This window comes from Azolla caroliniana, unplaced genomic scaffold, assembly GCF_043228905.1.
Source record: "Azolla caroliniana isolate FFs.n. ecotype wild unplaced genomic scaffold, voAzoCaro1.0.p SCAF_13, whole genome shotgun sequence".
In the NCBI taxonomy this organism is placed as follows: domain Eukaryota; kingdom Viridiplantae; phylum Streptophyta; class Polypodiopsida; order Salviniales; family Salviniaceae; genus Azolla; species Azolla caroliniana.
In genome coordinates this window covers 1,077,682-1,149,770 of record NW_028230448.1, presented here as the reverse complement: position 1 = coordinate 1,149,770, position 72,089 = coordinate 1,077,682, and the positions used below count along the sequence as shown (strand labels likewise).

Below are 72,089 nucleotides of genomic sequence, written 5' to 3'. Positions count from 1 at the left end.
ACTTCTTTGCCACTACCATTGATTTATATTCTATGGGATCATATGCTGAAAATGTAAGATGTTTTGGAGACATCTCGATGACGCAGCCATGGAACAAATCAAACAGCCATAGAACAAATCAAAACCCATAATGAAATCCACATAATACATCCACCTCCTTCTTTTCCTTGAAAAAAATTGGGTATTCATCACAGACTCAAGTAGTTTCTCTTTGGCATCCCATCTGCTTTTCTTCAATCTCCTACAAAAAATGGCTCAATCTCATATAGAATAAGACAGATTCAAATGGCTCAATCTCATACAGAATAACACTCAGTTTTGTGCCCGTTCCTTGGCCTTTAACTTTCCCATGTGATGTGTCCTTTTCTACCACTTTGGCAGTAAAAATCCCCTCTCTCCAATCAAGCTATTGAGGTAATCTGCCGCTTCTTGGCCGTAGTCTTCTTGTAGCTCTGGCAATTTTAAGATAAATAAGGCTGTAAACATCGGCTTAAACATTGCCAAAAAACCTGGTTTCTCTTCATCCTGCCCATCTTCTCAGTCTTTATATACCTTTCTCTGCCTTTTTCCAATGCAAGATTCATAACTTGTCCAACCTCTTGTACCTTCAACCCATATTTCCCGAGCTAGTGCCATAGTTGGAAATCAATATGTAAGTAGTAAACAAACCGATCTACACAAAAAACAACAAACTTGTCACCTCTATTAATGACATTCCACACGACTAAACCGAGAATCATTGCACCCATAATAGTTCCTTGATTGAAAAACTAAATTGCATGTTTGAATTTAATGACTAGCCTTATAACACCTATCCTCAAATCGGTATCTATTTAGTCTTAGACACTTTGGAATCACTAAGACTACCCTTTCAAGTTGAAAATCACTAGAAATATTTGAAAATTATGATGCATGGAAATGGGCTAGCTCAAAGTTAACTATATAGAGAAACCAAGCACCTAGGTGGCTGTTTCCGCCAATGGTTCCCATTAGTGGACAAGAGATGTAAATATGTATAGTTGTGGTACAAGTAAGTTACCATAGTTGTGGTAATCGGATAACTTTGTTGTAAAAGTGTAGGTGGGATAATTCTGTAGGGGGTGGGGATTTATGACCAAATTTGTGGGGGGAAGGATAAAGTGAGTTTTGTTGAAATTGTTGCTATTTTGGGAGTTGTTGGATAGTTCAATCCCTCGAACGTTAGGCCTTGTGGATCTTAATGTTTGAACTTTGATGTATTTTGTTTGCTAACTAATGCGAAGCAAAGTTTTTTTGGTTAAAAAAAAACTATATAGAGAAACAATTCATTGTTGATGAGGAATTAAGGTGCGTTGATGCCAGTTTTTGTAATCGACCCATTGACTAAGTATATTTACAATAATTTAGTACTTACTTGAGGGTATAAGTTTCACGTAAGAGTCAAAGGTAGAATAGACGAAGAGTTACATATAGTAACTCCATCAAACAAATGTAATAAAGAGCTTTTAAAACATTCCATCCATAATTGCTTCTTTACCTATTGATCTATAAAGCCTCAAATCATTGAGGTGTCCCTAAATCCAATCCAATTCACAAACCTTTATAGTAATGGCAAATTCACATACACTCCACTCCGTTACTTAATATTTGTCTCTTCTAGATATATCTTCATAAGTTCTACTTTGAGTTAATATTATTTGGCTACACGCCATTGTCCCCTTTGGATTGGGTTGAATTCAATCTTATTGGACAAAATTTCAACGAAGGGTTGTGTTTATCTGGTACATGTTTTGTCCCCTTTTCCTAATGATATATATCTAGATGCACAATTGTTCCATGGAGTGTGACGATTTCCTTGATCAATATTTTATTTGTTTTTGTATGTTTCATAGTATTTATTTGTTTTCTCCTAATGGATGTCTCAACCAAAGTGGGTTTCAATGTCCAACCAGTGTGCATGTAGATGACAGATCAGACTCTTAGTTGAATTGTTTACCGAAGCCATCAGTGCTTGGCAATGGGGTTCAAATGTTTTTGTACATTTGTCTTGTTGTCACTTCACACCGTGGAGTTTGGCTTCCTTTTATGCAAAACTTGCACACTAGTTTTTTGAGTAAATGATGTTGAGCAACCTTCTCCACCAACTAATAACGTTGCGTTCCCCAAGGATTGAAAACATTTTATCATACAACACTATTGAAAACTTTGTGGAAATTTTTGTATCAACCATCCCTAATGACAATCATAATTTGACCTTCACTTATTAACAAGATACTTGATTAGCTTTCATATCCTACCTTAATGATGGTACAACAACAAGTAATGCTCAAGAAAGGTCATGCAAATTAAGAAAACAATCACATCTTGTTTGCTATCCACATAGACAACTGCAAAATTTTCTAGTCTTGTAGGACATAATAGAAGTCTCATAGTGGAAGCCAACCATAAATCCTTCTACTTGGAGAAGGTTTGAGAATATTTGAGAATATCATGAAGCAAGCTTTAACACCTTTTTATGAGAAAGGCTCCAAAAGGTCAAAGAAAACCAGCACAATGCTACGAAATTATCAAGAATTGAAATACAAGAACAAGAGGTAATGCAAACATCCCAACAAATTTAACCATATCTTTTTTTTTCGTTATGTTATTTTTCTTCTAAGTTTTCATTGAGATATTCACCATGCATCAATTTTGTATCAAAGCACGTTTTTCAAGGGTTTATGTTGGCTTTGAACACAATACTTTTACATAGTACATACCAACAACAAAGGTACAAACACAAGTGGTGATATGTACTCTTAAAATTTCTAATACTTCCATTGTAATTGTTGTGGTAAGGTTTTGGAAAGCACAAAATTTTCTCGTAGGGAAAAATTTCCAAAAGTTTGCATTGGATTATATTAAAGATTGACACCATTTTTTACATAATAATTTAAGGATAAAAGTTTAACACTTCTTGTTTACACCATCCTTACTGATGTATTGCCTCTTGATCCATCTTATCCTAGGAAAGAGGCATAGGATGGCGAAAGTAAGACAATAGACCACATAGATTTTCCAAGTAATACGAGGTGGTTTCAAAGAAACAGCAGGATGGAAAACCAGGACATAGTAATGAAGACCAACCAGAACTGTGACAAACCATTGAAGTGAGGAGGTCATTTTCCCCAGCAATGTGTCGGATTTGCAAGAAGCGATAGTATTTAAGGTTTGCATTATGAGGTATAACAAGTAACCCAAAGCTTGGAAGAACTGAAGAGAGAGATATCCCGACAAGTTGTTCGCAAAGACGAAGGCCATGGGTTCGAGGCCGATGACGAAAGACATGAACCAAAGGGTAGCGAAATACGCGGTGAGATAGATATTGACAAAGTGCAAGAACTTTTGCAATGACAACAATGCTCGGATATGATCGAAAAGGATAATAACTATCCCCAATGGCAGGAACAAGAGGCCATACGAGATACATGTTGCAATGGTGGGTGCATATTCTTTCCCGACCAATGGGGAGAAGCTTTCCGTTATTTGTTGGTTCGCGAGATCGAAATAGACCTTGGAGGTTTCGGACCACTTTTGCACATCCGGGCGCAAGTGGTCGGCCACTTTTCCGGCCGTTTCTTGGAGTGTGCTCGGAAAGTCGACAATTTCTTGCATTATATCGTAACTCTCATCTTCATCATCCATGGAATTCGTTTCCGGATTCGTTTCCCGCATGGGTTCAAAATCATTCCCTCTTTTCAATTCTTGCAGTTTTGTTTCGATATCTTCTTGAGCTTCTTCATCGGTCATCTGGTCTCTATCGTGTTCATGACTTTCATTCTCATTCAACATTAGGGTATTTACAACATCTTCTTCTTCCTCTTCATTTTGTTGCCTCTTCTCCTTATCATCATCATCACCATCTATATTTTCATTCTCCACTTCACTAGTGTTTCGACTGACTTCCTTTGTTTGCGATTCTAGCTCAATCTCATTCTCTACCATTTTGATAATCTCCTCTTTAGGCCTAACCTCATCTCCCACAGCTCTCTCCTCTTTCACATGTTCTTGTTTTTGAGCTGCTTCTTCTTCAACTCTCTTTCCTAGTGCTTCGGTTCTGTTCTTCTCTCCGATCTCAAAATGGATGATATCAGCCTTCTGCGCTATTTTCTCATCTAATCTAGATCCATTTCTCGCCTCAATGTCAACCTTTTCAGCTTGTTGAATTCCAACAACATCTAAAGGTGTTACCCAAGTTTGATTGTTGGCCTCTTTAGGAATCTTCTCCATCTTAACATCTTCTTTATGAGGCTCTATAGTAGTTACATTAGTGTTTGATTCAACTGTCAAAGACTCGGTAGTTGTATTATCAACCTTGGTCTCAGATTTGGCCTTCTGTTTGTTGACCACTTCTGGCTGAGATAGTCTCGACTTTATCTTTCCTTTTTCAGTTGTTGCCACTTCAATGGGTGCTATATTTGATTGATTTTCCAGAATAGTGCTATTTTCTAGTTGGAAATCCTTGCTCACTGTTTTTGTCTCCACTTTCTCTGTTTCATCTTTGGTGATGGAGCCATTTTCTTGTAGCATTTTTCTCCAAGAACTGCCAGGATCGAGCTCTAAGTGTGTGAGACCAGATCCCTGTTTCTGATAACTCTCTACAGGACTCCATCCAGCCTGCAAGAGTAGGCATGTGCAAATGATGGTAGAACACCCCACTATGTTCATTCGCTTCATCAACTGCATGTAACAACAAGTCGCATTGATCCTTGATCATAACCAAACCATAAAACAATCACATACTATCCCCTAGATATAATCAATTATGTAAACCCACTGTGCTTTGTCTTGTGAGAATCAAAATGCACAATTTCAGAACCATTAACAGATTTCTCACTCGATAGTAACTGATGATAACATGTATGAATATATTATGCAGTAACATGTACATGTTTATGTGGATCATATGCATGTACATCATGGATGCACATTGAGAATCAAATCCTATGAGGATCTAAATGCTTTTCCCGAATGAGGTTCATATGGTAAATCACATCAATGGAAGAAACCTAAAATGAGAATTCATATGCTAAATCAGATCACTCGAAGAAACCTAAAATGAGAATTCATATACTAAATCATATGAATGGAAAAAACCCAAAATTTGAGTTCATATACTAAATCCCATGAATGAAAGAAACCCCAAATGAGAATGTATAAACTAAATAGTCCTTGGCAGGAACCCAAATGAGAATTCATATACTAAACGGAATCATTGGAAGAAAACCAAAACGGAAACATGATGAGGGAATGGATGGATGGCTTTACCTTGTTTAACCTGGAACCGATGCAGAGGATTGTGTGTGATAGAAAAGGAAGAAGAAGAAGAAGAAGAAGAAGAAGAAGAAGATATGTTCTGGGTCGTCTGCACGTTCATTGCACGTCGCAGGCAGGGGGGAAAACATCTCTGTGGTTTTCAGTACTACGTCGAGTCGCCTCCAATGCACGTTTTCTTCTTCTTTTACTGTCTTTTCTTTTCTTTCTTCTTGTTTGTAAAAAGCCCCTTCTTTCTACTCTGTTTTTTTTCTCTCTCTATGTGATATCAAAGGATTTTGTTGTATTGATGATATATACTGTATATACATATGAGTTACCAACAAAGTGTTCCAGATTAGATAAACACACTTGCAAATAAACCCTAAATCTCTACAGGATAAAACACATTGTGAAGACAGGTCGAGAAACAGCATACAAAAATGCATTACCCATACATATGTATTATCCATCGAAATCATCGCATGGTAGAGAAGGAGAGATGAGCAGATACGCTCAGATGGATCTTTGATCATGGGAAAACATAAACTTCTTTCTAAGGAATGGATCCGAGATCTAACCTAAACCTTGAGCCTAGACGCCACAGGCATGAATTGAGTCTATAGTAGTAAGAACCGTAGCTACACCCATTTAATGGTGGTGTTGGAGGCCTAAGTACGAGATACATATTGGGGGAACACATTCACGTTGTGATGGATGTTTCCTTAGGCCTTACTATTTGGCAATTCTGTTTAATGGAATTCACAATTTGGATATAATTACATTGAAGCAACAACTCAACCTCTTCATGTCTTTGTGTTGGTGCCAAATTCAACATAAGGTTGAATTGATTGTTGCCATGATTATTGAGTTCTAACCATCCAATGTTTCTCTGGTCTAACCAAGGGTGGGTTTATTCTCTTTAATGGTTCCACTAGTGTCCCAAGTCATGTTAGTGCACATCCATGGTACAATTTTCTTGGTTGTTTCCTCGCAAAGAAAGTAGTGCACATGAGAAGAAACATGTTCAACATTTTCAAACCAATCGTCAAGAAACTAACCCATGCCATCACCATGGCCTTCATCATCATTATGTTGAATAGAATCATATTTTCCACCATTGACATTGCTTGTATATTGTTGCCTCAATCACTTGTAAGTGTTCAAACTAGTCTATGTCAATGTCTTCATGAGTTTATAATACAATTTTGTTACACTTTTTTAAATAACACGTTTGAAGACATTAAAAGAAATAAGACACGCACAAATCATGTCAAAAGTTTGTATTCCATCATATAACACAAGGAATATGTATTAGTTTAGATACAACTCACTTAATTAAATCCAAGCTTGATCACGTTTTTGTCAAGGGTAGTAAATCAAAATTTCATCCCCAACACTTAATGATTTAATGCCTGATATTGTAACATAGACACTTAAATCTCAACCCATATTATATGGCTATTACTACATTGTAAATACATAATTAGTTCTATTATATCTCCTTGGGATGCTATTGATGAGCCCAAGTTCCATAGAACGTAATAAACGTGTTCATGCAAGCATACAAACGTTTGAAAACATTTGGAAACAAACACGTTTTAAAAGGAAAAATTAGAGTTCCTTTATTTTTTCCTCTTTTTCCGTTTTTGTTATTAGAAATTAGCTCACCCTAGTGGTAAGTTGATGTTGGGTTCGAATCCCAATTTTTTTTTCCCGGTAAAATCACACACTTATATTAATTGCATGTAAAAAAAAACCACTATTACAACTTGTAAGTCATCTTTACGTATCTACATAGAGAGATACATATTCATATCATTACAAACCATGAATATGTCCCTCAAACATCCCATACCTTTCTTATAAGACCAAATGACGAATGTGATGCCCAACTAACTTACATGTCTCTCTTCATGATTAAATATGCTTGACATATCCAACAATGAAAATTGCCATAAAAGGAACCCTTTCAATCTCAACACATAATGGTGTATTCCACTTTGTTCATCAAATATAAAAGCATTTCGCATATGCCAAATAAACCAAAGCCCATAATATCTCAAATAATCCAAAATAATTTGAAAAGAAGGTGAAAGACCTCCTAATTCCACTTGTGCAAAAACCCATTTGAAAGGAGATTTTATCACTCATGTCAAGGACATCCATATTGCATTAATAAATTTCCAAACCATCTTTGTAACAGGACATGAAATAAATCGATGTCGACTGTGCTCTACTTCCACCGTACAAAAGAAACAGAAGACCCTAGCAATTTTTCTTTTGCATAAAGCATCACCCAATGATAATCCACCAACCATAATCCTCCAAATAAACACCTTGGCTCTAAATGACAAATGTGAACACCAACCCTTCTGGAATACATTTTTCCACCAAATTGTTGGCCTATGAAAATACCATACCTTAATTACCCTTTTTTCTAACCACATATGTTTCCCAATAATTGTATGATAAACCTCATTCGTTGAAACCATACTTAAGTTGTTCATTGCCCAATGATTCAATTTATTAGCAAATCTTGGGTGGGCAATGATTCAATTTATTAGCAAATCTTGGGTGTTTGAGTTATTCTCTTTAACATGTTTTTGTTTCCTAATTTTCCTTGACTTCTTTTGGTTGCTTAAGTAGGGTATGACTTGGGAACCAATCAAGTTGTAGAGGAGAGAAAATGGTGAGGGATGGAAAAAAAGGAAAAAATAAATGAGAGGAAAATGGGAGTGGAGAAGAGAGAGTATCAAGAGGGGATTTGTTGTCCATAGGCCAAAAATAGAAATTAGTTAAATATAATACGCCGGAAGTAGGGCGAGTAGGTAAGGGAGAATTAGGTAAAATGCTGAGTTTCGAGCCTCACAGTCAGCCGACCACTCAGCGTTGTATGAAGGAAAAGAAGTATATAAACCGAGGTCTGCGTACCTCGGCAAGGGAGAGATATCCAGAGCCTAGGGAGGTCGGTTCATAGTTATAAGAGCTTTGTAAGACTACCGGCTGTGGGCCGTGTTCTTTTGTAATCATCGCTAACTATTGCAGTAATACATATCTATAGCTCTTGTTGTTTTCATCTATGTGTCGTCGCTTTTAAGGTCTCAACTACGTATACGACTCGGGCTCTATTCCGGGTATGCTCTTCGTGTTCTCCCCCTAACGACACATCCGTGCACCAGTCTTCACGATTACACTTCCCTTGATACCGATAGCTTGTAGGCATATCGAAGGTGTTTCCGGCACAACGGTTAACACAATTTGGCACGCTCGGTTACATCTGTGAGATCATAGCGAACTACGTTGAAGACAACCTTCGGCCGCCATTACGGCGCCCAATCGCATCAAGCGTTCTCGGCCATCCGGCCGACGCCCTGAGCCAGTCGAAGGCACTTCCGACTCGGCTGTCACGGACCAGTCCTTCCGAGAAACATCGGAGGCTCACCGGTTGCAATCCTCGCCACATGCTACTCGGTCGCGAGTCGAGTCCACACCAACCTCCCCACCAAGCCCTCTAGAGGTCACCCACCCTGACCCTAACCCTTTTCCGGCTTTACCGGAAGAATCCGAATTCGATACCATGCCGTATCCTTACCCACAATACACCGACAACCCCGACGCGGAATCGTACGTCTGTGCCTTCGTGTCCACCTGGCAGGCCAACCACTCAACCCAGCGCCTCTCACCTGCCGAAATCGAGGCCTCAAAAATTGCCGAGTTTACGTTATCCCTCGATGGACCAGCTGCACGATGGTATTCTGGCCTCAACACAGGGGAGTTTGGCACCTTCCACGACGTTCGCACATAATTCCTAGAACTGTTCCATCGCGAGGTGCCCAAACGAGAATTGCTACGACAGTTCTTCTCCATGCGATAAGAACCACACGAGATGGTCGCACAGTTCACGATCCGGTTCCGAGATCTCTACAGACATGTGACCGACGATGTCTCTGCACAAAAGCATTCCAGACGCATTCCTGTCCAGCCTACGGGAGCCTCTACGAACGACTCTTGCACTTACTAATTTTGACAACCAAACGATCGAGCAAATCATAGCTTCAAGTGCAACCAACCCGGTCACTACGCTACGCAATGCCCAACAACAAACCGCGGAAAGGCTCCTGCCGTGAATAGTATTATGGATGACATACAAAACATCACAACACGCAGCAAAGCCTAGGCTACCCCATGGCAAGTTCAGGACGAAGTCCGGCAAGCAGCCAAAGAATGGATGGATACGGCCAACAAAAACATTGTGGTGTGGATGCGACCATCGGAGCAACACAGTCCTCGGCTCCATCCACGACGGCAGAAGATGACCAGCTGTGGGACACCCTTACCAGTTCCAGGATTTGCTTACCTTTGCATAAACTCTTACCACTCATGTCGCATTTTCGGGACACCTTGGCTTCACTCACGGCCAACAACCAGTCCACCGCACCACCTTTGCACCTGACCGAGCCAGGAACGGTCCACCTCTCATGGATGCGCAGAATCCAGCCATAAAAATTATGATTAAAGGGAAAGACCTGCACAGGTGCATAATCGACGGCGGCTTTGGCGTGAATGTCATCAGCGAGGCTACCTGTCGTAAACTTGGCCTGAATCAATGGGAACCTTGCCCCTTTTGGTTTCGGATGGCCGACACACGATCGGTTCGCCCCATTGGATTAATCCGTCACCTCAACTTTACTCTAGGAGGCCACATTTTCACTATCTCGGCCGTTGTCTTACGACTCGAAGCACAGGGGGCTTACCCAATGTTATTGGGCAGACCATGGTTGCTCACACCCAATATCAAACAACATTAGCAATGCAACATGATCTCGTTTCGCCGAGGAAAGACCAAGGTCCGGATCATAACCGAAGAACGCGTAACCACGCCCCACAACACCTCGCCGTTATACGCGGAAGGGGTGCACATGCTCGACGGATTAGCCGATGACGAGGTGGGCGATTTCCTAGAAGACCATCCCACTATCATACCTCTCTTTGAAATCGACGCCATGTCGGCCGTCGGCACACCTCTAAACGAGGAGGTCACGGTGAATACACCTCCCTAGGATGAGCCCGATCGCACCACCATTGCCGAATTACGACACGCTCGGGACGCTTTTGAACGTGAACTCGCCGTCTCCCAATGCGTGAAGGCATCAACGCTCGAAACACTGAACCTCGGTTCGGACGAGACCCCTCAGACCCTACAGATTGCTAATAACTTACCAGCCGACGAACGAGTAGCCCTCATCCACTTACTCACCGATTACCAGGATGTATTCGCATGGTCTTACACGGATATGAAGGGTTTGGACCCACAATACTACCAACACCAGATCCACCTTCTCCCGGACGCTCGGCCGGTTCAGCAAAGACGATACGGGGTGAACCCCAATTATGCGGCTAAGGTCAAGGAAGAAATAGACAATCTCCTCCGAGTCGGGTTCATATGACCGGTAAAATGCGCCACATGGTTAAGCCCAACCATAGTCGTCCCCAAGAAAAACGGGAAAATCTGAGTCTGTGTGGACTATTGCAAGCTTAATGTTGCAACGGTCACGGATGGCTTCCCTCTCCCGTTCACGGATAGTGTTCTCGACATGTGGCAGGTCACGAATGCTACAACTTTCTAGACGGGTTTAGTGGGTACAACCAAATCAGAATGCACCTGGATGATCAAGAGAAAACAACATTTGTCACGGAATGGGGTGTTTTCGTGGTAGAAGTCATGATGTTCGGTTTAAAAACAACGTCGGCCACGTTCCAGCGCACCATCACCGAAATTTTTAACGAGTATATCCCGCCGTTCATGCAAGTCTTTCTCGATGACTTCGCTGTATATGGTCAGCGACTGGAACACATGACCCAATTACGCCTTTGTCTTGATCAATGTCGCCAGGCTCGGTTAAGTTTAAACCCGGCAAAGTGTGCGTTCTTGGTCACAAGAAGCAACCTACTCGGACACATTGTCAGTCAAGAAGGTATCGCCATGGACCCGGATAAAGTATAAGCCATCCTAAAAGCCCCGGCACCCTCAAACGCAAAAGGCCTCAACTGATTTTTGGGACAAATCAGATGGCACAGCCGGATGATACGCCACTTGGCCGATTTCGCAACAACACTACACGCGGCGGTGCATCGACTCCCGTTTCAATGGACTTTAATCGAGGACGAGGCTTACCAAGGATTGAAATTAATGCTCTCGCATGCCCCAGTTGTACAACCCCCGAGATGGTCGGAACCTTTTCACGTCTTCGTGGACACATCAGATATTGCCATCGGGAGCGCACTTATGCAATGCACGCCCCCAAATTGGTATCGGCTAGTGTATTATGCTAGCCGACGTCTCTCGGCCGTGGAAAAGAACTATTCAACCACCGAACGGGAGGCCCTCGGTATGATCTACAACATCAGTAATTTTCGGCATTACCTCTTAGGCCGAAAATTCACCTTTCACGTCGATCACTCGGCCCTCCTCTACCTGGTTAATAAACAAGCCCTAATAGGTCGAATGGCTCGATGGATGCTCCTATTACAAGAGTTTGATTTTCATATACAACATCGATCCGGAGTTCAACACGCTATCGCCGATTGCCTAAGCCGCCTCGAGTTCGGAGACCCTGCCGAGCCCACGTATGACGATCTACCCGATGCCGGCTTATTTCATCTCGCAACGCTAACTGACGACAAAGAAGATGAATGGATCACGGAGATGACCCATTTCCTTAGTACTGGCTTGCCTCCCAATCACATGGCCCTCGATGTACGGAAACAACTCGCAGTACGTAGCCACAACTTTTGTCTAGTTTCCGACATCCTCTATCACAAAGGCTCGGGCGGAATATGGCGTCAGGCCATTTGACAATTCGAGAAGAAGGCCATCCTCCAAGAGGCCCACCTCAGAATCGCCGGCGGACACTACACCGGAGAGTCCACGGCACGGAAAGTATGGCAGAGTGGGTTATGGTGGCCTACAACGAAAAAGGATGCCCACGAGTTCTGCCGACAGTGCGACTTGTGCCAACGGTTGGGACAGCCGATGGAACAAGCTCGAATGCCACACCAACCCATTCTTCCATTGGAACCATTTCAAAAATGGGGTTTAGATTTTGTGGGACCCTTCAAACCAGCCATGGCCCGAACCGGTAATAAGTATATCATCGTCGCCACGGACTACTGCACAAAATGGGTCGAGGCAAAGGCTTTACGAGACAACACAACAATGTCCATGGCCAAATTCGTGTACGAACATATCTGGTGCCGTTATGGATGTCCAATTGAGCTCGTTAGTGACCAAGGTGGGCACTTTATAAACCATATAATACACGAGCTTACGACTCACTACGAAATGGTACATAAGAAAAGCACACCATACTACCCACAGGCAAACAGATTGGCAGAATCGACTAACAAAATTCTCCAAACAATCCTAAAGAAGATCGTCAACGAGAACCACACCGATTGGGATGACAAGCTCCAGAGTGCATTGTGGGCTTACCGTATGACATTCAAAACGAGCATTCAATCCACCTCCTTTTGGATGGCTTTTGGTTTAGAAGCCGTTATGCCCATCGAGTTCCAAGTCCCGAGTCTCTGAGTGCAAGTTAAAGCATGACTTCCCGAGGCCCAATCCGAACAATTGAGGCTGGAACAACTCCTCGAACTTGGCGAGGACCGAGTAGTGAGCATGGCCCAACTTGAATAGCACCAACGCCAACGAAAAGCCTTTGTGGACCGACATCGGAAGGGATTGGAACAAGAACTGACCATAGGCAAACCGGTCCTCGTTTTCTAGACGCGACTCAGTGCTATGCCAGGAAAGTTACGATTTCGATGAACCAGCCCCTTCTGGATTATTGACGAGTTTAATGGCACATTCCAGCTCGGCACCCTCGCCGGGGAAATAGTCAAAAGCTGGGTGAATGGATTCCGACTACGACCGTACCAGGGAAATACCCCAACCAACCCTTTCGCCGAGTCTCACGGCACGGACACGGCCATGAAGGAGGCCACACGTCCCCCTCAGTAAGGACCCACCAGCATTCCAAAGTAGACATTAGGTAGGATTAGGCATAGTTTTAGCAATTAGTTAGTTCCACCTACACCACCTACCACCTCACCCAAATCACGTCAAGTTAGAGGCACCGATTAGTCACTTTCACATTCACTTAAGTATTTAAAGGCACATGCACAACATCCAAGGTGCAACACTAACTCCCTTGGACACGTGGCCATAATATCCTATTATGGCATCCATGCCCAAGAATCTCCAGGCTCCTCTTCATGCACAAAACCCTAGGCGTTCGCTAAAAAATAGTTACCCCAAGCCCACTCCACACACAGACGCTTTCTTGCACACCCAACATTCATCGCTTCCACGCTCTCAAGCTTCCTCTCGCTCTCAGCGCGTTCATCGCTCCCACCGCTCTTGCTCACAAGACCTCTCTTGCCCTCGTAGCCCCGCTGCCGCACAACCATCTCCTTCCCTCACTCTGTCTCGGCCTGGTCGAATCCTCCTTCCCCAATCTTCCACACAGCAGAACCTCGAGTCCAGTATGCCTCTTGCAGCTTCATAGGAAACCCGCTCCTGGCTTCAGGAACGAGGCTTGGGTGGTTATTTAAAGGTGATTGATGCCCCTGCGCACCCTGATGCCCAAGCGGTCGCACGACGAATCCACTTGGACACAGTCACCAACAATATGATACGTGCTGCCTTGGAACTAAAACGAGGAGGTGACCATGAGGTCGAGATTCCCCCTTCTATGACCCTGAAGGAATACTTTGGTGCGTATTCCATATCTGGTAAAGCCTACCGCACCTATGGTGGATCCAAGAAGGCATTTGGGGAACTCGCTCGCATCCTGATGGAGTACACGTCCCTGCATACCAACCCTACCAGTATGCCACAGAGCAAAGCGGCGATCATCATCAGTGATTACGAGGGAAACAAAATCGACTAGGGTATCATCACAGGCGAAGGAATCCGGGCGGCGCTCGAATCCTTCCAAACCGGTAAGCGTCTGTTGCCTGTGATCAACCACTTCCTTACAGTCCTCTACCCACCTCCTTTGGTTTCCCCTCATCGCACCCTGATCTCTCCGCCACCACCACGGAAACAATGTGGGCAGATTTTGGAGATAACTCAGGAAGAATGGGAAGAATCCTCGTCTTCTCCACCTCCCGCAGGCGTTCAACACCCCGTTTCCGCTTCGGCCCCACCCCCACCAAAAACACAAAGACAACGGGCGGTGACAACAACCCGTGTCGAATGAGATGAGGCCGAGGCCATCCTCGAGGATGCCACCATACGCTAGAGGCCACCAAGGACATCAATGACCTCTCCTCAACCAAGCCCACGGTCCACCAGCCAGCAGCCCTTGGCCATCCAGCAGCAGAAGAGGAAACATGCTGAGGAGCCAACACCATCGGCCCCAAACGCGCAGGACCAGCCACCAAAAAGATGCCATATCATTCGAGAGGCAACCACAGAAACCGAAGGTGACCAACGGTAGAAATCAAAAGAGGCTAGCCCCCCCTCCACGGACATAGTACCAGCAGAGTCATGGCAGCCAAGGACATGGCTCGATGTATCAAAACGGTGCATCAGCAAGCCAAACGGGCTACTGACCTATGGCAAGCCGCCGAGGAGAAATTAGCGACACTCACGCAGCAACAGCCGCCCTTAATCCTCCCTGCGCCAAGTGAAGCAGTCTTACTAGCCACTCTTCCGAACCCGAGCACGAGTGCTGAAGGTACCGTAGCACACAAAGACGACACCGCCCACCCCATGGTAGCCACGGCCGAGGCCAGCACAATGACAGACTTGGTACATGCAAGTGAGCCATCGTCACAGGCATATATCAGCCCGCACCCCCAAACCAGCCACGCCTCGACACAAATGCCACCACCTCAGGAACTCATGGAACAAGCGACACAGACAGACAGGGAGTCCTCGGCACAACTCCAACAAGCGGCATCCCAGATAGGGCCTCCCCTTAGGGACTACCAGGAGGAGCTTTAGGCCCAGATCGCGTTGGCCAAAATGGCAGAACAGAATCACAACAACATTCTTGGCCAGCAACGAGAACAAGCCGCGAGCCGCGAAGCGAACCTCAAGCGCTTGCTTTCTGAAAGGTCGGTGGCGCTTGAAGCACGAGAACGAGAGGTGATGACCCTCCAAGTCTCAATCACTGAGGCTAAGGAACGGTTCATCAAAGAAACCGAGCAGAATAGCCAACGGGAACAAGAGCTCTTCGCCGACAACCAGGAATTATGCCGTCATCAACGAGCCTTCCAGGACATGGCCAACGAACATATGCAGAAGTGGAGGATCTCGGAGGAGCAACGAGCGAAAATTTCCGATGCATATCACCAGTTGCAATCCGAGCACATCGCCGTCAAAGAACAACACTGAGACGCCTGGCGACTGGAAAGGGACGAAACTGTAGCATAGTTGACCAACTGTTATGAGTAGACCATCGCGCTCATCACGGAAAAAGCAAAAGATAATCAAGCTATGTTAGCACTCTTCACCCGCAAAAGCCAAGCAAAAGCCAAGGCCGCAAGGGAGGCATTGGAAGTTCACCGCGCGAGCATCGGTGTGGACGATACCAAAATCAAAACCCTAATCCAGAAGTATCGCCAACAATTCACCACAAAGATCAAAGAAATGCTTGACCATGTTTGGCAGGAGTGGTCAGCCCAAGCCGCGGACCTACACATACTACGCACGGATGCCGAGAACCGACGGAAGGAGGGCCGAGGGTTTTACAAGATGGATGACACTAGCATCCAAACCCTCCGTGAGGACTTACCGGAAGAATATCATAGCTTGGCAACATCCCACATCGCAGCCATCGAGCAACTCTTGGAGGAATTCAACGACGATCTAATAGTGTTCTGTTTAGAAGCTGAAGTGTACGAGGAAGAACGACTCGCTACCGGGAGTCATAGAGCTCCCACAAACACCGAGCAAGGAACCGAGTCACACCCCACGACAACTAGACCGGAGGAGTCTGCTCCTACCGACGTCCACATCCCACCGGAGCCACAGACTATAACCCCGACCTTGCCTGCATCGGTCCCAACAGATGAGGGCACACACGCCGACACCGCCATCCCCAACTCGGCAACACCAACCCCACCGGCCAAGCAGCCAACCCAACCCCATGCCCCCGAAGATATCCTCGGCATATTGGAAGAAGAATAAGACCAACCTCTAAGCCCCGTCAGAACGGGCCATTTTTGTAATTTGTGGTTTTGTTAAATCCATGGTGAACCGTGGGTCCGACAGACAAAGTCCTGTCCCACGGGCGTGCCAGGTGTTGTCCATAGGCCAAAAATAGAAATTAGTTAAATATAATACGCCGGAAGTAAGGCGAGTAGGTAAGGGAGAATTAGGTAAAGCACCGAGTTTCGAGCCTCACAGTCAACCGACCGCTTGGCGTTGTATGAAGGAAAAGAAGTATATAAACCGAGGTCTGCGTACCTTGGCAAGGGAGAGATATCCAGAGCCTAGGGAGGTCGGTTCATAGTTATAAGAGCTTTGTAAGGCTACCGGCTGTGGGCCGTGTTCTTTTGTAATCATCGCTAACTATTGCAGTAATACATATCTATAGCTTTTGTTGTTTTCATCTATGTGTCGTTGATTTTAAGGTCTCAACTACGTATACAACCCGAGCTCTATTCCGGGTATGCTCTCCATGTTCTCCCCCTAACGACACCTCCGTGCACCAGTCTTCACGATTACACTTCCCTTGATACCGATAGCTTGTAGGCGTATCGAAGGTGTTTCTGGCAGAACGGTTAACAGGATTCCGAGCAAAGACAAAGGTTCATTGTCTTTAACCTCTTGATACAAAAGTAGATGCTTCCCTCCTATATTTATCCAAATTAAGAGGAGATTAACTAATATCCAAATTAGTTTTGCTTGTTTAGAAGGTCATCAATGGATAGACCTTGAAATTTGAATTGATAAGTTCTTATAAAGGCTTTTTCTTATTTATCCATATTCATATTGAGAGATGACGCTCTCTTTAATCTTTCTAGAAGATATGTACATGAGGAAACTCTAAAAATATATGGCAAAAGAAATTTAAGGCATAACAAAATCCAATTGGCTTATCCACAAGCGAATAATAGGTCAATATCAAACAATCTGTTTGAGGCAACCATAAGTTACCACATAGTTCTGGGTGTTGGCCCTTGATTGACCCCAAAATACAAATTACATACTCATTTTGCTCAACCCACAACCACCCATACATTAGAGTGCGGACACACATCAAGCAATCACCTATTTGGAAAGCATTGCAATAAAAGGTTCTAACAGCCTTGTGTATATCCTCCACGCCTCCTCATCACAATGGCTCCTATTCCTATTACCATATCCTTCTTGTCGGTGGCTGACCTAGTCGTGGGGAGTTGTGTCACTTGATGCAAGCGCGATTCCAAGAAGAACTCCATCGGATTGTAGATATTCAGTTCCTAGGTAGAGGTTGTTATCATGTCGAGTTTTCGGTTGCTGATATGGCGATGAAGTTGTTACGGCTTAGATCTACAAGGATCAATGGCATTTTGCTGCATTTCTTGCAATGGGAGCCTAGATTCGACCTAAATGCAGTTAGTGAACAATTATCTCATTACTTTGTTTTTTCAGTTATATTTCCGGCCTTACTAAAAGAGTGGAAACCAGTGATCCCATATATGGCCTCCACGATTGCTCAATTGATGGATGAAGAATTTGATGTAGTGCTCTAGGTGGATGGGAATTTCAACCTACGATATATACGTTTAATTGGTCATAAGGGCATGCCATTGCCTTCATATGTTAGGCTGCCCGCTATATTTCAGGCCCCAGTGAGGGTACAAAAAGTTAAATATTCTGGACTTCCTTATTAATGTTTCGTTTGTAATTGTATTGGACATGTGGTCAAGGATTGTCCTGTTCAAGATGAACAAACTCTTCACAAACATTTTTCTAGCAACACTAATGGTGCAGGCTCGATGGGAGGTAGAAGGAAGCATTATAGGAAATCCTTGGTGAGGACATCTAATGGTGTAGGGGTAACATCTAGCAAAAGATTACGTGCAACTCATGATAATTCACAAGTTAATAAGACAAATTTACAAATAATTCCTTTTAATAATAATGGTATACAATTTGATAGAGAGGAGGGTTATGATATTGTAATTGACTGTGATATTGTCAAATCTATGATGGACAAGCCCTTGAAGGGAGGGAATGATCATGAGCATATGATAGCTTTTGTGCTTTCCTCATTACAAGGCGAGTCTCACATGGAGTTAGCTATGAGAGAAGAGAATGAAGAGAGCAAAACTGTGATACCTCTTGAGGATGGTCATATGGATGGGTTGTAGTATTCTGGAAGGTTAACTCGGGCTAAAACAAAAGCCTTAGCAAACCATGGTAAGAATGCACAAGGATTCATGCTTGGGAAATCGGTTGTGCAGTCATATACTATTGTTATGAATGGAGGTATGATGGTGAAGGGAAAGAGCACACTCTCTTCATCAATAAAGAAGGATACATACATAGAAGTTGTGGCTAGGAAATCCTGGAAAGGATTAAAGATTGTTGGACAAATCGCGAAGCCTAAGAAAGTAACGGTGGAGGAGAAGAGGGTGAAAGGTAAACAACTTTTGTTAGCCTATGGATAATTTTTGTATTGTCTCATGGGATGTACAAGGATTGGGTGGTGCATAACCACAAAAATTTAAGGCTAAACTTAGGCAAAACTTGCATAAAAGCTTTATGCGATATGTAGATATGGTTTTTTTTACAAGAACATCATTTGAGTCCATCAAGGGTAGATTCGTATGGATCCTTATTCAGTGATTCTTGGGCCCATTTTTGGAGTCCCGCTATTGGCGAATCCTACAATAAAGCTGGTGTTTGTATAGCATTAGCCCAAAAATGGTCGTCGCATGTGATTGATTATAGGATTTTAGTGGAAAGAAGATTGCAAGTTATTATTGTCGAAATCCAAAATCTACAATTGGGTTTTATAAATGTATATGCTCATAAAACCCAATTGTAGATTTTGGATACATTTGTCGAAATCAGATAGGAGGAGGTTGTGGTCTTATCTATGTGATACTTTGCCACATGTGGATCATTGGTGTATGGTCGGAGATTTTAATATGATTGAGGATAAGTTGGATAGAAGTGGAGGTAGCCAAGTTGTTTTATATGGTTTGGACTTAAGCTTTTGGGAGAGGTTGTGCTTTAAGTATGGTTTTCAAGATACTTGGCACTCTTCTTCCTTTAGCAAACATGTTGAATCCTTGCAATTCTCTAGAGATAGACGGTTGTTGGGTACAAATCTAGCTCGATTAAACAGATTCTACATTGATGACTTCTTTCTAACGTTAGGAGGTTCATTATAGATATTAGCTAGGGCAATTTTCTTAGATCACTCACCTCTTATTGTTACTTTGAAAAAAAGGGAAAAATGGAAGGCCTTTAGGACACCTATACCTTCCGCTATGTATGTTGATGTTGTCATTAGACGAGATGTTTTAGCAATTTGAAAGGATACAAGTGTATCACAATTGATGGGGTGTAATAGAGTTGCGGATGCAATTGCCAATGTTAGTAACTGGTTTTGTAATAAAGCAAAGGAGGACCGATATCAACAAAAACTAAGATATTGAGTACTAAGCAAGCGGTTGTTTCGTTGCAACATTTTCAGCAACGTATGTCGTGGGCGACGTGGGTGATGTCTGAATTGAATAATACAATGGATAAGCTCTCTAAACTACAAGATGCTTGGGCTCAATGCACTTATAATTCATTTGTTGCAAAGTGGACCCAAGTGGGGGATAAAATCTCAGCTGATTTTTTAAAAATTGTAATTGAAAAAAAAATCATGTAATGGGATGAAACAACTTCAGAGGGATGATGGATCCATCACGGAGGATGTTGGGGAAATGAGGGATATTGCTACACAGTTTTATAGCAATATATTGTCCGCTCAGTGTTTTACACTTAATCAATTGGAGAGTCGTCAATGGGTGTGGCAAACCACGCATGCATAGGTTTCACTACATATGGCAACTCCTTTAGTTAAGCCAATTTCAATTTTTGAAGTAAGAGTTGCTTTGGATGCAATTGGTTCCCATGTATGCCCTAGTATTGATGGGCTTTCGGCAGATTTTTTCTGGAATTATTGGGAATTTATTGGGAACGACATTATTGTTGCATTCCAAGAGGTGTTTGACACTGGAATTATACCAAGTAAATGGACAGAAGATATGATATATCTTATTCCTAAGTTGGAAGGGGTAGTGGCTGATATTAGGAAGTGGCAACCGATTACGATATTGAATACTATTTACAAAATATATGCTAAGTTGTTGGCTATGAGATTGCAACATTTTTTAACAGACATCATTCATAACACCGAAACAGGGTTCTTACAAGATAGGAGTATATTGGATAACATTTTCTTATTTTGGGAAGTGGCTGCAATTTCACAAGAAAGGAAAGAGGATTTAGCTATCTTGTTGTTGGATTTGAAAAGGCTTATGATATGGTAGATTGGTCTTTTTTGAGGGGCACTATGGAAAAGATAGGTTTTCCTAATCAATGGCTAACCTCTCTTTACAACTCTTTACAACTCAACTACTAGTATTGTATTAGTAGTTAGAGAGCTTAGCCAAGCATTTTCAATTTCAAGGTCAATGAGACAAGGATGTCCATTAACACCTTTTTTATATTTGACGATTGGAGAATATTTTAGTAGTTTTCTTATAAGTAATGTCGAGAATATAAAAGGACTGCAATGGCCTTGGTTAGAAGAGCAAATTGTGGATTGTCAATTTGTTGATGATACAACCCTGTATTTGCAAGGTTCTCACAATAATCTGTGTAGAGTGCATCGGGCTATTGATAGTTTTTTCTATGCTTCTGGAATTGTTAATAATTGGAATAAGTCGGTGGGGTTCTTGGTAAGTACCACAGTAAACCCCTTGTAGTGTCCAAAGGAAGGGTTTCAATGGATTCTGCATGGTAAACCTGTAAGATACTTGGGATGTCAGGTAGGAATTAACCTTTCACCGGAAGATCATATAGCTCCTTTCTTGCTTGCTATAAGGAAGAAATTGTTACATTGGAATGTTGCTAAATTGTCATTGGCAGGTCAGGTTGTTGCCAGGCAAGTATTGTTGGCTTCCATGTGGTACATTTTGTCAGCTTCTTTTATTGATTGATCCTCTATTACAATGTAAGGCTTTTTTGGGAAATTTTATTTTAAGAGGCTTGTTGCTAGGTGGGGAGCCATGGAAAAAAATCGTAAGGCACATAATGGTTAAGGTTATACCTTCTATTGGTGGCAACTGGCAAGATAATATTAGATGGTGGTTTTTCGACTTGGGGAGTCATGCATACATAAGGTGTTTTATAGACCCGAGTCTATAAAACAACTTCAATGAGGAGACAAATGTTAAAATCCTCTAGAAGAAGATCGGTGTAATGTTCAAGAACAAAAATGTTGTCAACAAAGTCTCAATATTCTAGAAGTTTATGAAACTCGAGTATCAGGATGGCTCCAGCATGGCGGAGCATCTGAATGCCTTCCAGGGACTGATAAATCATACCACATCTCTAGAAGTACCTCTTGCCGATGAGGTATTGGCGTTGTTGCTGGGATCCCTTCCTGATAGTTGGGAGACACTCGTTGTCACTTTAGGCAACACCAGGCCGAAAGTGAAACATCTATCCCTAGTGACGGTGAAGTCAAGCTTGTTAAATGAAGAAGCTCGTCGGAAGGATAGAGAGTCTGTAACTGACCTGAAGGCCTTAGTCACAAAAGGTGACATGAACCAGGGAAGAGGACGCAATAGAAGTCCCTAGAACCGGGAAAAGTCAGGGACAAGTTTGAAGTCGAGGGGTAGGCGTATTTGCTTCTATTGCGGGAAGCCAAGGCATTTCCAGAAGAATCGTCGACACTTCCGAAAAGAGAAAGGGGGAGTTGATGGTACGGAGCCAAAGAAGATTCTGGACAAAAAAGGCACCTCAACTACGAACATTGTCAGCGATGAAAGGATGTGGATGGTCGACTCTGGAGCGTTGTTCCACTTGACCCCCGACTGAAAATGCTTCTCATCATACATATCCGGAGACCACGGTCTTGTGAAGATGGGAAATGAAGGAGCATGCCGAACCGTCAACATTGGAGATGTGTGTTTGTTAACGTCAACCGGTTGCAGATTGGTGTTGAAAGATGTGCGACATGTTGCGGATGTCAGGTTGAATATGATATCAGTCGGTCGGCTACATGACGAAGGCTACATGGGGCGCATCCAGAATGACACTCTAAAGTTCTACAAGGGAAACATGATCATGGCCTGAACCTGGAAGACAAACACATTGTATTTGATGCATGCTCGATTATGTCGGGAGTATGTAAATGTGGCAACCGGCACAACCGGTGAGTTAGTGGCACAAGAGACTATGACACATGAGTGAGAAGGGGATGCGGACGCTTGCCGAGAATAAACTCATTCCAGAGGTGAAGAATGTGCAACTTGATAAGTGCACCGATTTCTTGGCCGGTAAGCAGAATAGAGCCTCCTTCCGATCCAGACCCCCGATGAGGAAGAAGATGTCACTGGAACTCATGCATACAGACATATGCTATGCGGACACTAAGTCTCATGCTGGTTCACAATATTTCGTGACCTTCATAGATTATTGTAGCTGGAAGTTTTGGGCTTCCGTATTGAAGACCAAGGACCAGGTGTTGTCGGTCTTCAAGGAGTACCAAGCAAGGGCCGCAGGGAGACTAGACGATAATTGAAAGCGGTTTGAGCCGATAATGAAGGAGAATATCGAGGGCAATTCGAGGAGTACTATCAATCGAAGGGAATCCGACTCGAATACACCATGCCGAAGATGCCAGAGTTGAACGGGTTGGCCAAAATAATGAACCAAACTATCATGGAGAGACTCTGAAGCATGCTTGCACATGCAAAATTGTCTAAGACGTTTTTGTCTGAGACGTTGATGACAATAGTCTACATGATAAATAGATCACCCTCAACACCCTTGGACGGAGTTATTCCACAAACAGTGTGGACCGGCAAAGACGTGTCATAACGGTATCTCAGGGTGTTCGATTATCTTGCCTACATACATGCAACGAAAAACCAGAGGGGCAAATTGGACCCAAAGACTCGGCCATGCATATTCCTAGGATATGACGACGACGAGATTGGCTACTAGCTATGGGACTTAGTCGACTGGGAGAACGAAAAGACAAATGCCTCCTCCAGACTAGTCGGAAGTCGAACACTGTCTGAAGAACAAGGGGAGCCAACCGGATCCGGACAAGGAGTCAGATCGGTCGCAGGACAGTCGGGGATTGGATCCAGACAGGGACAGGGACTCGAATCGGTCGAAGGCTAGTTGGGAGTCGGATCCTAACAAGAACACGAGATCGGATTTGGAGCCGGAGCCGGATCGACCGCAAGGAATCTGGTCGGATCCGAAGAGGAAGAAGTAGTCGACTCAGAATCGGATGACAAACCAGCCGAAGTAGAAGAGGAAGAATCTAGCAAGTCGGCTGAGGAAGAGAGAGCGGAAGGAGATACCCTCTGAGAAACAGAAGACCACCCCGAAGATTTCCGGAGAAGGAATATGTCCAATTAACCAATGAAGGTGAGTCGTAAAGCTTCGAAGAAGCAAGGAGGGACACCCACATCAGAGAGTGGCTAAGTACCATGCAGGACGAGATGAATTCCCTTCATGAGAACCACACGTATGAGCTGACGGAGTTGCCGAAAGGAAAGAGGCCACTCCTGTCGGGAATAGTACTGAGACAGAGAGGAAATTAGTACTAAGAGGAAAAGAGTGTGTAGAACACTCGAGAGAAGGAGTGAGGGAGAGAGAGAGAGAGAGAGAGAGAGAGAGAGAGAGAGAGAGAGAGAGAGAATGATGATGACAACGATATATTATGTGAAAAGAATATACAAGAATGGCTAGGACGCTTAAGACTGGCGTTGAACTGATTTGGTTTGAAATAATGTCTTGTGCCTGGTGTAACCCTAGTTGATGAGTGGACAAAGTTATTCTATGCAAATTTGGCAATGTGGAGAATATCTGCCCAGTCATCTTGATGATAGCTTAGAAAGCACCGAGGATACTGCTCCAACGTTTGATTTGTTCATTCTGCTTGGCCGTCTGTTTGCGGGTGGTAGCCAAAGCAGAGGTTACAAGTGACCTTGAGCATTTTAAAGAGGTGCTTCCAAAATTTCGAGACGCACTAGTGTCCACGGTCGCTCATGATACTATCGGGTGCTTCCCACATGACAGTTTCAACAGTTTCTTCACTGGAGATTTCCTTAGTACATGGCAAGAAATGGGCTATCTTTGTATATCGATCTACTACTATTAAGATCGCATCGAATCCCTTAGAGACCGGAAGATCTGTGATGAAATCTAGAGCAATGGATTGGCTTTCTTGGAATTGGTAATGGTTCTCATAAACCATATGGATGATGCCTTGGCATTTTTGCTCTCAAAACATGTATCACAAGTCTTAACAAAATCTTCGACAAATTGTGGCATATGGGGCCACCAGAATGATCATTGTACTAAATCTAATGTTTTAGTACTACCAAAATGCCCATCTGTATATGTGTCATGATAGTTTTGGACTACTCGAAGGCGACAAGAACCATTAGGAACATACAAGAGTTTCTTAAAGAATAGTAATCCATCATGACATTCAATTTGTCGATAGTCCGTAGTTGGTTGTTGCGACTGTGAACAACATGCTCGAGAGGGATCAATTTGTGCTAGAATGGCTTGGGCGAAATCCTTTGTCTTCAAGTCCTCACGTATGGTATCGATAACGTATGAATCCAAGGGCATACCGAAGACCTGCATTACTTACTTTTGGTTATCGATAGTTGGCTCGTCAGGACGTGGCGCTAGATACGAGCGCCGTGATAATGCATCTGCCTTCCCTTGTTGCTTCCCCGGCCGATATGTAATTTTGAAGTCGAAATGAGTGAGGAATTGGGCCCACCGAGCTTGACGTCAATTTAACACACGAGCATTTTCAAAAGTAGGCAAGGTTTTTGTGATCACTGAATACGGTGACGTGATGAGAAGATCCCTCTAGAAAATGCCTCCATTGCGTAAAAGAGTCCACTATTGCTAATAGATCCTTATCATGAATTTCATAGTTCATTTCAGTGGCGTCAAACTTGCGTGAGTGGAAAGCCACAAGATGTAGCTTTTCCTCATCGCCTTGTTGTGACAGAATGCTACCCAAGGTGAAATCTGACGTGTCTACTTCAATGATGAATGGTTTTTCCGGATAAACATGAGCTAAGAATAGGAGATGATGTAAATGTCTTCTTAAGAATCTCAAAAGCCATGTCTGCTTCTTCAGACCAAACGAACAATTGTTCCTTCCTGGTAAGTTGTGTGAGGGGCAAAACAAGCTTTGAGTAATCTTCTATAAACTCGCATTAGAAATTGACAAAACCTAAAAAGCATTGCACATCTCGCAACGAACGCGGAGTCTGCCACTCTACCACCGTTTTGACCTTAGTTGGATCCATGGAGATGCCTTCCGAGGAAATGACATAGCCCAAAAATCTGACCTGATTGCACCCGAAACTACATTTTACCAGCTTTGTATAAAGACCATGTTCTCGAAGGCGTTTTAGTACTAACAGTACATGAGAATCATGCTCTTCTTGGGTCTTCGAATAAACCAGTAGATCATCCAAATAGATGATCAAAAAACATCCAAGAGATCTCAGAATATATCATTTGCCATGTGTTGGAAGACTATTGGTGCATTAGTGAGGCCGAATGGCATGACTGTATACTTGAAGTGCCCATATCTGGTGTGAAACGCAGTCTTCCATTCATCTCCTGGTCGGATCCGTACGAGGTTATATGCTCCTCGTAAGTCGATCTTTGTGACGAGCCTAGCACCATTGATCCATTCTAAAAGACTTGAGATAAGGGGAAGTGCATACCTATTCCTGATGGTGACCTGATTCAAGCCACGGTAATCTACGACGAGATGAAGTGATCCATCCTTTTTCATGACGAAGAAAATGGGTGCGCCGGCTGGAGATTTCAAATGTCGAATGAAACCACTTGCCAAATTCTCCTCTATATAGGCTCGAAGGACTTCTAGCTCCGTTGGTGATAAATTGTAGATCGGTTCCCATGGTGGCTCTTTTCCCGATTGTAGATCGATGGCGCAATCATACCGTCGATGGTGAGGAAGCGTATTGGCTTGTACTTTAACGAACACATTGGCATAATGATGATACTTCTCTGGAAGTTGAATGGTGGACTCCTCTTTAGTGGTGTTGGAGGGTTTTACTAATACTGCAAAGAGAAACATTTCTTCCTTACGTCCTTCCTCACGCAACTGATGTAGCGAAATGGTTGCAATCTTATAAGTAGATCCTCGGGTTTGTCGATACCGGATTTCTCTTGTTCTCCAATCTATGTCTGGGTTATGTAATTTGAACCATGGTAATCCCAAAACAATGGGATGTTCTGGGATACTAATGATATTAAATGATACTACACACGCTAAATTATCTAGGACAATAGTAACAGGTTCTGACTCTTCTATGATATTTCCAGAAGCAATAGGACGACCATCAATGACTACTACAGAGGCTGGACACGGGAGTTTTCTTAGGGATATCTGATGAGCTTGGGCAAAATTCCTATCCATGAAGCAAGAATTAGCTCCGGAATCTAGGAGTGTTGAGACATGTACTAGAGAGGTACTTTTAGTACTAACTATTACTTGGGCTAAGAACACATTGCTAACTTGCTCAAAGGGAATGGAACGACTAATGGGCTGCACAGATCTAGGGTTATCCAACCAAACGACTCCTATTTTGGCTGGATTTAGTCCTTTAACTCTTCTTCTAACTTACTAAGGACATCAAATTTGTTCGATAGATTTGGGCTATTAGTACTATTAGGACTATAACATATCCCCACTGAAATAGACTCGGGTTTAGTACAATTAGAACTAGCAATGGTTTACCTATCTTCTTGGCCTATGGGGATAGTTCATTGCAATATGCCCTGCTCCACCGCAGTAAAGCCATAGTCGATTTGCTTGGCGTCATTGCTTTTCTTCTTCCGCTTATGGTCCGCGACGACGTGTAGTGTCAATTTCCATCAGAGTTGGAGTATTCACTAGAGACGCATTATATGACTCCGTTGGAAAAGGTTTTGCTACCATTGAGGCGTAGGTGAGCCCTGATCTTGCACTTGGCATTTGGAACTAACGTTCCGAACGTCGTTCGAAAAGATGATTGTCGCATCTCACCGCGCGACTAGTTTCTTCTGTGAATGACTTTGGTTCTAATGGGAAAGGTCAAGAGTAAATCCTTGACATCGTTATGTAGACCATAACGAAATTTTTCCATTAGTGCTTGGTCATCCTAGGGGATATCGGAGGTGAGTAGGCGGAAATCTGCAGCGTATGCGGAGGCTGGATGATCACCCTGACGTAATCGTCGGATTTTGTTGATTGTTGTCCTTATGCTGTCAGTATCTCCAAAATAGGCTTTAAACTCACTTAAAAACTCTTCAAAATTGTTTAGTAAAGGACATTCCTTTTCTAACAATTGAGCAAACCATGCCAAAGCTGAGCCACTTAAACAACATGCCTACTAAACCCACTCGTGATGCATCTGTGGGATATCGGGAAGGATGCATTTGAATGACTAATCATGCTTGATTAAGGAATCCTCTAAACTGAGATCGCATTCCATTGAATTTCATGGGAAGGCCGATCTTGGGTTCTTTATGAATCCCTTGCGTACTGGGTCCTTGTTGTTGCATCCCTACTATGGTTGCTTCGAGTTGTTGCACATGTAATGCTAGTTCCCCATGTTGTTGTTGCATCTGCTGCTTTTCGAAGGAGATTTGTTGAAGATCCCCCAACAACCGTTGATTTTCTTGTTCCAAAGCAAGGAACTTCTCTTTCGAGCATTGCAGGTCCGAGAAAATGGATTGATATTCTTGAGCGCTAACAGTGACCATAGGATGAGAGGAAAGAGGAATAAGATATTAGTATGAAGGGAGGGAAATGTAATAAGATAAAAGGAAGAGGAGGAAAGAGGTGAGGAAAAATCAGTTCAAACTATCAGGAATAGTACTGAGACAGAGAGGACATTAGTACTAGGAGCTGAATATTAGTACTAAGAGGAAAAGAGGGTGTAGAACACTCGAGAGAAGGAGAGAGAGAGAGAGACAGACAGAGACAGAGACAGAGACAGAGACAGAGACAGAGACAGAGAAAGAGAGAATGTTGATGATAGTGATATATTATGTGAAAAGAATATACAAGGATGGCTAGGAGGCTTAAGTCTGGCGTTGAACCGATTTGGTTCGAAATAATGCCTTGTGCCTCCTTTTATAGTGTTCTCAAGAGTTCTCCTGAAGTTTCTAGAATGTTCCAGAGAAATCTAGAATATATATCAATTTTCTATAGTAAAACTTAAATGAAAATAATATCCTTTATATTACAACATATAGTCTAATGGTCAAGAGCTCGACCCATGTAACATAAGGTCATGGGTTCGAGACTTGCCATATCATATTCATGACAACTCTAGAACAAGTGGATGTATAAGCTGAAACCGGGAGATGCCGGAAATCCACTAAGATATTAAAAAGCACAAATTGTGGTGAACGGCTTCCAGAAGAAGAAAGGATTAGATTTTTGCCCCAATGGTGAAGATGGCATCCAACTGGATGGTGCAGAGCATAGAGCATAGCGGCAAGCATGAACCTTGATGTCAAGACAACATTTCTACATGGTGATCTTGAAGAAAATTTTTATATGCAACAACCGTAAGGATTTGTCAAAAAGGGAAAGGAGAACCTGGTATGTCAGTTGAAGAAGAGCCTTTTGCAGACTGAAGTAGGCTCCCCGGTAATGGTACTGGAAGTTCAAATCCTTCAGGACCAACCAAGGGTACCACAAAAGTAGGCCAAACACTTCGTGTTTGTGAAGAAGTTCAACGAAGGAGACTTCCTCGTTCTCTTGTTGTACGTGGAAAACATGTTAATTGTCGGACGGGATCATATCAAGATCGGACTACTGAAGAAGGTCTTGAGTAGGTCATTCTCAATGAAGGCTAAGGGTCCGGCAAGACAGATCCTGGGGATGCACATCTTCCAAGACCGGACAAAGAAATTATTGTGGTTGTCATTGTTGGCATAAAAGTCCAACTCCATCCACTTTGTATTCTAAGTGTGAACACGTCCTTTAGCTAGGGCTTCTCAACCATAACATTGTAACAAGGACCTTCTTGTGTCTTGAGTCTCTAAGAGTTTAAGAGTCACAGAATAACGAGAGGTTAAATTGTGACTACCTTTCCATCCTTTCTGCTGTCATACTCTCTGTGTTGTTTGTTGTGCACATGATCTACAGGTCCTTAGATACTTCCGCATACATATCGAACTTAATATCCAACAATTGGTATCAGAGCGACTTGTTGTTTAACAACAACATAATGATAGAGAAAGCTGAAACAAAAAACAAGGTTAGTAAAACTCTCATTTTCAAAAAGAACATGGCTTCAACATCCGGTACAGGAGTTGAAATCCGAAAGTTTGATAGCAAATGCCTTGTGGAAGGAGATGATGCAGGATGTGTTGATCATCAAAAGACAAGTCGAAGCCATTCAACACAGTGAAAAACTTGCTTCAATGGTAGCTGAAGAGTGGAGATACATAGATGAAATCGTACGCTCCACCATCTGAATGCATCTGGCCGAAATGTCTACTTCAGCATGGCCAAGGAGACGACAACATTCTCGTTATGGGAGAAGTTGTAGGTTGTGTACGAAAAGAAGTCCTCCTCATTGAAACTTATGATACTAATTCGACAACTATTCAATTTAAAGATGAGAGAGTCGGACCTAGCAACCTCCCACATCAACACCTTCAACCGGGTGTTGTTTGAACTCTCCTCCCAAGGGATTAACTTTGAAGAAGTTAAAGCCATTGCCCTCCTATCAAGCTTGTCGGCGAGTAGGGAAGTATTCTGCACGACCTTCGCCAACAACAGCCCTAGGCTAAACTTGGATGAAACAAGCGGCCAGATCCTCACAAAGGATATTTGGCGAAAATCGATGGGACTCACCATCGACGAGTCGGTAGAATCCCATCACTCGACCAAGTCGATCGACCAACATAATCAATCGAGAGAACAAGCCGACAAATCCGGCCAAAATCATACCCCATCGAAAACGAGGGGAGACCGACACTGGTCGAAGTCAAGAACGAATCGATCAAGCGAATTCTGCACCCATTGCAAAAAACTTGGTCATAATGTTTCTGACTGTTGGTCGATCAAGATGAAATAGAGTGATCAGCGACTCAAGCGGAATCGAGGACGATCTGACTCGAACCACTCTCGAGTCGGCAACCAAGTCAATGTTGCCGACACCCGATCGAGAGAAATCCTCTCCTTAGAGGACTGAATGATTGGAGAAGTCCTCTATAGTGCGCAAGACACACATACAAGGTTGCTGGATTCTAGTGCCACAGTCCACGTGACCCCGAACATCGAATGGTTTTCAAACTATTCACGCCAGCGGCATAGTCCGACTCTACAATGGGCAGGAGTGCATAATCGCAGGGATCGGAGAGGTCCCCATTTGATTGCCGAATGACAACAAAATCAGATACCTGAGAGGGATCAAAGATGCACGGTTGACTTTCGGATCGATAAATCACACCGAAGTCGAAGGCTACACCAACTCCGACTACGTTGGGAATCCGGACAATCGGAAGTCGACATTAGACTATATATTCACCTATGGTGGCGGCACCATATCATGGAGGTCGAAGCTTCCAGAGTGCACGGCTCTATCAACCACAGAGGTCAAGTACATAGCAGCATCGGAGGCAGCGAAAGAAGTGATCTAGCTGCACCGACTGACTGCCGACTTCTCAGCTAAGAGCCGAATCGACTGACCAGTGCCAACCATCCATTGCGACTCACAGAGCGCAATATACCTCATTAACAATCATGTCTATCACGCTAAGACAAAACGTATTGAGGTGCGGTATCATCACATGCGGGAGCTAGTAACTGAAAAGAAGCTCGAATTCTGGAATATCAACACCATGGTGAACATTGCTAATTTCCTAACGAAGCCACTCCCAGATCAACGCTTTGGAGCACTAAGGACAAAGATGGGACTACGACAAGCGACCGAGCAGAAGAAAGTCGAACGAGGAGGAGAAGGTAAGTTGAAAACCGACCCGAACAGACAAAACATATTGCGAGGAGGAGAAGGTAAGTCAAAAACCGACCAGTGCCAACCATCTATTGCGACTCACAAAGCGCAATACACCTCATTAACAATCCTGTCTATCACGCTAAGACAAAACATATTGAGGTGTGGTATCATCACATGCAAGAGCTAGTAACTGAAAAGAAGCTCGAAGTCTGGAATATCAACACTGTGGTGAACATCGTTGATTGCCTGACGAAGCCACTCCCAGATCAATGCTTTGGAGCACTAAGGACAAAGATGGGACTACGACAAGTGACCGAGCAGAAGAAAGTCGAACGAGGAGGAGAAGGTAAGTCGAAAACCGACCCGAACAGACTCACCAAAGAAGCGAAGTCCACAGATTCGGAAACACAAGGGACTGAAGAAACAACACAGGAGCAAGGACGAGTAGATGACAAACAATCGACACAATGCCGAAAACGAGAATTGAATACAAGACAACTCCAACAAACGAACCAATTCGAACAAGTCAATTCAACCGTCTCAAATCAGCCGAACCTTTGCCGACTAGGTTATATGACCGACTGACTTGTAACATAAATTTAAATTAACTTTGTAATCTAGGTTTACCGGGGAGACAACCCCAAATCACTTGTATATGTAGGAAAGAGTAGTCCCTTTACGGGGGAATTTGTTGGCATAAAAGGCCGACTCCTTCCACTTTGTATCCTAAGTGTGAACACGTCCTTGAGGTAGGGCTTGAGTATATAACCTCAACCCTAACATTGTAATGAGGACTTTCTTGTGACTTGAGTCTCTGAGAGTGTAAGAGTTACAGAATAACAAGAGCTTCCATTAGAGCTTGAATTGTGTCTACCTTTCCATCCTTTCTTCTATCATAATCTCTGTGTTGTTTTCTGTGCACATAATCTACAGGTCCTCACATACTTCCACATACATATCGAACTTCATATCCAACAGTCACAAGAGAAGTATGTGACAAAGGTGCTCCAGAGGTTCAGCATGGAAAGCGCGAAACTGGTCGGCTCAACACTCCCGACAAACAACAAACTATATGGGAGACAATGTCCGAAAATGAAGACGCAGAAGGTTGAGATGAGCAAGGTCCCCTATGCTTCAACAGTCAGAAGCCTGATGTACTTGATGGTGTGTACCAGATCGTACATCGAATACGCGGTCGGAGTCCTCAGTCAATTCATGAGCAATCCGGGCAAAGAGCATTGGGCTCTGGTAAAGTGGATACTCGTACCTGAGAGACATCTCGAACATGTGCCACTGTTAGAGGGTCTTAGTGATTTGGACATGTTAGCTCATGTGGATACCAGCCGGTGTCATGATATAGCATGGTATGGCTTCAAAAGGATTTGAACCCATGACCTTGTGTCACATGGGTTGAAACCTTTTCCCATTTATTATTTCACTTCAAAAATCCATGTATATTCTAGATTTCTCTAGAACATTTTAGAAATTTCAAGAGTATTCCTAAGCCACTATAAGAAGAGGCACATGGCATTATTGAGAACCAAATCGGTTCAATGCCGGTCTTAAACCTCTTAGCTATTCCTATATATTCTCTTCATATAATATGTATCTTTTGTTATCATTGTTCTCTCTCTCTCTTTCTCTCTCTCTCTCTCTCTCTCTCTCTCTCTCTCTCTCTCTCTCTCTCTCTCTCTTAGTACTACACCCCTCTTAGTACTCATCCTCATCTTTTAGTACTAATTCCCTCTTTGTATTCTAAGTATTATTTCTGACAGTTTGAACTGATTTTGTCCGTCCTTCTATCTTCTTACTTATCCCTCCTTTCTCTAATACTATGGCCACTATTAGCGCTCAAGAATATCAATCTGTTTTCTCAGAGTTGCAATGCTTGAAAGAGAAGTTTCTCGCATTGGAACAAGAAATTCAACGGATATTGGGGGATCTTCAACAAATCTCCTTAGAAAAGCAGCATTGCAACAACAACATGGGGAACTAGCATTACGCGTGCAACAACTTGAAGCAACCATTGTAGCGTTGCAACAACAAGGTCCAAGTACACAAGGGATTCATAAAGAACCCAAGTTCGCCCTTCCTATGAAATTTGATGGGACGCGATCACAGTTCAGAGGATTCCTTAATCAGCTACGATTAGTCATTCAAATGCATCCTTCCCGATATCCCACTGATGCATCACGAGTGGGTCTAGTAAGCACGTTGCTAAGTGGCTAAGCTTTGGCATGGTTCGTTCCGTTGTTAGAAAAGGAATCTCCATTACTAAATAATTTTGAGGAGTTTATAAGATTGTTTTGGAGATAGTGATAGCATAAGGACGACAATCAACAAAATCTGACGATTACGTCAAGGTGATCATCCAGCCTCCGCGTACGTTGCCGATTTCCGTCTACTCGCCTCTGATATCCCCTTGGATGATCAAGCATTAATGGAACAATCTCGATACGGCATACGAAATGATGTCAAAGACTTACTCGTGACTTTCCTTGAAGAACCATAATCGTTCATAGAGGCAATCAGTCGAGCGGTAAGATGCGACAATTGGCTTTTCGAGCGACGTTTGGAACGCCAATTACAAATGCCAAGGACCAAGTCGTCGCCCACATATGCCTCAGTCGCAGCAAAACCATTTGCAAGGGAATCATACAATACATCTCTGGCAAATACTCCAACATCGATGGAAATCGACACCACACGTCATCGTGGTCCATTGTCGGAAGAAGAAAAGCAACGACATTGAGCAAATCGATTATGTCTCTATTGCATAGGGCCACGGCACATCGCAGTAAACTGTCCACATAGGCCAAGAAGACAGGTAAATCAAGTAGTATATTGTACGTCTATTTAATTAGAAATTTCTTATTGTTCTAATAGTACTAATAGCCCAAATCTGTCAAAAAAATTTGAAGTCCTTAGTCAATTAGAAGAATAGTTAAACGACTAAGTCCAACCAAAATAGGAGTCGTTTGTTTGGACAACCCTAGATCTATGCAGCCCATTAGTGGTTCCATTCCCTCTAAGCAAGTTAGCAATGTGTTCTTAGCTCAAGTAATGTTTAGTACTAATAGTACTCCTCCAGTACATGTCTTAGCACTCTAAGATTCTGGAGCCAACTCTTGCTTCATGGATAGGAATCTTGCTCAAGCTCATCAGATATCCCTAAGCAAACTTTCTTGCCCAACATTTATAATAGTTATTGATGGTCGTCCCATTGCTTTCGGAAATATTGTAGAAGAGTTAGAGCCGATTCAAGTTGTCCTAGATAACTTGGTGTGTGTAGTATCATTTAATATAATTGGTGTGTGCCGATTCAAACTATTAGAGATCTAGGTACTAAAGTAAGCTTAAGATAAGGATAAACTAATGATAGATAAAAAGGAGAAAGAGAAAGAAGGGTGCCACTCCACCCGACCACCCCCGAGCGAAGGGATCGAACGGACTCGAGCCTCGATCGGCGTCCCATACCACCGCCGTGGCGTTGAGTCGTACCTGGTGTTGGCGCGCTCGCTACAAGAGTTGACCCACCACAAGAGCAGAGTCTCGATGTAGTCAAAAGATGATCCAATGAGGGTAGCTAGGCCTCTTATTTATAGCGATACCCAAGGCCCCCAGGCAAGTTCACACTTGACCTAATGGGTTGTCTCAATCCCGAGGATTAAAAGTAATCCTCCCCTTCTTTACACTCTCGTTTAACCCTCACACTTATCCACGTGTATAGAATACTACGGTAAATTCTCACCACGGGATATTAAATGGTCATGCCCGTAACACAAACCTGTGGTAGAGTGGCAGACTCCACGTTCGTTGCAAGATGTGCAATGATTTTTAGGTTTTGCCAATTTCTACTGCAAGTTTATACAAGATTACTCAAAGCTTATTCTGCCTCTCACACAGCTTACCACGAAGGGGCAGTCGTTTGTTTGGTCTAAAGAGGCGGACATGGCTTTTGTGAGTCTTAAGAAAGCATTTACATCAACTCCTATTATAGCTCATGTTCATCCGAAAAAACCATTCATCATTGAGGCAGACGCATCGGATTTCACCCTAGGTAGCATTCTGTCACAACAAGGCGATGATGAAAATCTACATCATGTGGGTTTCCACTCACACAAGTTTGATGCCGCCGAAATCAACTACGAAATACATGACAAGGAGCTATTAGCAATAGTGGACTCGTTTACACAATTGAGGCATTTTTTACAGGTATCTTCTCATCAAATCACCGTATTCAATGATCACAAAAATCTTACCTACTTCAAGAATGCTCGTGTATTAAATCAACATCAAGCGTGGTGGGCCCAATTCCTCACTCGTTTCAATTTCAAAATTACATATCCTCTCGGGAAGCAGCAAGGGAAGGCAGATGCGTTATCACGACACTCGTATCTAGCACCGCGTCCTGGTGAGCTAGCATTCGATAATCAAAAGCAAGTAATCCTAGGACCGGCACAACTACAAGCAACGTGGGTTTTCGATATGCCATTGGATTCCCACATTATCGAGATAAAATACGTGAAGACTTGGAGACATACGCTTTCGCTCAAGCCATTCTAGCACAAATCGATCCTTCTCGGGCATCTTGTTCACAGTCACAACAACCAGGTTTGAACTTCAACTAGTATGTTTTCTAGGAGGTACCGTGAAGATGACTGCATTTTATACACTCTCTAGAGCTAACTGATGTCTCCTTAGTACATGAAAGAAGTGGCTGAATTGCATCCTTCACAAAAAAAACATCACGGCTAACCAAAATGTGTTTAGATTGTGGATGATACAAACGATAGCCTTTACTTTCAGAACTGTATCCTACAAAAATACATTTCACTGCTTTATCATCCAATTTTTTGCGTTGTTGTTTAGGCATTAATGCATATGCCAAACAACCAAAAACACGCAAATGAGCAATAGATGGCTTTTGTCCTAAGATGAGCTCAACGAGAACAGAAATCTTGTGTGGAACAAAAGGGTAAAAGCTCATTTGAGTTTGATTTTTAGTTGAATACAAATTGTGAAAGCATGGCCTATCGATCCTTTAGTGTTATAGGTTTTAGGGTTAGGGTAAAGGATTATGATAGCATGATGATAATGATGATAAAGATAGACATGGTGGGTGTGATGATGATGGAGAGTATGATGGTGAGAGAGATCATGAAGAGGTTGAGAATCATTGAGAAGCATTGTGGGGTGGGGGGTGGTGCCTAGAATGGCTCCACCCCCCTCCCAAGGGCGGTTCAACGTGAGAGAGGGAGAGAGAAGAGAAAAGGTGTCAAAGAGAGAGAGATTAGAGAGAAAAGGTTCATTCATGTTTCATTCATTCCCCATAAGGGGTTAAATAGTACAAGAGGGGGTAGATACATAGGGGTGTAGGCCCCCTCGAGCATTCATACTGGACACTCACTCACACCTCCTCGTATCCATCCACATGCACACACGTGTGCATGTGTTCACATACGTATCGACTCACAATTACATTTATGCCTCCTACACATACACAACAACATCATGATAACATTCGACCCTCGATCATCACACTTGACTCTCCGTACATCTCGTACGGGGTAACACAATATGGCACGCCCGTGGGAAAGTGCCTTGCACGTCGATCCCACATGCTTGATGATAATATTTCTTCGACCAGAACTTCCATCGATCCTTTCAACGATCGACTCCCTTGATCAGAGTGCTTAACTCGAACATCTTTGTCGGTCAACGAATCTTCTGTGACACGAACCTTCTCGTTCTGTCGGCTTACGAACTTTGGTAACATCATTCGGGTCGTTAAAAAGACTTTGTATGTATGTGTGTTCTTCTTTGTATCTTGTGAGTTGTGTGTGGATCACATCCATTTCTTTTAGGTTGATGTGTTTTCAAAATTTTGTAGGTGCCCTTTGATTTTTAAAATTTGTATTATATACCCTCGAGTTTTGAAAATTTCATTCAGTACCCCCAGGTTTCTGAAATTTTAGACTGCTACCCTCAACATTTAAAATTTCTTCACATGCCCCTTATCATCTTTTTCCCTCTTTTTTTCTTTTCTTGTTTCCTTCTTTTTTTCTCTTACTTCTTGTTTTCTTCTTCTTCAACGTCTCTTCCTCTGTGTTTTCTATTTCTTCTTCCCTTTCTCTATTTCTTTCCTTCATCTCCGTTTTCTGTTTCTTCTTCCTTCTTTCACCACCGCTATGTCCATTGTCCGTGGCTGTCACGCTCTGTTCTTGTGTGTTGTTGTGTGTCGTTGCGTCTGTACGGCCTTCTCTATTCATCTCCATCTCTGTCTCTGTTTTCGTTTCTATTTTTGTCTCTGGCTCCGTCACCATCACCGTCGTCGTCGTCATCACCATCACCATCACCATCCGTCGTCATTGTTTGTCCGTCACTGTCTTCTGTCGGTTCATCCTCGTTCAGCGTTGTTTGTTTGTGTCTCTGACTCTGTCCGGTCCGTCTCTCCGAACTGGCCGTTATTGTCTTTCCGGCCCTCCAACCACTATTCGGTTGTCCGGTCCGTCGTTTCAACGTCATCGCCGTTCCGGCCATCGGCTATCCGGCCATTCCTGTCGCTTTTCTGCGTGGTGTCACCGTTCTGGTTGCTGTCCAACCGTTCCGGCTGTCTGTCCGGTCGCTGATTTTTGCTACCGCTGGTTGTCCGTGTCCGACCCTATCTCCCGATCCTCCGTTCGTTTGTCTTGCCCGTCCGGTCCGGCCATCTTCATCGCTAATTTTTCGCCGCCGCCGCTGATTATTTGCCGCCACTCCGGTCGTTGTTCAGCTACTGTCCCAACCATTTGTCCGTTGTCTTCCGGTCATGTGTTTGGTCCGTCCTCCTGGCCGCCTGTCTGCTTCTCCGGCCTTGTCCGACCCTCCGGCCGCTACTGCCACTGTCCGGCTATTCCGACCGGTTTCCGGCCCGTCCGACCGCTCTTTCCGCTCTTCGGCCGATATTTGGCCGCTGTTCCTGTTGCTATCTAGCCCCTCTCTGGCCGGAACTCTCCTACTACGGCCGCTGCTTCGTTGGGTTTTGTGGTCGTCTCCATCGACCGGCCGTCATCAAGCGTCGTCATCCGGTTGTCGTACCGGCATTTGTCCGGCCGTCGGTTGTTGTTTAGCCACTAACCGGCCACTCCAACCGCTCCGACTATTGTCCGGCTGCTCTTCAGCCGTTGTCCAACATCGTCTGGTTTGGCTGCCTCCTTTCCGGCCCGTTCAGCCACTACGACCGCTCTTCGGTCGCTCTTCGGTCGGCGCTTCTCCAGCCTCTCCTCTGTCGATATCGTTGTTCTAGCCATCGAGCCGTCTTAGTCTGGCTCGTTCCGGTCCGTACCGGCCTATTTTCTGGCAGTTGGTTCGGTTGCTCCCATCTTTGTTCATCTTCTCTGGCCATTGGTCATTCTTTCCACCGCCCTTTCTCTTTGTCACCATCATCTCTGGCGGACCCTTCGTTTTTTTCGTCTTGTTGTCCGGTCCTCCTTGTTCTTCTTTGGTGTTCTCCGGTCTTCTCCTTCTATTTGTTGTTGATGATTTTAGGTGACCCTAATTATTATGATTACAATGAAGAATGACCGCACATTCTAATTCCTTCATATGCATCATCTTGGAGATCATGGTTTATGAACAAACTATGCTTATTATGAGTGCCACCATGATATGAATCATGCTCACATGCATTATGGTGGTTAATATAGCTGTTAGTATCAGGGTTAGTATAAGGGCCAGAGGCATGCACTTAGGGTTAGTAAACGAAGAGTTTGGCCTAAACATATAAGGCCCATGGGTGTAGGAGAAACTAGGGCTAGGGTATCTAGTGCAAGGAATGGTAGAGTTAAAGGGTAAAAGCTCATTTGAGTTTGATTTTCAGTTGAATACAAATTGTGAAAGCATGGCCTATCGATCCTTTAGTCTTTCGGAATTTGAAGCTACAGGTGTCAGAAAAGTTACCACAGGGATAACTGGCTTGTGGCAGCCAAGCGTTCATAGCGACGTTGCTTTTTGATCCTTCGATGTCGGCTCTTCCTATCATTGTGAAGCAAAATTCGCCAAGTGTTGGATTGTTCACCCACCAATAGGGAACGTGAGCTGGGTTTAGACTGTCGTGAGACAGGTTAGTTTTACCCTACTGATGAGCGGTGCCGCAATAGTAATTCAACTTAGTACGAGAGGAACTGTTGATTCACATAATTGGTCATCGCGCTTGGTTGAAAAGCCAGTGGCGTGAAGCTACCATGTGTAGGATTATGATTGAATGCCTCTAAGTGAGAATCCATGCTAGAAGCGGCGCTCTCTACCTCCCCGGTTGTTACCCGACTTATAATAGGGGCGCTTGTGCGTCCCCAAGAGCATGTGTCGAGAGTCTCCCTTGAGGTAGTGGAAGTGTTGCCTTGAGGGCTCTGAATGGAAATTCCAAACGATTGGGGAGATGAATCCTTTGCATACGACTTAAATATGTGGTCAGGTATTGTAAGTGGTAGAGAAGCCTTGCTGCTACGATCCACTGAGATTGAGCCCGTCGTCGCACCGATTTGTCCCTGCAAACCTTGGAAGAGGGGTTCTGGCAAAAGACCACCATGTAATATATCTTTACTAGTGAATTGTGTTGGTAGTAAATAAGAAGAAGTGTGACATGGCAAACCATATTTACATTTCATAGCAATGTGTGAATTGTTTCCTCTATGCATGTACACTGAAAAGTAAAACTGCAAGGTAGGACTTTGTTCTATAGCATGGTTGATGTCATGATATCAATATTGCTATTTATCTCCTCTTGCAAAATTGAACACCTTCTCTTCTTCTTTGATTTGGGGTTATGGTGCATGGTAGACCTCAATAAGGTTGAGAGAGGGTAGCAGCCAGACAATTGAATGTCATGATAGATTACTATTCTTTAAGAAACTCTTCTATGTTGCTAATGGTTCTCGTCGCCTTCAAGGAGTCCAAAATTTTCATGACACATATACAACGAGGCATTTCGGTAGTACTAAAACGTTGGATTTAGTACAACGATCATTCTGGTGGCCTCATATGGGACGATTTGTCGAAGACTATGTTCGAACATGTGATACATGTTGTAGAGCAAAGATGCCAAGACATCATCCATATGGTTTATTGGAACTAGCAATGGGCCCAGTTTGGTTTCTTGGCCTTAAAACCAAACCAAACCATTTATTAATAATAAAAACCAAACCAAACTGTTTAAACATTTTAAGCCATTTAAACCAAACCATTTACGAAAAATTTAAAACCAAACCAAACCATTTTTTATTGATATTAATCATCATACTAATTATAAATTTGTGTGACAAAATCATCATAAATTTTTGTCATCATACTTACCATAAATTTTGTCATCATACTTATCATAAATTTGATCATCATACTTATCATATTTGATCATCATAAATGAAAAGGAGACTCTACATATAATGCATATAAAATTTAATAAGTTAAAACTAGAGTTTAAAATTAAAAGTTAAAAGTTAAAGCCTATTGGGAAAATTTATGAGTATTTTTTAACTTATAAACCTATAAACCTTTAAACCAAACCACATAAACAAAAACCGCTAAATCGCTAAATTCAAAACCGAACTGAAACCGATTAGTAACATTTGAAACCAAACCAAATCGTTTATTTATCTTCAAACCTATAAACCGTTAAGCCACGATTTATCGGTCCGGTTCGGTTTGAGCCGAAACCGGGCCCATTGCTAATTGGAACCATTACCAATTCCAAGCAAGTCGTGGCAATCCATTTCTCTAGATTTCATCACAGATCTTCCAGTTTCAAAGGGATTCGATGCAATCTTAACAATAGTAGATTGATATACGAAGATGGCACATTTTTTGCCTTGTACTAAGGAAATCACTAGTGAAGAAACCATCAAAATTGTCATGTGTGAGGTATGTCGACATCATGGCCTCCCCGATAGTATCATCAGCGACCGTTAAACCCCAATTCTTCTCGAAATTCTAGAAGCATCTCTTCAAAATGCTCAAGGTCACTTATAACCTCTCCTGTGGCTACCACCCGCAAACAGATGGAAAAGCAAAACAAACAAATCAAACGTTGGAACAATATCTTCGGTGTTTTCTAAGCTATCAACAAGATGATTGGGCGGATATTCTCCACTTTGCCGAATTTGCGTATAATAACTCTGTCCACTCATCAACTAGGGTTACACCATTTTATGCTTATACAGGCTATCATCCTCAGTGGTGTGTATTCGAAACTCCGGAGTTACCGACAAATCCTTGTGCAGAGGATTGTTTGAAGAGGTTACACAACATACAGGCAAACTTATATACTCATTTACAACAAGCACAACAAACACATAAGGATTATGCAGATCGTCATCGGCTTCCATTCAGTTTTAACATTGAAGATCGGGTATAGCTATTACGACAACACACCAAGACTACTTGCCCATGCGATAAATTGGACTATTGACGATTAGGTCCTTTCCATATTATCGGAAATATTAATGATATCGCTTTTCGTCTCGGTCTACGTCTGCAACTACGGATACATCTGGTTTTTCATAATTCTCTTCTCGAACTGTATCAAGACAACACTATTCTGAATCGTATTACACCACCTCCACCCCCGATCGAGCTTGAAGCAGGACCGAAGTACGAAGTAGCTGCCATCCTCGATTCCAAGATTGTTCGCAACAAGCTCTACTATTTGGTCGATTGGCTAGGCTATAGTCCAAGCGAGCATACTTGGGAACCAATCGAGAATGTGGTAAATGCTCGAGCTCTTGTTGAGGACTTTCATCAACAATATCCCGACAAGCCAAGTCCTCCATCTAAGATTGTCTTAAGAGGGGGTTAGAGTCATGATATAGCATGGTATGGCTTCAAAAGGATTTAAATCCATGACCTTGTGTCACATGGGTTAAAGCCTTACCATTAAGCTATACATTGTAATACGAAGAATATTATTCCCATTTATTATTTCACTTAGGAAATCCATGTATATTCTAGATTTCTCTGGAACATTCTAGAAATGTCAAGAGTGTTCGTAAACCACTATAAAAAGAGGCACATGGCATTATTGAAAACCAAATCGGTTCAACGCCAGTTTTAAGCCTCCTAGTTATTGTTGTATATTCTCTTCATATAATATATATCTTTTGTTATCATCGTTCTCTCTCTCTCTCTCTCTGGTAATAGCACACAATTATATTAATTGTATGTAAAATCCACTTAGTTACAACACTTCTTAGTCTCCTCTACCTATCATATGCCTATGTAGGGAGAGGGACATTCTGTAATGTTACTAAAAAACCTGAATATGCATTTGAGGAAATGATCCCCACATGCTCTAACATCCAAAATTTCCATCTCTCTCTCTCTCTCTCTCTCTCTCTCTCTCTCTCTCTCTCTTGGAAAAAATATTACGAAATTCTTTGAGGATCACTTTGCTATGCAAGATGTTATTGTATATGCCCCACATCGGGTTGGCAAAAAGCAACAAGAGGGAAAGACATCTTGGGCTATTGTTTGTACAATCCTCGATGAAAGTAAAAGGGCAATGATTCTAGATAGTAGTAAGGTGTACTTAAAAGGGACAAGTTATTTTGTAACGGAGGATAGAACTCCACAAGAGCAAGAACGTAAAGGCAAGCATATGCATCTCGGAAAGCAAATCAAAATGCATAGCAAGCAATGACCTATGGGACTTAAAAGGATAGAATTCCATTTTGTACTTAAAAGGCAAGCATATGCATCTCGGAAAGCAAATCAAAATGCATAGCAAGCAATGACCTATGGGACTATAAGTGCTTCACGATTGAAAGTAATGTTTTGGAATTGTAGAGGGTATCCATGGAATAAGGGTTTAGGACTCAATGATGTAGCTCAAGGTATGGATATTATATTTTTGGCTGAAACATGGGAGCATGAGGCAAAATGTATACCTAAGATAGACGGTTACCTCATAAAATCAATATGGCCTCACTCCAAAGGGAATATTGGGTGTGCCGGGATAGCATGTATCTACCATGAGAGCTTATATAATTCTATCAAAGTATACAAATATGATGACTATAAGAGATACATATGGATAGAGGTTAATTTGGGGAAAGAGAAGTTGTATAGAATTCCTTGTTACATTCCTCACAAAGACTCAAACTACTATAGTAGGTTTGGGTTAGATTGTGATGATCCTTTTACAGAGTTATGCCATGATATACTTTCATTTGAGAAGCTTGGTAAAGTTTTAATTATGGGAGACTTCAATGCAAGAGTTGGAAATTTTCAAAATGTGGAGACATTTGAAGAAAATGTAGTAGAACATTGTCTATTGCGTTGTCGTGACGATTTTCGGCTACGGTGTGAAACCGAGTGAGACGAATAAACCAAGGATGTGCAACATTGCACATACACTTAGCAAATCAGCCTAAGGCCTAGTGGCACTTGAGTTCATATAGAGGGGTGCAAGCAAGGTTTGAACCTTGCACCTCTAAGATACAAGATGTTTGCCCTACCACTAGGACAACTATCATATAATGTAGATTTTATGTATTTCCTTTTCATATACGAATTATAGACGAAACAGCCATAGAAAACCATGTGCACAAAACCATGGTTCTAAACTCATGGATTGTGCATGTCATAAGGAAAACCGTGTCCCCAAAACCATGGTTCTAAACCCATGGTTTTGTGGATGAAGAGAGTTATAAAAACCCTAGTGGAGCTTGTGTAAAGGGGGGCTCAATATGTGATATCACCAACACCACTATCATCAATATAATTATATTTGTCTTTATCTTCTTCATATTTTTCTACTTCTCAAGTGTACAATCTTTCTTCTTCTCAAGTGAACAAATTTCATCTAATCTTACATTGATCGTCATCTCTTCGATAATTCTGCGAACATCCTCCCCAGTCCAAGACCCCGGTGGTCGCTCGAGTAGCACACGCACGCGCGAATCTTTGCGACATCATTTGCGTGACTCAGAGGATTGTGTCATGTCAGATTATGGAAAACTTTTGATACATATGCTAAATTGCACAAACTTGATTATCCGAAATGGTATAAAGGCATTCCCATTGACAAATGTGCTCACATGTTTACCATCCTTGGGTGGAGGAAGTGTGGTTGATTATGCATTAATGTTGGCATGTGATCTATCATTGGTGAATGTGTTTAAAGTTGGTTCTCTATCTCCAGACTCAGACCACAAGCCATTGTACTTAGAGCTTGCAATTCCACATTCCACTAGATGTCGTGAAGTGAAAGACGAAAAGAGATGTATCATCCAACCTTGCTACGAAAAAGCTAAGATATATGCAAATGAAGTGGAGAACCATTTGTTAAATTTTTCTCTAAGCAACGATGTTAAAGAAAATTGGTAACATTTGAAGGATATAATCCTTAAGGTTGGATATCAATGCTTTAAGAGACATGTGGGTGGGCATAAGGTGTGTATTTTTCCATGTAATTCTTGGTTCGACGATGAATGTAAGATGTATCTCAAATGGTTTAAGTCCATAGAAGGGGGGAATGAAAAGATTATTGCATGGTACATATACAAGAAAGTAGTGAGGAGAAAGAAAAGAAGATATTTCCAAATGCAAGAGATGAAAAAGAAAAACTTGTTTAAGCTCAAACCAAAATTAGCATGGGGACAACTCAAGGGTAAGAAAGAAGATTTGAAAGGTCACTTTACAAATGAAGAGATGCTAGACTATGTACAAAGGTTATATATGCATGAAGGTGTGGCTCCTATGGTTGAGAAAATTGAAACTCCATGCACTACATGTATCGATCTTGATGATGTCAATAAGGGAATAAAGAAGATGGCAAGTGGGAAAGCAGCTGATTCAAGCTACGTCTCAAGTGAGCTTTTAAAATGGACAATGCCACACACTCGTCATTGGATGATGACAATTTTAGAGCAAGCTATAAAACAAGGATTTCCAAATGATTGGCTTATGAATTGGATTAAACCAATATTTAAAGGCGGAGATAAGAATCAAGTAGCAAATTATCGTACAATAATGGTGAGCTCAACTATTGCCAAATTATATAGTACTATTATGGAGCAAAAGATAAGCACATGGGTTGAGAGTACAAGCAAAAGAGCACTTGGGCAAGCCAGATTTAGACCAAAACACTCCACCGTGGATCATTTGGTCACATTAAGAGTAATCAAGGAAGAGAGTCGACTACAAGGAAAAACACTTTATTGTTGTTTTGTTGATTTCAAGAAAGCTTTTGATACCATACCACGAATTGAGCTTTGGAATAGAATGGTAGACATTGACATGCCATTAGAGTACCGAGTTGCAGTTGCACGCCTATATGAACAAGTTAAATGCCAACTAAAAATGGATAGTGGATTCTCAAAGAGCTTTTTAAGTAACATGGGGGTCAAGCAAGGATGTCCACTATCACCCACACTCTTTGGCTTATGTATTGATAAATTAGAAGAAGTGGTGAATAAGATTGCAAGAGAAGAAGGATTGAATGGCCCCAATTTGATGCAACATGTTATCTTATTGCTTCTATATGCAGATGATGTGGTACTCTTCTCATATGATGTTGATAGTATGCAACATTTACTTGGGGTATTAGAAGAATTTTGCCATAGTAGTGGACTACCAGTGAATGTGGAGAAAACAAAAATGATGGTAGTGCAAACCGTCCAACCTCATCATTACCCTACGCTCACATATAAAGGTGAACATATACAATTTGATCAAAGCTTTAAATATCTTGGTATTGATGTACCCGCCACAAATAAATGGAGTGCATGCTTTGATTCTAGTCTCCAAGCCAGTTGGAAATCATATTACCTTTTGGAGAACCAATGCAACCAAAGTGATACTTGTGGATGGGAAGTAAAATTAATGTTGTTCAATGCCATGGTAACTCAAGTATTGCTTCATGGAGTAGAATCATGGGGTGGCACCATCTCTCTTAATGCATGGAACGAGATTGACAAAATTCAAAAGATGTTTTTAAGGAGTCAATTAGGAGTTAAATGCACTACCTCTTACCAGGTTATGCTCTTAGAAACGGGTGTTCAACCCATAGAACTATTGGCACTCCAAAGAGTATATAAATACATTACAAAAATCAAGAATATGCCGAATCATCGATTACCACATCTTTCTTGGAATGTTCGATGTAAGCTACAAAAGAATCATAAAAGTAAGATTCTCTCATCTGGTTGGGTTGTTGACATAAAGAAATGGTTTAGAAGATGGGGTGTGGATGATCTTTTAGAGCTTTTAGGCAATGTTATGCAATATGTAATGATTGAGGAAAGGTTGGTGGAATCATTAAGGATGAAGTGGGAGGATGCTAAGAGGACAAAGCTAGAATACTACATTGCAAATGTCAACCCTGAATGTTGGTCTCAATATAAAGCAAGAATGTCTATTGATCGTATCCAACATTATCTCATTACCAATTTGAGTAGCAATGCTCGTAGAGCCCTTACACTACTTCGCACTCGATCTCGCAAGTTAGGTATTGAAGTTGCATCATGGAATCAAAATGTAACGAATTTGAAGACATGTAAAGTATGCAATGAAGGCATGGTAGAGGATGAATGTCACTTGCTCTTCACATGCTCGACATATAGTGCAATTCGTTCAAGAAATGTTGACATACTAAGAGGGAGTGATAACTTAAGATCCATACTTAAGACACCACCTAGAAGGTTGAGCTCATATGTGTATGCTTTATTAACACATAGAGACTTTGTGCTTCAACATATGAATACCCCTTCTTAGGAAGGAGACATATATCAAGAACACATGTATATTCTGGTCCCATAGGTCAAAATTGGCCTCTTTATGGATGATAAAAATTCTAATTCTCTCTCTCTCTCTCTCTCTCTCTCTCTCTCTCTCTCTCTCTCTCTCTCTCTCTCTCCTGAGAGTTCTACACCCCTCTTAGTACTAATCTCATCTTTTAGTACTAATTCCATCTCTGTCTTAGTACTATTCCTGACAGTCGGTCCACGTTTGGATACATAATGACTTATGCAAGGGGAGTCGTCTCATGGCAGTTGAGGTTGCAAAAGGCCATGGCGTTGTCAACCACGGAAGTGGAGCATATGGTTGTAGTACAATTTGGCAATGAGATAATCTGAATGAAGGAGTTCGTCAGAGAGTTGGGGATTCGGCAGGAGGAATTCTGACTCTACTGCAACAACCAAAGTGTCATCCACCTTGCGAAGAATGTCGTCTACCACTCGAGGACCAATCACATCAAAAGGAGATACCAATGGCTCCGGGAACGAATAGAAGAAAAGGAGTTTGCTATGATGAAGATCCACACATCGGAGAATGGATCGCACATGCCGACGAAGGTGTTGCCGATAGAGAAGTTGGATGTGTGCCAGAAACGGGTCGGATTGACAAAGAATCCCATGCCAAAGTGAAGGGGGAGCTTGTTGTGAAACATGTCCCTCCGAATGGGAAGTTGAGCACGAGATGGATCAGTTGGATCCCATGAAGAAGCGAGACCAGATCCAGACGTGGATGGGATCCGGAGAGGTGTCCGAATTGGAGTTGGATAGGCATCCGAAAAAGGCCAAATCTGTAAATAGGTTTTGTTGCGCCTATTTGGGCCAGAATTGTAAATAGCCCTAAAGTTGTATTAGTATAAATACAACTAGGGCAAATCATTGTATAATGATGAATAGTTGGTGTTGGTAGTTGCCTCTGTAACTAAGAGTGTGTAGGAGAGTAAGAGTGAGTTGTAACTCTGTTGTAATCATCGTCTGACAAAGAGGACCTCAAGGTTGTTACATGTGAGTCTCTTGTTTATATCCTTCTCACCATAGTGATATAGTTCGGAGTTTGTGCATTGCCGTGATTTTTACCATCTAGGGTTTCCACGTAAAATACTTGTGTCTCCATCTCTTTATTTCCTGTTTTGTTTATTGTTTTGTTGTCTTGCACTTTGTGTTCCTCATTTGCACAATTAATTGGCTATGATTGGTTGCATATCCTCTAAAAAAGGACCAAGTTGGCGACCCATTCTACGAAGTGCATATTTCTCGGTTATGGAACTGATGGGGAGTTCAGATACAAGTTATAAGATCCAGAAAATCGGAAATTGATCCGGAGCAGCAATGTAGTCTTCAACGAAGACTCAATTCTCTCTGTGTGATCCTAACCGAAAATCAACAAAAGAGTCACCTTTGATCTTTCCGAAGAAGAATTAGAAGTAGACATGCCGATCATTGAATTTGAGTCGGCTATTCAGAAAATTGTCGAAGCCACACCAATCAGCCAGCCCCTTGCCAAATCCGGATCGGCAAAAGGACCTACAACCGACTTTGAATCGGCTACACGATTGACCAAAACCAAAATGGTCAAGATGTCAAACAACCGATCCGAACCAGCAAAGGCATCAACACACCAGTCAATCACTCCCGAGGAACAGGATGATCTGACACATACGCATGACAATTGCCATAGAAAATCACCTCGACGAACTCCTTATGACAATGGTTCCAATCATAGAACGTAATATTCGTGTTCGTGCAAGCATTCAAACGTTTGGAAACGAACACGTTTGAAATGGGAAAAATATGTGATCTTTTTTTTTTCTTTTTTTTCATTTATTTTCATTACAATTCAGCTCACCCTAGTGATAAGGAGTCATGCTATTGTTGTCTATGTCTTGGGTTTGATTCCTAATTTTGACATCTTTCTCTCTCTCTCTCTCATTAGTACCATTTTTATAGCAAAATTTTATATTAGTATATTATAATACTTTTTTTCTTTTCTATTTTTATTATTAAGCATGACTTAGTGGTAAGTTGTTATGCTACTATTACTTGTGTCTTGGGTTCAATTCCCAACTTTCTCATGTCCTCTTGTTAGTCTCATGGCAAAATTTTATGTTAGTGTCATGTTCCTTTTTGTTCTTTTTCTTTCTTTCTTTGTTATTAGAAATTAGGTCACCCTAGTGGTAAGTTGTTATGCTACTACTGCCTATGTCATGTTTTCTTCATATTCTCAAATATACGTTTTATGAGTTTTTTATCGTTTCTTTTTTTCTTTCTTTGTTATTAGAAATTAGCTCACCCTAGTGGTAAGTTGTTATGCTACTATTGCCTATGTCATGTTTTCTTCATATTCTCGAATATACGTTTTATGAGTTTTTGAACGTTTGATTATAATTTATAATGACATATTTTGATTCAATCTCTATAGTTCATACTCATGTTTTTGTAAAGTTTTAAAGTGAGGATGATAGAGATGTCTTGATTCTTAAGAAACATCCCAAAAGTATGCATGTAATACAATGCAAATATTGCAACCAAACTTATGTTGGTGGTTCACAATGGATTAGAATCCACTTATTGGGATTGAGAGTGAATCAATATATAATATAGACCATAGTCAATCCAATCCAACTTTGAGATTATTTACCATACACGTTTGATTGAATCATTCTCGAATGCGAATGCACGTATGATACGTATGGTTCATTCTATGGTTCAAATAATACCGATTGACTAGACCTGCCGATCGAAGAATTTGAACCACTAAAATCGGCACCAAGGATATCTAGACGAGTCCGAAAGCTGTCAGAGTTTTATCAACCGGGCCTCGATTACGTCAATTACATAAATGCAGGTGAACCAAGCTCCTACAAGGAAGCTACAGTCACACCAAACGCCGACACATGGCTAGAAGCCATGCAATGTGAGATGGACTCGATCAAGGACAATAACACATGGGAGCCAGTTGAACCACCAACCCGATGGAAGGCACTACCCTGTTAGTGGGTCTACCGATACAAGTATGTATCAAGTTCGGAACAACCCAAGTACAAAGCTCAACTCGTCGCCAAAGGGTTTAAGCAAGAACACAGGGTTGACTATGATGAGATTTCCTCACCAGTAGTCAAGATCACCACCCTCCTGCTCCTCGGGATCATGGAGAGGGCTTGTATAAAAGTGCTCACTAAGCACAATCGTATGTACAGAGTGTTGTTATTTTTTTAATATAATTTTGTTGTCTACTCATCTCTGACTCTCTCTCACTCTCTCCCTCTCTATGTATACCTTATTGTCCGCTGGTGTCTGGCTAACCCGGCTATGTCTTGTGTACAAGCTTCTGTGTACGCAACTCTTTTCAGTTTTTTTTTTTTTTAACAAAATATCCTTTCATTAGTTTTAAAAAAAACATATCGGCCACAATGCTATATTTTCCGTAGAGATTGTGCAACTATTGAAGCCAATCTATCCCACAACACCTCCATCCATCACAAAATCTAATTTCATTTTTGTATGTACAAGCAATTCTCCCATGTTGCCACGGACTTTCAACATACCAAAAAATGTCATCATATAAGGTAAGAGGAAGCCACAAGCATTTGAGGATAAAATTGCATAGCATCCCCATTCTTTTCATGCTCAGTATAGCCGAATAACATGGTAGTCCATTGCACCATATCTCCAACCAACAATAATTCATCAAAGCTTTGGGCTTCAATTATTGCTCATCAAATGCAAGCATTAACAACGTTGTAGTGACTGACGATGTTGATTTGAAGGGCTTGAATAATCCAAAATGCATTAAACAATTGGTTGGTTGGTGGCTCATAAGTTTCACATCCATTGTTTACCCCACCCCAACTGAAAGATCATTGAATGTTTTTTGGGTTTTTTCAAGCTTGCCACATTTAGCATACATGTCCACGAAAGCATTCCCAAGCTCAATATTGTATTCCAACAATCTCGTACTCACGATTTCATTGTGAATTTCTATGTCGTTATCAGCCACCACTACACTGTCACAGGCCTTTAGCAAACTTACAAGGGTGTTTGCATCCGGAGAAAGACCATCATTTTGCATTTGTTCAAAAGGATTCCATGCTTCCTGGCCAAATCTATGCTGGGAATATCCTGAAATTAGCGCATTCCAAGAAGCCACAACTCGAACCGGCAGCCCCTTGAGCACTTTTTGTACTTTTCATCTTCACCACATTTGACATACATATCCACCAAAGCAGTATCTAGTTTCTGAACTTTACCGATCAATCTTTCACTTACAATTTCACTGTGAATTTGCTCACCTCTATGTAAAGCCCCTATGCTTGAAGAAGCCTTCAATATGCAAATAGAGGTGATTGTATTTGACAAGAAGTGATTCTGCTACATCCTCTTGAAATAAGTTTTAGCTTTGCTTCCTTCCCCTCACGGAACATATCCGAAGATCAAAACATTCCACAGACACAATGTCACGAACGCAAAGCTCATCAAACACTTCCTGCAGTTTTTTGTAGCTCACCACATTTTGCATACATATCCACCAACACATTGTCGAGCTCGATATGCTTGTTTAAGCATTTCATATGGATAATCTCATGGTGGATTTGTTTCCCCCTATCTATTCCACATGCCTTCAAGATGCAAGTCAAAGTGATGCCTATCTATTTGAAACACTTCAATGCACCTTCATTGTGGCCATGCTGAGCATATCTTGAGATCAATGAATTCTATGAGACCAAATCTTGAATAGGAAGTTCATCAAACACCAACTAAGCTTTTTCCCAATCATCACATTTGGCATACATGTCAACAAAAGTATTATCAAGCATAACATTATTTTCCAATAAACTTTTACATCAAGATGCCAGTAAACGTATACAATATCTACCTATAGTCTTCGTACTTTCTCAATGTCTCCTAATTAAAATGTACATCTTGTTGTTGGTTGACTGGTTTTAGAGACAAATTGCACTTTGTATTTCGGATTGGATGTATGAGATTAAGCCACGATTAAGACTAAAACAATCCATGTATTTTTTAAATATAGTTAAAATCATTAGTAAAGCTAAAGAGGAAGATGGATCACAACATCATGAAGACTTTGGAAGCATCCCATGCACCCTTGAAGAATTAATCAAACGTATTTTCACATGTGTTTGTTTCCATCATTAACCCATGTTTGTGATAATGATAATACCTTGTGATTTAAGATATAGTTGGGACAAATAGCAAAGGAGGAGGATGGAGGATTGGAACATGATGACTTTTGCATATTCCCATGCACTCTTTAAGATTTTGTCACCACAATAAGTGCCTTCGAGAGAAGATTACAAGCACAAACATTGATGAAGAGTTCACCATGGATCACGAGGATAGTAAAGATACAATAGGAAGTGTGTTACCTCCTCATTTTAGGATATTGAGAAATGGTTTTGGCCCAAACCTTATTGCTACAAAGATTTTATGTACAACACAACCCAAAAGGAAGTAAACAAAAGTGAACCTTTTTATGGGAATGATCACTTTATTACTTGAATATGTGTATGGGCTTTTAATCAATGTGATATGAAGCAATGGAAGAATTTTAAAAAATTCAAGTGTCTAAACATCAATTTATGTGTCTGAATGATTATTGATTACCTCTAACCTTTTAGGTTTTTTAAGTGCCGCCCCATATTTGCTTACTCATACACTACCAAAGAGAAAACAATAGACCCAAAGTCCTGACATTAGGTAACAAATATTGTGCTAATATAGACAACTGTAACACCATTCGGGTGATACTAGAGTCGGCACAAGATTGGTGGGAGGAGATGCATCAATATGATGAGAGACTTAAACTTCATGGAACAACATATCATTGGCCTGAATCCAAACTGAAATTGTAACATGAAAAATTAACCCTTGAATGCAGAAAACCTTATGCTCTCAATGTTGAATTGGAAATGAAATCCTCGTGCCAAGAACCATAATGCTCTGAGAAGAAACCCCATTGTGTAATGCTCTTAAGGAGAAGAAACCCTATTTGGGAGACTATGTTCATCTAACCTATACTAAAGAGATCATAATCTGAATAACAAACCATCCAAAGTCATCTTAAGTGATCTTACCATGAATAAAGGCTTCTGCTTTTCTGATGAATTGCCAACTTGAACATTTTTGTATCTTCTTCTTCTTCACTCTCTCTCTAGTGTAAAGATTTTGGAGTTGGGGTTTACAACAAAAAGGAAACAAATCCTACCAATTCTAGATACTTAAATCCAAACCCAACAAAAAACATTAAAAATGCAATAATTCTAGTTCGATATGAGACTGAATACTAGGAAGTCTAGTAAGTCTGAATACAAACCGAATTCTAGTAAGTCTGAATTTAACACTGGCCATGCTTCAAGTTCGATATGAGACTTCCAACTCTGAAAACCTGATTCAACAAATGATCCCATGCATGCAAAATTTGTTGAATCCCAGTTCCCACTTAAGTTGAGTTTGTGTTTGAGGGAAGACCTATTCACCATCTACAAAATGCGTCATGCAAGACATTCAACATCTACAATGGTCATGCTTCATGTTATAATGGGATGATCAAATTTAAGTTGGTCATACCAGATTTGAGTTTTGTGTTGGGCATATGTATGCATTCTTGATAGTGTGATGAGAGTTTATAGTGATTCTCAACTGCTAAATATTTCTCCTATATTGACTACACTGTATGTGAGAAGGGTTGTTCTCCATCAATATTAGTTAAATCAAAAGCATAGTGAAATATCCCTCTCCAGAAAAAGATTAAGGACTTTTGATGTAAACATGATATGTTCATAACTCTGCCTTTTATGTTCTTTTATAGTGATTCTCAACTGCTAAATATTTCTCCTATATTGACTACACTGTATGTGAGAAGGGTTGTTCTCCATCAATATTAGTTAAATCAAAAGCATAGTGAAATATCCCTCTCCAGAAAAAGATTAAGGACTTTTGATGTTAACATGATATGTTCATAACTCTGCCTTTTATGTTCTTTTACCAAAATCAGAATCAATGCCAATTGGGCGTAAAAGTACAATTACATATGGCCCTGTTAAACCCAATCTTTCGAAAGGCATTATAGAGCTATATGCCAAATTCATTACATGAAACACTGCACTGGCCAGGCTAACTTCTTTTGGAATTCTATCTACATTAGATTTCCTATAAAGAAATGATCTAGTCATCCATCTTGCTCTCCGTACACATCATCACATCTGAAAATCCTTAAGTAGAGTCATCTTGCTCTCCTTACATCATCATCACATCATCACATCTAAAATTAATTATTCACAAGTTTTAAACATTACTCTACCTAAAATCCTTTTATATAGGCATGTGACCTTTGAGACAACATGATCTAATTCTTCATTAAAATTTCCAAAAATACTCAACACAGACTATTTGGACTAAGAACACAATTCCACTCATTTCTTAATCACCAAAAGAAGCTAATGAAGAATTGATCATCCAAATCCTGGTATGCCCTCTGGATGCACATTTTACACATATAGTGTTCTGAACTTGGGGTTCGTACAAAAAGAAAACTCAGCAATTAAAGCATCCTGAAATAGAACAAAAAAAAAAATTTAGGTTGTAGATTTTACTCTTCATATCTAGCTATTACTTCTTCTCTTCTTTCTCAGCCTCAGCAGCTCTCTTCTTCCTAACACCAATCAGTCTCTCATTCATTCTTTCCAAGCGGAGTTTAGAGTAGGCCTTGTTAGCTTTCAGTTCATCAGTAACAGTAACGACGTCCACAGTGGGTTTCTCCCTAATAATGGGAAGAACTGGCCCTTGAACCTGAACAGCATTTGCAAGCTCTTCGGGGCTTACATCACCAGCCTGCAACTAAAAGACATGTGTCATGATGCATTAAGGGAACACGTAGGAAGGCAGGCAAGCTTTTATGCATCTTAAATGAAACCTTGTATATGACATGAGTAATGACATGGTGCATATCAAATCAAGGAAAGCAAGATTTCATTATAAACCCATGGAAAGAAAGGTTGCATGCAAATGAAAATAAAAGTACCAAGGGGATAGACATTGTTAATCAACACAAACTTCATTGCTAAGGTATGCATTGTTCATTACATCACAAATACATGATTACATTGGAAATTCACCACACAAAGCAAAGGTAACATAAAAGGCAAGATCATCCATGAATATACGTTACTTCAAGCCAGCAAGGACGAAAAGGACGCCCACCAAAAAATGCACAGTTAAAGATAAAATGGCACGGGAAGCACTAGGTGCACACCATACAGTTGATATCATAAACACTCACGTGAAACAAAATGGCAAGATGATTTAAAATTACGATATAATAACTACAACGTCAATAGCGAAAAAATCATACCTTAGTCTTGCAAGATCGTCGTGGGAAGACAATCAATTTAGCCTTGTAAGTGTTAAGTCTCTGAACATTTGACTGTAGACTCTCGAGGCAACGATTCTTCCTCCTATGATCAACAGCAATACCAATAGTAGGTGCAAGTCTCTTTGATATGCCGGCAGCCTGGGGGAAAAAACCGGAAGTTTTTCAAAAAAACAACCTAATTTACCATGAATAAAAGAATAGGAACAAGCGCATTAATTAAAACAGTTAATGAGGTACCTTGAGCTCTTCTAGAGTAAATCCACGGCCAGCTCTGACTTTCATGTTGTAGCGTAGAGTCTGTGAGTGAACGACGGGACGTAAAGCTCCACTAGTAGGTCGGGGAAAGACAGCCACGGCCTTCTTTTGGCGAGCTGCACAAACGAGAAGGATTTTATACATTAATCTCTAGACTCGCTAAGCAAAGCCTCGCTCTATCCTTCAAAAGATTATTGCTATGATTGTGCATCGAGAGGCACTGTAGACTACAGGGAATTTAAAACCGGAACACTACTCTTGTGCCATGAAAGATCGTCGGTAGAGCTAATATAGGACCGACATAATTAGAGTTCTACTTCACACACAAATAGGACTCTGTGCAATGTCAAATTACAGTTTCACCAAGACAGTCCCCTTCAATGACCTAATTTTCTTCTCTATCGAGACCACAATCGTTGAACAGATTGAGCGTTCCTCCGAAAAATAAACCTAATACACTCCAATAAAGCTCTAACAAAAATAGGAAACGAGGCACGTGTGCAATGTCAAATTACAGTTTCACCAAGACAGTCCCCTTCAATGACCTAATTTTCTTTACTATCGAGACCACAATCGTTGAACAGATTGAGCGTTCCTTCGAAAAAAAGACTTAATAAACTCTAACAAAGCTCTAACAAGCAGGAAACGTGTTCAATGTCAAATTACAGTTTCACCAAGAAAGTCTCCTTCAATGACCTTAATTTCTTCGAACAAAAGATTGAGCGTTCCTTCGAAAAAAAGACCTAACGCACTCTAACAAAGCTCTTAACAAAAAATGGAAACGAGGAACGAGCACATACCAACACGTCTGCGCTTCTTCCTCGCAGGCTGATTGAACCAAGTCTTCACGCGGCTCTGCCAATCCTTCTTGAAATGGCCATCAGGGATGACATTGTTGTGCTTCATCCTGCAAGAGAGATTTGTGGCATCAGGATCAAACTGTTCCGGGAGTGGGAGAGGGGAGAGAAATCCCAACGAAAGAAAGAGAAAAGGAAGAGGAGGAGATTAAGTCATTTACCTGTCTTGTCTGTCTGTCTGTCTGTCTGTCTGGCTGAAAGAAGAAGAAGAAGAAGAAGAAGAAGGAAGAGAGAAGGAGCTGCTCAGAGAAAGTAATAATAATAGAAGGCAAAGAGTTTTAGGGTTTCATTCCAGCCCTGCGGTTTCACACCTGGACGGACGGACGTCTAACAACACTATTGCTACATACATACATACATACATACATACATACATACATGCATACATACACAACATACCAATAGATAGATAAGATAGATCAGTATGTATACTGATAGATAGATCCATTGATAGATCCATCAGTAAATACATAGATAGATCGATAGATCGATAGATCGACGTTTAAGTGGTGGGCACAAATTAGTTTCATTCATAAGCATCTTGCATTATGCATTTAAGCGTTTTTTTTTTTTTTCTTGAATTGGAGGATGGGTTTTATCATCAAATCGTAACATTATTTAGGTGAAGTCTATCTATCTTTAACCACCCCATGTTTTTCTCATCTCTCTCTTTGTCTCCGGTAAATTTGCATAGCATGCCAGCTTTACACACCCGCATGTCAGAAAGTGTAGACATATGAAAGGAAATCCATGAGTATATACATAGATATATCATACAGGAAATGAAATCCATGGCCCCTTCCCATTGCCCCCCCCCCCCCTCCCACACTTGTTAAAATGGAGATTCTTACACATATTATACATAATTTATTTAAGATAAGGCTATTTTCTTCATCTATAACCTCTGTAGCACAGCGGTAGTGCAATTGCCTCTTAAGCGAATGGTCGTGAGTTCGAACCTCACCGGGGGTAAAAGCCTTACTGCTCGCCTCTTTCTTTTTCTCTAATTCTATGAATGTGTGAATGGCCTTTTCTTTGATTGCCGATTTTCCCCAGTTTCTGCAGGCCTCCCGAATTTTTGAAGGTAGAGCTATTTTAGTTTAGCAAGACTTGGAGCATCACTACTTGTCAAGGTTTGCTATTTTCCTCATACACAACCTCTGTAGCACAGCGGTAGTGCAATCGCCTCTTAAGCGAATGGTCGTGAGTTCGAACCTCACCGGGGGTATAAGCTATCGTGTTCACCTCTCTCTTTTTCTCTATTCTATGAATGTGAATGGTCTTTTCTTTCATTGCCGATTTTCCCCAGTTTCTGCAGGCCTCCCGAATTTTTGAAGGTAGAGCTATTTCAGTTTAGCAAGACTTGGAGCATCACTACTTGTCAAGGTTTTCAGTGCTGGCCTATTCTATTGAGATTGCTTTCCGGTTTCCGTCACTACTACATGGTGAATTCACATAATGGGTCTTCTGTTCAGTCTCGAAACATGATCACCACTTCCCTTAACCACATTCATAGTCAATGACTTTATCCTTAATTACCGAGTTCCAACAATAACACAACAGCCATGATGCATGCATAATACCTTCAACACAATCCAGTATATTATAAAATCTCCGCTCAAACCATACGAAATGATTGTTGCTAACTTCAACTCCCTATACATGGAGAGAGGGAGAAAGAACAAAGACACGCATCCGTCGCATGATTTCAATGGCCTATAGGAGCAGTTCATAGATCAGATCATCGCAATCCACCCAAGCTTCCTCTTATGTGTTTGTGTGCACATATTACAGTGACATTGAACCCAGTGCAAGAATGGAACAAAATTTGAAATAGGATGATCACTACAAGGAACCAAGTTCAATGTCCAGAATTCTTGTGTTTTGTCCGGACCATTTACCTACTTATCAACATAGACATCAACTCTCCAGCCTCATTATCCTGTCCCATGGTGAAACATCGAGCCATACACCATGATGCCAGTGAAAACCTGACTGACTGGCTTGCAAAATTGAGGAAAACCCACTTTTATCGCAATAAAAGAATGGCCCATGCCCTAAATAAGAACCATATAGATAGAGAGATTTCCATTTGGCAGACATGCTAGACAAAAATATATATCTTTATAAGAACCGAGGTGCCAAATAGCAATGTGGATCAATCTATACATAGAAATGTATGTATATCCATACAAACTGAAAAATGCTACTGTTCGCTTCCATATAAATGGCAGTAAAAATGAAAATGAATAATTTCCAACCAAGCAATGCTTTTGGTTGTGAGAGTTTACATGAACATAGGAAAAATGGCATTTGCAGAACTATCGAACGAGTTAAACAAAGCCATCAATAAGAAGAAGGTTGAGAAACAAAATGTCAACATAGTTCATCGTCCCAATCCACTGTTAGGCAAGGGACCTTTCGTCTGGCGCGTATTATAAGAACTGCAACTAGAGCATTTGTGAGCAATAATATGAAATGGAACCTCACTATTGGCGCCACAATCGTTGCACAATATCCAAACCTGTATATATAAAAGCGAGGAATAGAAGATCATCATTTCAAAGTTCAAGACTAACCATTATACCAAATATACACACATTTGAAAGGGGAAAATACCAATTTGTTTTGGTATGCTTCAGGCATCGGAGTGGCCGCAACCTGTTATGTTTTTCAAAAAAGATTTTTACTTAAAAAGGCACACTGATGAAAACAGTAAATCCTGGAACAGAGAATACCTCCTGATCAAGATGGGCCCATACTCTTGACATATCATAAAGGGATTTGGAGCAAATAGGGCATGTATACCTGTACAATACACAAAGGTTTTGGTTTATAGCGCAATCCACAACGAGCACCAAAACTATAGCATATATAACCCATGGAAACAACTTACTGATCATGAGAGCGCATTTCCTCTAAGCATTTAAAATGCATCGTATGGCCACACCGCATCACAGCCGTACTTTTCAGAGAATCGAATAGATACTACCATCCAAGTATGAGCAAAGTAGAGCTTAGAATAAGATAAGCAAATATCGCTTATTAATTAGAATTGGAATAGAAAAGTCATCCTATCAATAATAGACAGTCATACCTCAAAACAGATCGGACAGTTGTGTTGCATTGCATTCTCTACACATTGATGTTTATTTTGCAACGTTGTCGAATAACAACAGCCTATAGCGAATTACATACGATAAATTTACATGAAAGATAACACTGCAATATGAACAAATACTTTAAATGCACAAGACGAGAAAAGCATACCACATTGTTCACAGTGGAAGAAATTCTCTTTGCCACCAACCCTAGTAAAGAAAAAAATAATAAGATTTCATTTCATCTCAGGGGCGAGAAGTTTAATCTTTCCCACAGGAAACAAGATTTTAATCTTTTTTACCTGCATATCCCACAGGCATCACAATGGAACTGCTCCTTTGAAGTCTGTAAAACATGTCTTAACAAAGTCAGAACAAGGTATATTTTATAGATTAATTCCAATGAGAAAAGAAATAGATCGGTGGATTGGTCATAGAACAATGACACTATGCTTGGCTTATACTAGAAAAGCTCAGAAAACAACTCACATTATCATCAAAGAATTTGCATTTGCTGCAGAAGTACTCCCCCATACACACTCCACAGTTTTCACATGTTTGTTGAACCTGAATATTTTTCGAACAAAATAATTAGCTACAATGTTAATAATGATCATATGCCAAAGCCTAAGGAGCTTGATATGACCAATTACTGCATGGCTATTGCCTGGCTATGACACAGAATCTACATAGTTATAGAAACTGTTTCCAAACAATAGCTAGCATCCTTATCTTCTGATAAAATCATGGACTTCATATCCTTAACATTCACATACAACCTGTCATGGATTATAGCAGTAAAAATCTACTCACATTCTGTTCAGTGTTGCACAGAGAACAAATAACCTGAAAATTAAAAAAGGAAGCATGAATCCTTAAGAAGCACATAATAAAACCAACAAATCAAAGAAATCCAAAGCAAGGAATAAAGAAGCAGGATGATTTACCTTCTCCACTTTGTGTCGAGGGATTTCATGACGCATTGCAATGTCTTTCTCTTTGGCCTGCGAGAGAGAAAGCAGGGAATACATCAAATTCTGTTATTGCTAAAGCAATTACAGTAAAAGAGCTACTACCTTAGCTTCATTGTGGCAATGGCGACAATCAAATATTTCGTCACAGCAAGGAGCACGGATCTTACATCTCCTTCGATAATGAGAGCACCTGAATCGGTTAGAAAACGAAGCTTTTAAATACACAGAGTTCCACAGAGCACTAGGAAATGCATAGAGACAGAAGCAGAAGCTCGACATGAAGCTTCATGTAGACAATGGCAGAAATACAGAGAGAGAGCGAGAGATGATACCCGTGAAGCATTCTTCCTCGATCGAGCTTGGATGTCATTTCAAGGAACTCATCCATGAAATCGTGACTGTGATTATCGTCATCGCCATCATCAACGGAGACGATATGAGCCTGCGTAAAGACACAGCTCAAGCCTAATCGAAAGAACGCATCCATGAAATACTGAAGAATAATAAGAAAGAGATAGGGTTCAGGGAAACGTTGGACCACCCCTGAAACCCTAACCCTAAAAAACCTCTATCTCTGAACCCCCAGGAAACTCTCACTCTCTGAAATCCAAAAAGATTCTGTGTTTCTTTCTCAAAACACTTAAAGACTCTGTCTGTGTCTCTTTCTCAAAACACTTAAAAGACTCTTTCGCTTTGAAACCCTAAAATAATCACTCTCTCTGGAAATCTAAACGGATCTATCTCTCTCTCACACAGACCCTAACCCTCAGTCACCGTCTCTCTGGAACCCTAACCCTATAATTAATTACCCTTTTTTTCTGAAAGGCTTAATTAACGCTCACTTTCTCCCTCTCTCTCTCTCTGAATCCCTGTCGCTGGATCTATATCCTTATCCTACCCACTGAAACCCTAACCCTATCTCGCTCCGTCTGTCGGATGGTCTCTCTGAACCCCTACCCTAAGTCTCTCTCTCTCTCTCTCTCTCTCTCTCTGTATGCAGTGGAATTAGGGTTTAGAAGGAGGAGCAGAGAGCAGGGTGAATGGAAGACATGCCTTTTTACAGACAAAGGAGAAGCAAGAGAATCGGACGTTTCGATGGTCGTTGATGGCGGCCAGTAATTACGTAGTAGGCACGATCTCTCTCTCTCTCTCTCTGTGTCTTCTCTCTGCTACAGACAGAACAATCGCCCATGAAATCAGGAGAATCTCCATAGCTAGCCCAAATGGAGGGAAGCTGAACATATATGTAGTTCTTTCAAACTATGGGGCTACACACGTACACACAGACGCAAATATATATATATATATATATATATATTGGGAAAGAAAGAACATTCATTTCACTCGAACCGAACCGAACCGAACCGAACCGACAGAACCGATGCCGATTTGCTAACATTGTCCGAATCATATATGTTCACACCTTGAGATGTTCTCCCTCTCTTGTGTTTCAAAGGCACAGAGAGAGATGTTCCACCCTTTTTGCACTGCTATGTGCTTTGCGATTCCGTTCTACTTACTTCTAGGGGGTTTAGGGTTCGTTCTTTCTTGTATTCGTAGAGAGAGAGAGAGAGAGAGAGAGAGAGAGAAAGAAAGAAAGAAAGATATATTAACGTCTTCTAAGGCCAAATTTGGCCCATGAGACAATTGGGTTACAACAAAAATGAGTGTTTATCCAATCATCAAAACTAAAATAAAAGAAAATAGCTTAAGCTAAGAAAGTTCTAGTAGTGTACAAAACGTTGCACTAAGCCTAATCTCATTTCCACCCAAGTCTCTCAAAAAGAAGTGGGAGGTCAAAAGTTTTTGGTGTGGGTGTGACCCATGGTCCCGATGCATAGAGTGCCCTAGCCATGGCTTCTAGGCGGTGTAGTTCACGTTCCCTTATTTTCTTTATTGCTTCTCCATCTCGTCGAGTTGCTTTGAAACACGGCATCCAAGGGCGTTTGGTTCTTCTTTGATTTTCTGCTTCATCAAGGAAAAGCCCGAGTGGTGCAGGTGTGTCGACATTCATTGTCTCCCCCTGTTCCTGAAAAACTTCATTTGTTACATGTTGGTAAACATTATCAACATTATTATCAACGTTTTGTAACTTATTCTCTCTGTGTTGTTTCAATTCTAAGATGTATCTACCTAATTTCTTTATATCTAGTGTATCTAATAGTTTAGGGAGGGTGGGAGAGGAACCAAGCATGTCTTGGTATTTTGCCCTTATCTCGGCACAGGTGGGGCATTTGCATGTAAAATGGTACTCATCCTCTATCTCTATGTGGCATAACCTACATATCCTTTCCTCCCTAGGGACTCCATTAGTACGTCCATTCTCAATCTCAAGTTGGTGAGATGATATTCTAAGTTGACCAATGGCAACCCTTAGTGCATGTGGTAAGAATACATCTAGATATTTTGGGCGCGTGATAAAACCTAACTCAAAGAAGTGCATAAAGTGTTCCTTATAGTACAACATTTTAGATGGGTGTGGCTCTAGTGGGGTGATCCATTTATACCGAGTATAAATTTGCCATATTTCTTGGCATATTACTTTATTACGGTTCTCATGAGAGATTAAAGTGTTATCAGTCGTGTGGTCATACTTAAGGGGGGGGGAGGTTATTAATGTCTAGGCCGTTGGCAAGAAGCCAACTCACCATCATGCCATACCATGAGCTAGTATAGCCGGACTCATACAGTGCTCGAGAAGCCTTAAAGGCTTGGTGGGATATTCTATCAAGTGGTTGGCTATGTATCCTATGGATAAAGACTACAAGTTGAAAAAGTGCTTCTACTAACACAGGGGGTAGAGTGAACTCAGCCCTAATAATGTCATGTGGGACCGACGATTTGCTTCGGAGTTGGCGTGATAACATCATCACCAATGGTCTCTCTAATTGCGTCCACATGAAAGATGGTAGTCCTGGAGCCCAAACCGCTGATGCATACATGAGAGAGGGAGTCACTAATGAGTCAAAGAGCCACCCTTTAGTTCGTGGCTCTTGGAAGTATGCTTGGTGGCATTGTCTCTCGAGGAGTGAGAGGGATGCATGTCCTCTTGTAAGTCTATCCTTCGTTGCTTGTGTCATCGAAAATTTACCTGAGCGGGCACTGAAAGTGACTCCGAGATAGACATATGATCCAACCACCTCAACTGGGCTATGGGAGATAGTTAGGTGACACTTAGCTCTAATTTGGGCCGACGTGTGGAAGATAAGGACTTTAGTTTTCCCTAGATTCACTACCAATCCTCGTTGTGTGCAAAAGTCATCTAAGGCATTAAGGTGCCTTTGTAGGTTGTGTTCGGATTCAGAGAGCAAAACTATCTCGTCTGCATAGAGCAAGATACACACCTGCGTATCCCCAAGGACTACTCCATTGCCTCCCTTACGAGCAATAAAATCTGTGATCTCATCAATGTAGATCCCAAAAAGAGTCGGAAATAAGGGGCAACCTTGTTTTACACCAATAGTGCTAGTGAAACTATCGGATATGCCGCCTGGGCATCGAACACACCCGGACACTTGTTCATATAGTGCGTAGATGGCCCAAACCATGTCATCTGGTATCCTCAAGCTCTTAAGCCTATCAAACAACCGCTCTCTAGGGACCGTGTCAAAGGCTTTGCGGAAGTCCACAAAACAACAATATAGTTTTTTCTTACGAGCCTTAGTCTGGTCAATTAAGCATCTAAGTGTGAAGATATGATCAATAGTGGAGAAGGCTCGTCTAAAGCCAGCATGTTCAGGTGCACGAAGATTTAAGGTCTCCATATACTCGCTAAGCTCTGCCTCCATTACTGCACCATATAATTTAGCAAGGGTATGACCTATCATAATGGTCTTATAAGTATTTGGGTCCATGGGGTCCCCCCCTTTATGTATGGGGGCCACTGTGTTCATGGTCCATTGTGGTGGAAAACCCTCTGCGAGGGCACGATTGAAGATTAGAGTTAGCAAGGGAGCTAGGCACTCTCTCGCATATATGATGTGTTCTACTCGGAATCTTGTGTGGTCCATGGACTTCCTATGTTGTAATTTCTTTATGACCTTCGTGACCCTAGAGGTCGTGAAGAGTGTCCCCACAGTAGGTCGGGGTGTAGAAGGCATTGGAATGGGTGGTTGGTTTGGGATTTGGTAAAGTCTCTCTGTATAAGTGTGCCAAGTTTCGGGATCTTCGATGGGTGTTTGTGGTCTTGGTTCCCGTAATCTCTTCCATGCAGTGGCACAATCGCTACTCATGAGCATATGGTAGAGTTCCCAATATTGGGATGCCTCCCATGCTCGTCTCTTAAGACGTGTCATCTTGCACATTTCTTTACGAGCTTGTACTGAGGTAATACTACCACTGAGTTGCGATATTGTAAGTTGTCTATGTAAGCACCCACAATCCTCATCATACCATCTATTTTGTGGCATAGATCCTACTTTACCTTGATTGGAGTGTTTCGTGTATGGGAAACTGCTAACTGCTGCAGAGTGAAGGATGTGTGTGAGTTTCGTACTAAGGCTCTCTAAAGGTAGGGAGGGATCAAGGGAGGAGAGATGGGCTTGAACATGTCGAGCATATATGTCAGAGAGCTCATGTGTGAAATGTATTGTGATGTCATGGCGTGGTTGACTAGAGTTGGTGATGTTAGAGATATCGCATTTTAGCTCAAAGTATAAGAAACTATGGTCCGCGCCAATAGGACATGGGGCCACTCGGAAGGAGTTAATCATGTGGGTAGCTTCAGGGCGTCCTATTAGATAATTGATTGTGTTTTCCCCTCCTCCATGTGGGAAACATCTGAGCTCTTCCGAACCTGGCCACTTGGCTAAACCATTATATATGACCATCTGGTGCCGACTGCCGAGTTCGAGCAAATGATGGCCAAATCTCGTGGCGTCCGCACCTTGATCCTTTGATCTACGTGTGGTGTCTATGTCTAAAGGATCGACATTTACCATTTCTAGGTTTCTATTCATTTGAAATATTGTGCATTGTCGGGATTGGGTTCTCGCATTAAAGTCTCCTACAAGGAATACTTCTCCTTGGGAAGAATATCGGATTATGTCATCCGATAGAGGTTCATATGGGGAAGGCCCATGTGGCACTCCGTCATCAACTAATCTCGCCTCGCCAGCCAGATTATAACGAGAGCCTTTCAAGGGAAAGTAACAAATGGCGAAAAATATTGCCTTGTCCTTGCTTGTGGAGACTTTCACCCACATAAAACGAGCTTTTGGGTCTGTGCTCAGTATTTCTATCCTATTATGTAGCTCCCTCCGAAACAATATTGCGACACCTCCAGATCCCTTGGTAGTGCATCGACGTAAGGTTTGTCTAAAAGCCGACTCCCAACGAAATCCTTTGACTCGTGGGAGTCCCCTATTTGGGCTTTGGTGTGTTTCTACTAGGCAAACTATATCTGATTCCTTTAATATCCCCTCTAGGCGGCCGAGATGTGTCCAGAGTGCGCCGTTACAATTCCATAAGGTCATCCTAAGTGTGTTTTCTATCACATGGGCCACACGCCGTCAATTAGTAGTGCGATCATTTATGATCACTCGCCCATCTCGATAAAAGGCGCGATGCCCGTCTTTACGAGCTTGCATAACCTTTGGCATACAACTCTTGCGATGCTCAATTTGCATCTTGGTGAGGTCTTCATTGAGATAGATAGGGTCCCCACCCAATCCTCGAAGAATTTGTCTCTTCTTAAAGAAAGTGATTCTAGAGTCTAAGTCTTTAAATTGAAGAACTAAGGCTCTCTTCCTAGTTGTGTCGCGTCCGGCCCTCCAAGCTTTGGTGATAGGTAGGGTCGTTGTGTACCCTAAAATTTTCCCGAGTGTTTGTGCATCCTCGTCCAGGGATGCACCTTCCTTGAGCCCAGTGACACGCACATTTAGGCGTCGGGCTTGACGCATTTTCTCCTCTTCGAGGGTGGTATTAACAATATTTTCATCCTTTATTTCTTTTTTAATGTTTCTTTTAACCACATCTACCCAACCCGTTTTTGCTAACTCTATGTTATTTTTAACCTCCTCTTTAACTTTTTTGATCTCATCTTTTATATCCTCTATGGAGGATATTTCACCGTCCTCTCGGGATACCTTGATGTCATTAAGTTGTTGTTTGAGGTTTGTGTTTTCCTCTTTAAGTTTTTCTATTTAGGCCTTGAGGGTGTCTTTTTCCTCTCTATCTTTTTTCTTGTGGGTTTCGACGTCTTTCACCCATTTTTTCATATCCATCTCTATTTTTGTTAAACGGTTAAACATATCCAAAAAGTCCTCCTTACTTATAGCCTCGTCTTGTGTATCCTTGTGTTCCTTTCGTTTAGACATTGTATTGTTAATAAGAGAAAAAAAAGGATAAAATAAATGGGTTCGTGACTTAGCCGAGTTTGTGTGTATGTCGAAGTCACATCGGCATTTTGCACACGGCGAGCACGCTAAAAGAAACAAGGATGTGCCACCAAGAAAAGAAACACAACACTCGATAACCCCAAGAACAAGAAGGAGAAGAACACGGCAACAACAATGGCGACTACGACAGACGATGATGAACGACAGTAGGTCGTCCAGCATGCAGACGACGATCGACGGCAACAGACAACGATAGACGTTAGCAGACGGCGATGGACGTCAGAGGCGGCAGCGCGGCAACAGACGACAACACGATGGGGGGGGGGAGAGAGAGAGAGTGCAACACGGTAGCAGGCGGCGATAGACGTCGCAGACGGCAGCGATGACAGCGTGGCACACGACCGTTGCAAAGAGAGAAGAGAGAGAGAGAGAGAGAGAGAGAGAGAGAGAGAGAGAGAGAGAGAGAGAGAGAGAGAGAGAGAGAGAGAGAGAAGTATGTTTAGGAGAGCGAGTTGAACTTTTATTTCCCCCTCAATCTTAAATCCCCTTTTAATATTTCTCCTCTGTTTACATTTCATATCCTAACTCTCTCTTCTCTTATTCCTCCTTAACATTATAAACTCTACTTCCTTATACCAAAACCTCCCCCTTGTCACATTAAAGCTCATAATATCCTTTTCCTTCTTCTCCAAATCTTCCCCTTTCCAAATCATTTCCATAAGCACACACCCCCACTCCCTATTGTCATTTCTCTAAACCCTCTCCTAAAACTCCTTATATAAACCTATCCAACCCTAATGGTCATTTTAGCACTGATGAGCCCCATAGTGGGCGAAACTAGCTCGTGACCATATCCCCAAGTAATTTCTTTTCTTTTCTAATCTTAATGATAATTAGTAGTAGCTTTGCTCTTAATATTTGTCTCTCTCTCTCTCTTAACATGTTAGTAACATTTGTTTGTCTTTTTAATTAATACTTAATGACTAGCACTCTCTCCCTTTCTCATTATAGTTTTAGATACTTTAGTTATATTTAAGTTTTAATCCTTATAATAATTTAAGTGATGAAGGTTTAATCTCTCTCTCATGCTCTCTAAGCCGTGCACCGATGATACACCATTCGCACTCCTTGTCGACAATTGTATGATCAACAAAACTTAAGAGCGATGGGGGAGAGAGAGAGAGAGAGAGAGAGAGAGAGAGAGAGAGAGAGTGTGTGTATGTGTGTGTGCGCACGTTTAGGATCAATTTGCTTTGACTTCAGGGTTGTATATAAATTGGAGGAAGTCTCGCCTTATTTCTTGTATGGAGAGTGATTTGGAATGTTTGGGATGGCGAGGATCAATGATTACACTAGGTTCAATTTATCGACATTTGGGTTATCCATTGGGCATTGATGTTACAAATGTTCAATTGATTGATTGGATTAGTAGTAAATTGAGGGACAATTTTATGTATTGGAAGTCTCAATTATGGCCCTTTCATGTACGACTCAAAGTATCTTGATACCCATGTTATTATATTTTTTGTCTTTACTTCCTTTGACTAAGAAGGCATTACAGCGCATGTTACAACCTATTCGGTTCATGTTGTGGCGGAAGGGAGAAATTATAGGAGTTACATGGATTTCATGGGACCATTTGCCTACTCCTAAAAGGTTAGGTGGTGCCGCAATATTGGATTTGGAAAGGCATTTGATGGCTCGTAGATTTACATTATTACGAGATATATGTCAACAAGATCAACCATGGATATCTATGATGCAATATTTTATTGAGCATGAAGGATTGGTGCATGGGAAAACAAAGATTCAAGCATCACGGTGGTCACTACTAAATGGAAGTATTCCTCTAAATATTCGACATTCTGTATGTGGACAACATTTGGTAAGATTGTGGCAAGATGCATTATCTCTTTTTGACTAGGGACCATCAGGTGATTGAGAATATTGTAATTCATTACAAAATGAATTGCTTGTTTCTTCTTGAGTGTTGCTTTGGCATGGGAAAGAGAAGTTGAGATCTCAATTCAATCGTTTATTTCAATTGGGGATTGTACATTTGGAATATGTGTAATGAATCTCAAAGGTTGTCGAATATTGAAGATGTCAAGAGATGGTTATGTATTCCCCCAAATTATGGATTTATATGGGAGAAATTACATGATATACCATTGTTGCAAGGATCTTTGCCATTGAAAACCAATTTTGCACCTTGGGTAGATTGGCGGTTACAAGATGGTACACGCTTGTTACAGGTCACTACAAATATATTGTATCATCATGCGATGTCATCATTATCTTGGCTATCTCCTAAAGCAACGAAGTTGTGGAATGTATTAAGTCATATGCAAGGTGGTGGAAAATATTACAACGTGGATAGCATTCCCATCTACCATTTCGTGCAAAGGTATTCATATGGAGAGTCATGATTGGTGGGCTCCCATTAGGTTCGGCCTTAAAGAGACGAGGACTAGGGTCTGGCACTTGTTTCTTTCGCACCGTTCCATTGGAGGATAGTACACATAGGTTCATTAAATGTCCTATAACGTGTACCATTTGGAAGTACTTATCAGACTTTTGGCAAGTTTTAACCCGTTGTTGTTTGAGACCTCAACAATGGGTTTTTTCTCAATATGTTCAAAATGGATCAAATGATGAGATGGAGATATTGTTCCAATTTTTACGTTATTAGGGTCTACAACACAATTGGAATATGAATAATGCTTTCATGTTTGATAATAGACATGGGGTGAAAGCCTATACAAAGAAGCTTAAAGGTATTCTCATGTGGAATTTTTGGATGTTAGAGCATGTGGGGATCATTTCCTCAAATGCATATTCAGGTTTTTTAATAACATTATAGAATTAAGAAGTGTTAATATAATTAATATAATTAAGAAGTGTTGATAGGTAGAGGAGACTAAGAAGTGTTGTAACTAAGTGGATTTTACATACAATTAATATAATTGTGTGCTTTTACCAAAAAAGAAAAAGAAAAGAGAGAGAGAGAGAGAGAGAGAGACCTTAGAATCCCCATATAGTTATGAGAACAACGCAATTTTGAGTTCCTATATATCCTTTAGATTATGTTGGACATCTTTGGAATCCTTTGGCTCGAACCTGCTTTCATATTGCATGTGACATTTTATGTAGTTCTTTAATTCAAGCCTGAGAATCGACAACGGTTCAATTTTGTCTTAGCCGGTTTGACCTTGTCCAAACGAAACTGGTTAAGCCTTTAACGGTTTGGGAGTTTTTGAAATTGAACCGAATTGGCCAAACCAATTAAGTTCGGCTTGAGCCTTACCAAACCAAGCTCAAACCAATCAAAGAAGCTCAGCCTAAATCGAGCCAAACTGAATCGCCAACCCATTTATAAACTGTTTTAATTGCTTGATTCAAGCTTAAGCCGAGTCATTGCATAGTCCCACTCGAGCCTACTTTAGTTGTTTCCTCGCCTCTCTTTTATAATAATAAAAAAAGAGCCAATACTTTGAATCTCCATATGGCCCAATTTGGAGGAAGGACATACATGCAATTATGAACTCAAATCTCTTTCGGGTTGTGCTTGGTCCCCATGTGTTTGTTGTCTCCATCTTCTACAAACATGTCTTATGCACACAATTTACTTGAATCATCCAAGTGGCCCAATTAGAGGAAGAAAATTGGGTGTCGAACTTGAATTTATTTTCGGCTTTGTGCTTGGTCCCCTTGTGAATTGTGTCTCTTCAATTGAATGAGAAAATTCATAAAATTTCCATGTAGCCCATTTGGATGGGTGATATGTATGTATTTATTTGAAAGTATATGTGCACATATGATAATGTAAAGATTCATAAAGCTTTAAGAATTCTATGAATGTTTGCAATGCAATGGAGTTATGATATTTTGTCAAAATTTTTACGTTTGGGGCTAGTTATCTACAACATAAAGTCATGACTTTTTATCTTATGTGTGTCTAAGGATTAGAGTAACGTAGGACTCAATCTTTGTTAATAATTAGGACCTCGAAGAATGATAGACCGAGAAAATAGACACTATATTATTGTAATGTCTTGGTTTATTGTATCACAATGCGTACCAAATAAAATAGGGGGTTGCTTTTAGAGGCTCTTTAGGTCGATTCTCATGAATACATGAAGCTCGTTTACATGATTACTGAGGGAATTTCCTGCGTGCAAACCTTAGCCTATGATAATGTAAAGCACGATCACAATATGGGGAAAATTTTCTACTACAAAAAAAGAATAGCACTTGCACCATTGTGTGTGTCTCAAGATTCAACACATTGAGTGCACACATTTGTTTAGGTTGGAATTCTCTCTCCTTGCCGAAATGCTACATTGGGGGTGGATTGTTGTGTACCCTTTCGTTGGCAAAATGAGTAGATGTGGCCAATCAAGAGCTATAAACATTCATATAACATGACTCATACAACCTCTTCCTCTCCTCTCTCGCTTGGGTTTCTTAACAAATAGCTAACTAATGCTTCAATTAGGGCTTAAGCATTGACGTATAATTCATAACATCTAAGAATGCATACCAACAAGTTAAGTACACTTCAATTAATCAATAATCATCACAAACATGTACGAGAATATTAGCGACGGGTTTCAAATGAGCCCTTAATGCTAAACTCAAATATGTAAAATGAGATAGGGAGAGAATAATAAAGAAAAACTCTATAGCATAAACCCTAATGTCAAAGAAGAAACTCTAAAATGGCACAAAAAGACCCCTACAAAAGGCGTTAAACCTTATAATTATCCCTATCATGCCCCCTTCACTTGTCTCTATATTTGGACCAATGCAAATGTCCTCATTGCTAGTAGTGGCATGCTCAAAATTACTTCA

General features: G+C 41.5%; 3 protein-coding genes and 2 non-coding genes across 5 annotated transcripts; 2 read left to right on the top strand and 3 right to left on the bottom strand.

Annotated features, from left to right (window-relative positions):
- Positions 1-2,853: 2,853 nt before the first annotated feature.
- Positions 2,854-5,470, bottom strand: LOC147855924 (uncharacterized). Its single transcript, XM_087329289.1, has 2 exons — positions 5,287-5,470; positions 2,854-4,698 (listed from the first exon to the last, which is right to left on the bottom strand). The coding sequence occupies exon 2, from the start codon at positions 4,693-4,695 to the stop codon at positions 2,926-2,928; it is 1,770 nt and encodes a 589-aa protein (XP_087185415.1). The 5' UTR covers positions 4,696-4,698; positions 5,287-5,470; the 3' UTR covers positions 2,854-2,925.
- Positions 5,471-54,727: 49,257 nt separating this feature from the next.
- LOC147855923 (large ribosomal subunit protein eL13z-like) lies at positions 54,728-56,921 on the bottom strand. Its single transcript, XM_087329762.1, has 4 exons — positions 56,766-56,921; positions 55,948-56,081; positions 55,690-55,848; positions 54,728-55,169 (listed from the first exon to the last, which is right to left on the bottom strand). Exons 1-4 carry the CDS (start codon positions 56,869-56,871, stop codon positions 54,948-54,950), a joined length of 621 nt encoding a protein of 206 aa, XP_087185888.1. The 5' UTR covers positions 56,872-56,921; the 3' UTR covers positions 54,728-54,947.
- Positions 56,922-57,722: 801 nt separating this feature from the next.
- On the top strand, positions 57,723-57,794 carry TRNAK-CUU (transfer RNA lysine (anticodon CUU)). Its single transcript has one exon. It is a non-coding gene; the product is annotated as a tRNA-Lys (tRNA).
- A 184-nt stretch (positions 57,795-57,978) lies between these two features.
- On the top strand, positions 57,979-58,050 carry TRNAK-CUU (transfer RNA lysine (anticodon CUU)). Its single transcript has one exon. It is a non-coding gene; the product is annotated as a tRNA-Lys (tRNA).
- An 882-nt stretch (positions 58,051-58,932) lies between these two features.
- Positions 58,933-61,478, bottom strand: LOC147855920 (E3 ubiquitin-protein ligase RZFP34-like). Its single transcript, XM_087329786.1, has 12 exons — positions 61,230-61,478; positions 61,000-61,087; positions 60,871-60,927; positions 60,737-60,769; positions 60,413-60,490; positions 60,226-60,269; positions 60,093-60,133; positions 59,920-60,002; positions 59,719-59,810; positions 59,561-59,630; positions 59,442-59,483; positions 58,933-59,346 (listed from the first exon to the last, which is right to left on the bottom strand). The coding sequence occupies exons 1-12, from the start codon at positions 61,382-61,384 to the stop codon at positions 59,209-59,211; spliced, it is 921 nt and encodes a 306-aa protein (XP_087185912.1). The 5' UTR covers positions 61,385-61,478; the 3' UTR covers positions 58,933-59,208.
- Between the last annotated feature and the right edge of the window lie 10,611 nt (positions 61,479-72,089).

Bases quoted from the DNA above. Each gene is read 5' to 3' on its own strand.
- LOC147855924 (XM_087329289.1), bottom strand. From the start codon at position 4,695: ATGAAGCGAATGAACATAGTGGGGTGTTCTACCATCATTTGCACATGC.
- LOC147855923 (XM_087329762.1), bottom strand. From the start codon at position 56,871: ATGAAGCACAACAATGTCATCCCTGATGGCCATTTCAAGAAGGATTGG. The intron at 56,082-56,765 runs GTATGTGCTCGT...TCGTTTGTGCAG, and splicing joins GAAGAAGCGCAGACGTGTTG to CTCGCCAAAAGAAGGCCGTG. The intron at 55,849-55,947 runs GTACCTCATTAA...TTTTTCCCCCAG, and splicing joins TTACTCTAGAAGAGCTCAAG to GCTGCCGGCATATCAAAGAG.
- LOC147855920 (XM_087329786.1), bottom strand. From the start codon at position 61,384: ATGGATGCGTTCTTTCGATTAGGCTTGAGCTGTGTCTTTACGCAGGCT. The intron at 60,770-60,870 runs GTAAATCATCCT...TTTAATTTTCAG, and splicing joins CTCGACACAAAGTGGAGAAG to GTTATTTGTTCTCTGTGCAA. The intron at 60,134-60,225 runs GTAAAAAAGATT...TTTCTTTACTAG, and splicing joins GATGCCTGTGGGATATGCAG to GGTTGGTGGCAAAGAGAATT.